Genomic DNA, 72,089 nt, shown 5'->3' on the forward strand with positions numbered 1-72,089 from the left:
TGCAACCCAGCATAGACTGCAGCGTCCTAACTCATATTGAGATTCTAGCAAGAGGCATATCCAATCACGCACCACTCCGCTTAGTTCTAGGCCATGCCCGACAGGCGAACCGCCCCCATGTGGAGGCTAAACTCCTGGTATTTACAAGACGAAGAGTTTGTAGAACAGCTGCAAAAGGCACAATTTGACTATTTTAGCCTTAATGAGGGGTCAGTGTCCTCTCCTGGCACCTTATGGGCCGCGGGCTAGGCTGTATTGAGAGGATCGGCTAAGGGCCTAATAAGAGAGATAGAGCGCTTAAAAACTCATGATATCGAATCACTAGAGAAACAGGCGGCAGAGTTAGAACACGTACAAGAGAAAGAACCCAGCGAGAAAGGGGCATGGCAGCTATCCCTAATACGGGAAAAAATCAGAGATCTATCCCTGGAAGCAGCGAAAGCCCTCTGGCGAGCGAGCACAGCGAGAATATACGGATGGGGGGACAAAACAGGGAAATTACTACACTGGCTGGTCTCCCACCATAGAGCCTTGGGCATCATTTCCGTAATATATTGGATGGAGACCATGGTAGGGTCGAGAAACACCAAGACATAGTGGAGGCATTTGCCCGCTATTACAAAGCACTATATAAGGTCTCGGAATCAGTAGACCCGACCCACGCTCGTAGACTACTAGATAGCATCTCCCTGCCCCGGCTGCCCCCTTCTGAGATACATATCCTAAATGAACCTCTGAGGGAGGAAGAGCTAAATGGAGCTATCACAGGACTGAGAGCTGGGAAGACTCCAGGCCCCGACGGCTTCCCATCAGAATATTACAAGAAATACAGGAAGGAGCTTGTACCCCATCTGATGGCCCTTTTCACAGAAGTGGAACAGCGGGGATACCTTCGGAAGGGGCTAGACGAAGCCACCATAATGGTGATTCCCAAATCTAATCCTCCATCACTGCACTGTGCAGACTATAGGCCGATCTCATTGATCAATTGCGAGGTCAAAATCCTTGCCAACATACTTGCAACACGCCTTAAAAGAGTTTTACCGCAACTGATTCATGCAGACCAATGCGTATTCATGGCAACCCGAAGCACCCGTCATTGTATCCGTCGCCTCCACGTGGCTCTTGATGAGAGACACAAACTGCCCGGAGACCTAGCGCTGCTCTTTATTGACTTCAAGAAGGCCTTTGACTCGGTGGACTGGAACTTCCTCTTCATGGTGCTTCGGAAGGCAGGGCTCGGACCAAGGTTCTGCCGCCTAGCCCGAGCGCTGTATGCAGACCGCTCGGCCCGGGTGTAGGTCAATGGGACCATGTCATCACTCTTTGAAGTCAGAAGGGGAACGAGGCAGGGATGTCCACTGTCCCCCCTTCTCTTCGCCCTAGTCATAGAACCTCTGGCTCAGATGTTTTGGACAGACCCGCAATATTGTGGCTGGAAATGGAGGCACGCTAAAGAAGATAGAATAGCCCTATATGCGGACGACGTGCTACTCTACATGGGTACACCAAGCACGTCGGGCCCTGCAGCCTCCAACTCCTTAGAAGTTTTGCAAAGGCATCAGGCCTGAAGATGAATCATGCCAAGTCAGCGCTGGTCCCCTTGGTGAACACCCGTGACTGTTTTGACTGGCAGGACACGATACCCCTCCGCAGGCTGAGCTTTAAATACCTAGGCGTCTGGGTGACTCTCCTGCCGGAACTGACTTGGGCGAAGAATGTGGACTCGCTGCTGACACGGGTTAAGACAGACCTACAAAGATGGCAGACACTACCACTGAACATAATGGGTTGTGCTGCCCTGTATAAAATGATGATCCTACCCAGATTATTATATGCCTTCCAGAATTTCCCCTTTCTAATCCCTCGTTCGTGGTTTCGGACCCTAGAAACAGCCACAATACAATTCCTCTGGGGAGGAGCCAGGCATCGAGTGGCAGCAAAGTATTGTAAGAGAGGAATATACGAGGGAGGCCTGTGGGTGTCCGACCCGTACCTATACTATCTGGCGACACAGGTACTAGTAATTCATGATTGGTTTAATGGAGGGTGGTCGGACCCAGTGTACCAGATGGAACTAGGCACTCTGGGCTTCCCGCGCATCCTGGACACGCTATACGGTACACCTCTCCCCCACTGCATGGGCGAGATAACGAGGGCAGTTCTCCTGGCATGGTGGGCTGCACTGAGACACACCGACTGGAGTGCTATAATTTCTCTGCAAACTCCGTTGAGGAGGGGGAGGTGGATGAGTGCTACTGCCGCACTGGAGGGATTTCTAGATTGGGACCTACTGGGGATTTCACTGGTGGGCGATGTGTGGAGGGGCAAAACATTCAAATCCTTCCAGGAACTTCAGACAGAGTTTCAACTATCCCGAACACAGTTCTTCACATATCTCCAACTTAGACATGCCATAGGAATGCAACTTTCGAAGAGTCAGCTGCTGGAATTCAGCCCCCTCGAAGCTAAACTACTAATGGGGAACATGGGAGGGAAAGGGGTTTCACAGATCTATAAAATGCTAGTTAACAACACACCAGGAGACATGGACTCGACAAGGACTGGGTGGGAGACCTTGACAGGTGCTCTAGAAATCTCGGAGTGGGCGGAGGCACTAGAGGCCCCCAAAACTCTAGCCATATCGTTGAAACTACGCACTGTACAGTTTTATTATTTACACAAAGCATATCTGACACCTGTCAGGCTTCTACGAGCTGGACTGTGGCCAAATAGCCGCTGCCCCTGTTGTAACAGGGAACACGCAGATTTCTTTCATATGGTTTGGTCATGCCCAACCTTACAGGTTTACTGGGGAAGGGTACTAGACGACTTATACAAGACTTTGGGGCAGAGCTGCAACTCTCTGCCAGTATGGTACTACTTGGGGTCATGGAAGGGGTAGTGAGATCACGGTCCAACCGCGCTTTCATTGGGACAGCCTTACTAGTGGCAAAATGAGATATAGCTGTGGCATGGACCTCGCCCTCTGGCCCATCCCTACAAAAATGGAGAAAAGGAGTAGACTGGTGAGCAACTCAAGAGAAGAAGTATATGAATCGATAGGATGTCCCTGGAAATATGAGAAGATATGGGGTCCATGGCTTGGGACACTGTCATAGACCAGATTGGAGTGATCTCCTCCCCACCGTGCGGGGCCAGAGTAACACACATACTCTCCCCGAGAAGCTACACATACGAGTGAAAAATGCATAATACTGAATTGTCTGGTTCTGTCTGTACTAAATGTTTAATGCTAAATCTTCTTGAAAACAATAAAAATGTATTTATAAAAAAAATATAAAAACACCTAGACAGTCACCTGTGTGAAAGTACACTTGTGATAGTGGTGGCTGCTGGTGTGATTAAGATCAGGGATGGGACACCTCTGTGAGAGTAAGGACTCACTGGGCCACCTATCGAAAAGTTAATGGCCAACATGTTTCTGCCCTCTACAACGAGCCAAGGGAGGTCTAGGGGCATTCTTCAGGGCCTGGGATCCCTCAAAGCCATGCAATGCAAGGTAAACCTGCTCCGTTCAATGGGAGTGTGGGTGGAATGGTATAAAAAGTTATATGGGGCCTACCTGAAACAAGGAATTACCTTGTGGAGGCCCTATACCTAAAGGCTACTAGCCCCAGGACTCCAGGAGGGGGAGTGTCCCCTTATGGTCACACAAACTCCAAAGGAGGCTCTCACTGTGCACCTAATCCATCTCCTCACTGGACGCTTGGGTAGACCTCAAGCGGTCCAGTGAGGGGACGGATTAGGATTAGAGAGGGCCTAGCTAGTTGGTAAATCACATATGTCCTGTTTGTTTTTATGCAGTGTCTGCAGCAAAAATTTCAGATGAGAGGGACTCATAGTTTCACATATGTCCCATTCCATTACAGGGGACTCTGCATACCCAAACCATCTGTGGTAGTTGGCACTGGTGAGGAACACTATGCCAGGGGACATCCGCTTCAATGAGGCCCATGGAAGAACTCAGCGTGTTGAGGACTGGGCTTTTGGACTCCTAAAGGCCAAATTTAGCAGTACGGACAAGACGGGGGAGCCCTCCTCTACTCACCCGAAAAAGTATGTAAGATCATTGTGGCCTTCTGCATGCTCCGCAACATTGCCCTGAGGAGAGATATCCCATATATTCCAGATGAGGGGGGCTAGCAATGCCACTGGCTGAGAATCCCGAAATGCCAAGTAAGGGTGACAGTGATGAAGAGGAATGTGAAGACTTGCGGGCACATGTCATCAATTACTACTTCACTTGAGTGGAAGCATATCATGTAATGTGATTACTTTCACTGCATGGTGAGTATGTGTTGAGTAGGTTATTTGTTTCCTATCGACATTGGATGTGAAGCTAGGCAGACTGCAGCCAAAGTTTGCTTGCTAAGTCTGACTTGGAAATGTTGCAACCTTGAAGATCTGCTTTGATTGTATCAGTCTCCTTGCAATGTGAGTGGATCTCCTACATTTTGATATGCGGTATGGGTCATATGTTATATTTTTCATGCCTAGACTTCTTGGTTTGTGTTTTCTCCAGGTATCTTCACCATGCCATCCTCATGTAGGCATTTCAGAGTTGTGACATTGGCAGGTAGCTGTTGCTGTTCTGGCATACGAAGTGGACATGGATTGACCCAAGTAATGCTGGTCACAGGTATGGGATGTATGAGTCCTGTGCCAAAGCAGCTTGGACATTGGGTGTATGGTATTCTGAATTGCTTAATATACTTGTTTGATGTGGTGAGTTGGTCCAATTGTCTCATTGTGTGATTGTGTGCCCTTGAAACATGTCATCCAGTGCAATCTATGCATTCTCCCTTCACTTTGTGTTGACAATGTTCCTGTATTAGGTTTGTGTAGCTGTTGATGTGTCTTCTCATTGCAGGCCGCAGTGCCTGTGCCACAATACTGACATAGGTTTGTATCATGCCAACAGATGCCTGGTCATTGTAATAGGATGGACCTATGATCAGGAACTGTTGTACTGCCCTCTGTCTGTGCCATGGCGTATGTTAAGTTGGCAGACATGGTTTTGGTATGTGATAAGGCTCAGGCTACTGACAAGATACACTGATTCTACTAGACAATGCCTGACAAGGCCCTTTCTTCTGTGGTCTGGGGGACGGTACCTTTGGGATAACAGGCCTGACTCAAGATGCTTCTGCCATTCTTGGCTATGACTGTCCAGACATTTTAACAGCCTATGTGATGTACTTTGCAATAAAATGTTTGGTGTGACCAAACATTGTGTCATTGTGTTGCTAATTCTCCTCTGCATGACACTATCCTAAGACATATCCCTCTTTCCAATACCATCTTATGTCTTTCTCATGTGCATCACGTGGGTTTACAATGCAACCATTTGAAATGTTGAAATAATGGTAGTAGGCAGTGTTTTTGTGATAGGTGTGTTTATGAACATATGTACAGGGAATAATTGTGAGCGTCAGCAAATAAATTTAAGTGAAGGGGTCAGTCATGGTGGATGAAATCAAGTTTGTAAATGCCACATCATTTGAAGTCCAAAGTCCAGTGTCTGACTATCCTTGGAAAATGGGAAGCGGTTAAAGAACAGTCAACAGAGTGAATCTGTGGCACACAAAGGTGTTCCTTCAGGAAGAGGTCACTTGCTGGCAGTGGTAGATGCCTTGCCATCTGTACCTCCTGGAATCTTGGGTGACCATCCCTGTTTGCAGGGAGATCTGCTGCTACAGTGGCAATGGGTGTCTGATACGGGTGCTTCCCCTGACAGGGCCTCCCTTCCAGTGGCTGCCACAGGTTTTGAAAAGGTTTGGTGTTGCCAAAGGAAGGGGTGTAGCATTGCTCACGATCACTGATCAGGGTATTACTGATCTCCCTGAACACCCCTGTTAGGGTGACCAGGTTGGTGTTCGTGGCCGTTGGTAGGCTCCCAAGACTCAGCTGATGGTGTCCTGGTCAGGACCATCCCCAGCAGCCTCATGCCACAGGCCCACACCATCCCTCCCATGCACCCTACTCCAACGTGCCTGCTCCCTTGGCACAGGTTGCCCCCTACTACTGGTTCCAGGACCATCATTGTCAGAGGTGTGTTGCTGTGACTCAGGATCCTGGACTGGGAGACACAAGATGGTTGTCACAGTCCTTGGGACACATGTTTGGGGACAACTGACTGCCTGAGATGTTGAAGCAACGGGGCTGGGAGGAGTCGATGTGGTCACGGTGAGGCTCACTGGTGTTGCCTGACCAGGTTGCCCTGATGGCCCAGATCCATCCTCAACTTCCAGACGTCCAGGAGTGGTGTCCACAGAAAGGGCTTCATCCATGGGGGTAGTGGCAGTCTCTTCAGTGGGTTCAGTATTTGCAGTGGCAACCAGACATGTTGATGTGAGAGATACAATGTTAGAGGTTGTATTGTAACATCTACCTCCAATAGTAAACAGTGACATTTGGCTAAGGCCATGTACACATTGTATTTGCAGATTTCCCTTATGTGACAGGTACACATGTTATCAGTTGTATCGATCTGACATTTGGGTAACATACCAATTTCACTTCAGTCAACTAGCTTCAGAATATCTGAGTTTAGTAGCACTTGGTAGGATGCTCATAGACTAGTGTTTTGTCAGCAGTGCATTCTAAACTGTGGCAGGGAAGGATATAGTTTAGGTCATTTTAAGTACTAGTTGACTGTTATGCAGCCAGAGTCTTGTTGTATATGTGATAGTTGTCATCATGTGGTCAGTTCACCATGAATGTGTCTGCTACCAATCCCATTCATATGACGCATTTGGGGGACTTTGATCTGTCTCTGATTTCTTTTGGCACACATATTGAGCTGTCCTTCTTGTCCACAATATTTTGATTTTGGCATGGTTGCTCAAGATGTGTCTAAGTGTTTGGCCACGTCACAGAGTGTACCCATGTCTGTATCTTGCTCCCTCCCAGGTGGGTAAACTTCATTTGTGAGTACAGAGACAGATGCACAATGACATAGGGACACTGGCCAGGTGATAGGAGTTACAGGGACTGGCGGCACTCCTGGCACTTACAGTCATGCTACTTCAAGTACTGCACACAGTATGCAGATGTCATCCTCTCAGGTGAGTACAGTTCAAAGGCTAAGAAGAGGGATAAGGGTCATTGTATCAGAGAACACTGTGTTGGCTGAGTGGAATGAAAGTAGCAGTACCACCTGGGCCTAGTATTCCTATCAGTGCCTGCCGTACACACACAGTAACCAGTTGTATCCTCTCAGGTCAGGACAATTCAAAGGAAGAGTAGAGGGAGAAGGGTCACTGTAGCAGAGAACACTGTGCTGGCTGAGCGGAGTGAGAGTAGCAGTGTCTCCTGGCCTTAGCATTCCTGTCAGTAAACGGATGGCATCCTCTCAGGTGTGTAACTTCCAATGTAGAGATGACAATCAAGGTAATTTTGGGTAAGATACATTGTTCAAGTTTTAGTGATGTTGAAAGCTGCTGGGAACTGTCAATCGTTGTACTACGCACAATATACAGAGTTGTTGTTGCCCCAGGTGAGTCTAGTTCACATGTTGGAAGGCAAACAGGGGTCTATGGACAGGTGGACACTGGGCTGGTGAGTGGGGTGACAGTGAAGTTGGCAAAAGGTGATCAGTGAGCATGCATGACAGTGCATATAAGTGTGATATTTTTGAGTTGTGACTTACCAGACTCATCTCCCCCAGGTGTTCCTGTCAAGCCCTCAGGATGCAGGATGGCCAAGACTTTTTCCTCCCAGGATGTGAGTTGTAAGGGATGAAGTGGGTGCCCACTGACAGTCTTCAGGGCATGCAGCTGGTGCCTGGATACCATGGACCAGACCTTGCCCCTGAGGTCGTTCTACCTCTTCCTGATGTTGTCCCTTGTGCATGGGGTGGGGCGTACAGCATTCACTCTGTTGATTATCCTTTGCCACATTTCCATTTTCCTGGCAATAGTAGTGTGCTGGACTTGGGCTCCAAATAGATGTGCCTCTACTCTAATGATTTCATCCACCATGACTCTTAGCTCATCTTCAGTTAAACAAGGATTTTTCTGGGATGACATGGTGGGGTTTAAAAATAATAAGTGGTGGGAAATGAACATGTGATGGTGAGTTGACGGGTTTAGGTAGTGCACGTGGATGTGACTGGAAATAGAAGTGTGTTCAGGATGTGAGATATATGCTTATGGAAAGTTGTGGGTGTGCCTAATCTCTTGTTTGGTGTATCAAAAGCCAAAACTACAAACTAGTGAACAACAGTAACATTAATACATCTAAATATACAATCAACACTATAACTAACTGGTAGACCTTCCCTCCAGTCCCCTCACCCTCAAAACCCTTTAAAAAATCCTTAAAAATGTGTTGCAAAGTATTTAAAATTAAAAAAATTTACATGAACTATTTCTAAATATTTAACTTTACTAAAAGTTTTGTTATATATTTTTTAATGTTATACTATTTATTTTTTAATGTATTCTTCAATACTGTTGATATGTATTTATTAATGTCAAATTAAAATATATTAAAATAATAATATAGCATAATACGTATCAAAAATCTCAATGATTAATTTGCGTATCTTTAAAATTATTAACATATTTTAATTTAAAATATAATTTTTTTTTAAATCTCCCCACCTTTAACCACTAAAAACACAATATTCCGCCACTAAACAAAATATTAAACAATTATTTATATACCTTAATAAATAAAAAGTACAAATTTCAACAATTTCATAACTAAAGTTATATGACTAAAAACACATAGATATAGATATATAAATAATAAACATAAATCATCAAACACACTACAATAAATTATATACTAATTAACAGTTACAAACAATATTCCATACAAAGATACTTTCCACACTGAAATATTGTAAGTGTTATTGTTAATCTAGAAAGTGATAGTTGGGAGATCATAGTAATAAAATGAGATTTAGGTTGAGTAAAAGGAGAGATGGAGGAGGGAAGAGTCTGTACAAAGGGATTACTGAAATCATAGTACTAAAATGAGGTTTGGTATGAGTCAAAGGAGAGATACATGAGGGAGAATTTAGTAGGGTTGTTCGGGAGATCATAGTCGTATACTGAGGTTTGGGGTGAACCAGGATGGGTAGAGGAGGGAAGAGTCTAGGAAGGGTTATTTCGGAGATCATATTTGTAGAATGAGGTTTGGGTGAGTAAGAGACAGGAGATAGAGGATAGATTGAGAGAGGTATAGGATGAGAGAGTAGGGCGTTGGAGAGAGTGATTTTTTTCTCTTGTACAGTAGGACTAACATAATTAATATGTACATACATGATTCCATCGAAAGGGAATATATGTATAGGGAATATAATATATTAAGATTTTAAGTTGTATTGAATATACACAGACCTTCAAGTGTTGCAGTATTTGAAGGTAATTTATTTGCGTACTTTTTATTAAAATAATTTATTTTCCCCTCAATATTTCAATAGTAATGGATAATATTTACCTCTCGTGATAAATAAAACAGACTCATAAGCATCTAATCAAACAACATACATAAACTACACAATGACCTATGAACATGTTAAGTATAGAATAATATATATATGTTTGTATACACACACACAGACACACACACATATATAAATACCCATTTAATCGTAAGCAATATAAACATTTGTTAAGCAAGCCTAAAGAGTACGTACATATTTTAAGAAAAAAAGAAAACAATGAGATTCTTCTGACTGAATGGGAAGTTGATAACTTTCTCCTCAACCTCTTTTTTTCACATTCATAGAGTTCAACAACTCTCTAGCGCCTCATGATGGATGAGACTGTTTTAAACAAGTGAATGAGACATTACAGTTTCTGATCATCTGCCCTTTTGTGGGGGTTGAGAATAGTTGTCTTGAAGTGTATTAGTACAGGGTGGTACACTTTTTAGAATTGTGCCACTGATGCAACCTGTACCTTTTTAGGTGGAGAATAGCAGCGTGCAAGCATTGTTTTTTCAACGTGGTGGTATGTATCTGGGATTTTAACCACACCCACCGCACACCCATCACATTCACTGGTTCAAGGGCCTGCCTTTTAGGATTAAGCATAGCAGCGGCTTTTCTGACATGTTGGTATGCATCTGAGCTTTTTACCTCGCCCACGGCACGCCCATCACTATCACTCGTTCATGGGCTTGCCTTTCAAAAATCGTTTGCTATCATTGGTAACTGCTTTATATTTGTCCCTCTTTGGGGCGGTTTTGTTACCACCTTGGCCATAGACCCTGTTACTTGGATAATTGCACCGTTGCTGATAACTTTTACTGCGAGCAAACTTCTTTTTCCTTTTGTGTCTCTCCTTCGTGCTCACGCTCATGGCCACTGTGGCGCTTTGAAGCGGCTCACTTATGTCAACTGTTTTACTTTTTATTTTTAGTTTGTGTGGCAAGAAAAGTCCAGTTAGGAATTTACATTGCTAATAGCTCTAACTCGAGCAAACGCGGGACCCATTGCATTGCAAATGCTTGTTAAACGGGTCATAGCCTTTAGTCCGCCTCATGGCGGAATAAACAACTGGAAAATGTTCAGATCTTCTTGACATAGCTCTTCTGGCATGCATTTACTTGCCCTTGGGGAAGGAAAAGAAAGAAGCATTTTATTGTTTCCTGGGGCACTTAAGTTGCTACTGGACAGTATTGTGTGGATTACTGCATTCAATCAATGATGTTTCAAGGAAAACAATATTGAACTTCAGCTGGATAAATAACACCCTGTGTTCTACTGACTCTCCAATAGTAGGTTGACAGAGCAATGAAGGCTAAATACTAGTTTTTTAACTTAAATACACTATGACAAAGAAATCATACACAATACAAACATGTCGAATCAAAGCAATTACTTGCGAAAAATAGTTTTTTCTGCACGTGCTGGAATGATAGTACAGCTAATGTAAAAACACAGGCCATCCTGACAAGCTCTAGGACTGAAATACTCCAAACATTTTTCTAGTGCTTAGGAGCTTTAGCCTTAAGTGCTATGGTGGTATATATATATATATATATATATATATATACCAAGAAATGTTCCCAGTATTTGCCCAGCTTCTTCCACCTCTAGGGGTCGGTGCAGATCACGGCTACCGGAAGCCGTTTTTAATAATAAAGAAAATGCCGCTCCTCACAGGCATTAAAGAGATCTATACCTATATCTATGACATATAAATATTTTGGTGGATTATGAATGCTCCATAAATAATTTAAAAATAGATGTGTTAACACATAATTATTTGTAGGTTAAAATGTGTTCCTTAAAAATCTTAAAGTTCTTTAGTTTGATTTCTGCTAAGAAAATTATTGTGTACACTTGGCCTATTTTTGAAAAGTCAAAAAAAAAAAATCAAATTATGGGAAAAGGTTTTTTGATTCATTCTGCTTAAAATATATTTTGTGTTTACACCAAAAATCTTCAACAAAAAGTAGAAATGGGAAGTAATTAGAATAAGTTATATGGACATTTGTGATGTGACATGGTGATTTTTTTTGTTAAACATGGCACAAGTGATGTATGAAGGTTGGATGGATTTTGTGTTAAAATTGTTACAATTATGGAGTACATAGATTCTTGCCAGGATGACTGTTGTTTTTCTCACCTGATTTTTTATGGATAATATATGATCAAACTTAGGCACATATAGTATTTTTACCATGTTTATTTGTGGGTGTTGAATGTCTCTTTAAATGGGTAGGAGCACTATGGGAAGTTTAGGCTATGATGAAGATCTGTTGATCGAAACGCGTCGCCATTAAACTTTATTTGCATCTGAAACTTTGGAGTGAGATCTCTTTAATGCCTGTGAGGAGCACCATTTTCTTTATTTTATATATATGTATATATATATATATATATATATATATTCGCAACTGATGAGGTCCTATACATTTATGTTTCAGATTGTCTTTTGGTACCCCCGGTGACAACTTACAGGTGCCTCAAAGTGAACTCAGTCAAAAAGGCTGCTACAATGTATCTATGCTACTATGATAGAGCTGTCCTTTGACTTAGAGTTCCCTGCAGCGTGAGCCTCAAAAAGAACAGCTAAAATGAGCATGAGCCAAAGCTGCTGGACATATACCTATAACCCAATAGCTCACCACCATAAATTCAACTGGCTTGGCATAGACAAGCTGGACAGATTTTGAAGCTTAGGGGTGTCCTGTAATTGGGTTCAAAACATGTCCATGTTCCTTTTAGATGGAGCTGCACAGACTCATATGAAGTCATCTGGAAGAACAGTAGTTACAGAAACTGAGGGCATTTGTGCGTAGCCTGCATCAATAAGGTGTGCCAGTTTCAAAAAACATAAAGCCAGTTTTGCAGAGTAGATCAGGTTTTCTCCACTAAAGGAAGGAAGTAATACCAAATGGTCATGCTGTCATTGGCCCATCATCAACCCAGAGGTGTTGATGTAGCTGAGTTGATCTGGTGCCAGAGTACTTAGGCAGACTGCAGCCAGTTCATGATTCCAGCCAAACATCCAGGATAGAGTAGACTCCCAAAATGCCCAGACTGAGAACAGTGACCACCAGTGCAAGGTGACTTGAAGGGGACCTTCATCTTGAGCTGCAACCACAGCATCCTAGAAGAGGAATCCACTCTTATGGTACATGGACACACACACACACACACAGGGCCCCTTCGTTACTCAAATTTAAGGTGATGTGAAAAAACATAGATTTAGGCAACTGACTGGATTTTTCACAAGACTCACTAGACCTTTTCTCATAGGTATAATACAAAGGTGAGTGCCTCTGCAGAATAAAATAATCTCCTACAAATCATCAGTCCGTAGACTGCATGAGAAGGCACTAACCACCCATTATTATGAGAGTAATAGCCTCAATGTGCTACCTCAGTGAAAATGGCCCTTGTTCTCCAACAGGGAGGCACAAAAACTCACACATGACCTTGAATGGGCTCGAAAGAGTTGATTTTATTAGGAAAAAAGTCACAGGACAATCCAGTAAGTAATAACTTGTCAGAAATATATTCTGTACCACCTTTGCCATCATAGTTGGCATCATGTTCCTCCCTGAGGTTGACTGTTTCTGACAGAAGAGGGGCTACACAGGACTACTGTACAAAAGAAACCCAGTGCACAAACACTGCCAATGCAGCCACGGTGTTAGAATATTCCTGCCCAGACATGATAGGGAATGTTCCTGATTCATATACCTTGCTTTGAAGTATTTTCTAAGAGAGGCAGAGCAAAGGAGAGGACCACGTATTTCATAGTCCAATGCAACGAAACTTAAGAAAGTACCACCAACCATAAGAACTTTGAGGCAGTCGTCCACGGGTAAAAAGATTGAGACCGTCTGGATGTATTCTAATCTTGCTGGATATCAGTGAGTTAGGGGACAGCCCTAAAGCCTTACATGGTGTTGTTCATTTTTTTATTTTTTTCAAAGGCGTTTTCTCAACTCATAGGGCAAGAGTGATTCTGAACTCTTGTCAGTACCATACTGGTTGTTGCTTCAATCACTGGCATGTGAATGAAGCCTGAAGGCGAATGCTCCTTGCCTAAATTGGACTTTTAGGTCATGCCTGTACAACGATAATAAAAACAATACTAAAATGATATTTTTATCTTAGATATACATTTCAACTGTAGTTTGATATCAGAATATTCTTGACACTATATTTTTGTATCACAATATGTTTTGCGATATTTTGTCCAAGTGCCCAAGAAAGAGGTGCAGTGAACGTTTGAGGAAGTAGGTAGTGAGGAGAAAGAAGAGACACCAAGAGAGAAGAAAGATAAGAGAGCAGAGTGGAAGGAGACAAGGCAGCAAATCAGATATATGGGAAGAGAGGAGGCAAACCAGGCGAGAAAGAGGGAGATAAAGCAGGGATGAGGAGGCGAGGTCAGGCAAAAGAAAGAATAGAGAAAGGGGAAACAGAAAACCCAAAGTAGGGGTTAAGCAGAGAAAAAGTGGATGAAGGCTAGAGAAGAGGCAGAAAAGAGTCAGAGTATAGGGGAGAAAGAGGTGAGTCTCAATAGAAGGGGAGCGACATAGAGAGGAATGGAGAGAGGAGAAAGGGAAAATCTGAAATAGAAGGAAAGGGGCAACGGATTTGGGTAACAAGAGAAAGGAGGAAAGAACTAGAGTGAAGTGAGAATAAACAGTTGACTCGAGCCATGCTTGAGGAGATGGAAACCCCAGTAGGAGGATAACAACAAGCATTGTCAAAGTCAATAGGCCCTACCTTTGAAACTTCTATTGGCTTTACCAATATGTTTTAGCCATGTTGTACACCAGATTGGCAGCTGTACAGCATGGTAAAAGGTTAGAGGAGTAAAGAAGAGTGGTCTGGAGTGGAGTGTTGTATAGTAGAGTGTTGTGGAGTAGAGTAGGGTGTTATGGAGTGGCTTAGAGAGTCGTGGAGTGGTGTAAAGTAGAGATGAGTAGCATGGAGAGGAGTGAAGTGGAGTGGCATGGAGTGGCATAGAGTGGAGAATACAGTGTTGTGGAGTGTCATGAAGGGGGCAGAGTGTCATAGAGTGGAAGGGAGTAGAGTGTCATAGAGTTTAGTGGTGTAGAGCGGACTAGAGTGTCAGAGTGGAGTAGAGTATTGTGGAGTGGTATAGAGCAGAGTGGAGTGGCATAGAGGGTGTTGCATAGAGTGCCGTAGAGTACAGCGAAGTAGATTTTCATAGAGTGGAGTGGAATAGAGTGTAGTAGTTTAGTAGAGTTGAATGGCATAAAGTGACATGGAGTGGAGTGGCATAGGGTGGAGTACTGGAGAGGCATCGAGTGGAGTAGTGTGCTAAAGAACAGAGTCGAGTAAAGTGGCATGGAGTGGAATAAATGGAGTTGCGTAGAGCATCGAGGAGTGACACAGAGTAAAGCAGAGTGTTGTAGAGCAGAGTGTCACAGACTTTAACAGAGTTTAATGGAGAGGAGCTTCATAGAGTGGAGCGCTGTAGACTGGAGTACAATGGCCCACAGTGAAGTGGTGTAAAGTATAGTGGTGCAGGGTAGATGGGCATCGATCGCAGTGGTTTAAAGTATATTGGTTTTGAGTAAAGTGGTGTAGAGTGCATTGGCGTAGAGTGCAGTGATGTAGAGTAGAGTGACAAAGAGTATAGTGGTGCAGAGCAGAGTAGTACAGAGTAGAGTAGAGTGGAGTGGAGCAGCACAGATTGTAGTGGCAGTAGTGGCATAGTGTGCAGTGGTGCCGAGTCATAAATTGGTGTAGAGTACAGTGGTGTCGAGGGTAGTGGCGTAGAGTAGATTGTTTCAGAGTAGAGCGAAGTGGTGCAGGATTGAGCGTAGAGGTGTAGAGTAGAGTGGCGCAGCATGGTGTAGAGTGGGGTGGCATGGAGTGCAGTGGTGCAGAGAATAGAGTGACATACAGCTTAGTGGCTTATAGTGCATTGATGTAGAGATGAGTGGTGCAGAGTAAGATTAGTGGTGCAGAGTAGAGTGCAGTAGCATGGAGTACAGAGGCACAGAGTGCAGTAGTGCAGAGTAGTGTTGAGTTCAGGGGTGGAGAGTACAGCCGGGGGCCTCCGGGCAGCTGTATTATGACATCCCTATGGGACTGGTGGGATCTTCAGTGCAGCCGGCATTGACTCCGGCTGCTGACACCAATGCCCACTTCACTGATTTTACAGCCAACATGTCGGGTGCACTGTTTCCATGCACCATGTCATCCATATTACACAGTGCCTGCCTCGACTATGCTGGCAGGGGGGCCCATGCAATGCCAACAACATTGACAATTACCATCTTGTGGCCCTTTCCTGCCTTTCTGATTACCTTTGTATGGCGGTGTCCCCTTCATGCAAAGGTCGCAGAAAGGCAGGTTGCAATATGGACTGCGGAGCCACTGCTGCCTCCATTTTCCCTAGCTCTCATGACCTTTGCTACTGTGGTGAGGCAGAAATTGGTGGTGGCAGCAGTCTTGAAGTGGTCCCACCGCCACCATCCAAATTGGGCAGTTGGACCGCCAAGAATGCAGTGGTTGCACCTAGAAAGTTGGTACAGCAGTCTTGGGACTGACTACTCATAATCACCCCCTCAGTCTTCTTTGGTGCTTTCTAACTCTCCCAATTCAGTACTGGATGAAAAAAGACAGTATTGTTCCTCAGTACGATGCAAATGTATTTTACTGGTGGAAGTTTCAACTCAATATTATCACAAGATGTTAACAGCACCAAGCTGAGACATATGGATTTTGGGCACAGGACGCCTCTGCCCTTTTCAAAAGAAGAAACAAAATGTTCTACTGGTGAAACAAATATCTCTCAAAGTCAGTAGACACTTCTGCACACTAATAATCCATGCCAAGATACATGCGAAATTTTCTCCACAGTTGTGCATTATATTTCTGAAAACCCATATCCTACAGACTAGATGCAGTAGAAACTAGGGGCCTCATTACGAGTGTGGCGATCTTCAGCCCACCACACTCGCGGTGGTGATCCGGACCGCTGCTGTTGCGGCGGTCCAACCACCACATTAAAACCCTGGTGGTCAGACCGCCAGGGAACCGCCAGCAACACCAGGATACATGTTTCCAGTGGCCTGGCAGTGGTAGAGATCGTAATCCTCCAATTATGACCTTGTTCTCTGACAGCCTTTTCATGGCGTTGAGAATAGGTGTAGGGGGCCACAGGGGGACCCCTGCACTGCCCATGCACTTGGCACGGGCAGTGCAGGGGGCCCCTTGCCCAGCACCGTGCACCATGGGGGCTAGAGCATTTCCGCTGGCTCGATTACGAGCTGGAGACAATGCTGTAGCCTGTTTCCCGCTAGGCTGGTGGGTGGAAGTTGAGGTTTCTGGCCGCCAACCTAGCAGGAAACTCCTAATGACTCTGGCGGGGCAGTCGCCAGACAAGGCGGCGGCCACCCTGTCGGGGGTTTGGCAGACGGGCTTTCCCATCCGCAAAACTCAAAATGAGGTCCTATATCTGTCTGGTAAACTGAAGTTTCCACAAGGATTCTTTGATACCCACTCTAAGCCTGCAGTTTATTATTACTCTCACTTTGTATTGTGTCTCCCTGTTGTCCCTTGTCTATTTTTTTTGTTTTCTTGTCTCATTCAGAGGCTTTATGAATTGAAGTAGCATAATGTAGTCTTTCATTTATTCCCTTTGCATTTTAGTCATCCTTTATCAATATTTCTAAGGTTAACCGTGATTGAACGTACCTTGTTTTTAATGATTTCTGGTTTTTATCGCCACTGAGACATGGTCTTTCTTCCTCTATTTGTGTGGTGCCAGCAACTACTGCTAACATTATGCTGCAATGATACCGTGATTGTTATATAAGTAATGGGTAAATACATTATGATTATATAAGTGATGGTTATATAAATGATGGTTATATAAGTGGCCATTATATGAGTAATACAAGAGCTTCCCAGTGTGCAGAAACAATGATTCACTGAGGACTCATTTAGAAAAAGTTTGTTTTTTTCTGGTGCATGTATAATCACCAAACAAAACAAATACAGTTCCCTTTCATGCTTCAGTATTCCACTATAGACTCCGGGTCCAATTCACAAAGGTAAACTTAGACCAAAAGTCTCAGGTTAGACCAAAAGTCTAAACTTAAACCAAAAGTCTAACTTTACTCTTACGAGACTTTTTGTCTAAACTTACTATGAGTAAAGTTAGACTTTTGGTCTAATTTTAGACTTTTGGTCTAAACCTACTACGAGTAAAGTTAGACGTTTGATCTAAGTCTAAAGTTAGACCAAAAGTCTAACTTTACTACAAATAAAGTTAGACTTTAGGTCTAAACTTAGACTTTTGGTCTAAGTTTACCTTTGTGAATTGGGCCCTGCGCTTGTAACCCTGGATTTATAACTTACTTAGGTTGTTTGTTAGGAAAGAAACAATCTAAGTAAGTTGTAAATCCAGGTTCACAAGCGCAGGGCAGAGTCTATAGTGGAATATTGAGGCATGAAAGGGAACTGTTGTTTTTTTATGTTTGGGACTACTCTGTCCCTTGTCAGTTTGAAAGGGTGACTCTTCTCTAGTTCAGACATGCATAATCGCCCCATGTATTGCCGATCTATGGTAAAAAATCAGATACTAGCCTGTTGTTCAGTACAAAAACATTTCAAATGTATTTTAAATATTCATCATAGTAAGCAAATCTATTTACACACATATTGCACTTGACTATTTGCAATATACGACATACATTTGCTTACTCTGGTTAACATCTGAAATACTTTAAACATGTTTCTCTATTGAACAAGAGGCTAGGAAGCGATCCGAATTTGAAAAAATTGTTTTCAAAATGTGTCCTTAGTGAACCACTGCTTTTTTCTAATGATGATCCTGTGATGGAGCACAGCATGGAGAGATAGAGAGACTCTTCAGTCACTGTTTCCACCTGTGACGGAAAATGTGACGCAGACTAGAAAAGGGCCGTGTGGGACAGAGGACATACCGTGGAACTATGCAGTACAGGCCAAGACTGGATACATACCTGCTACAAGGTGCCAATGGTGAAGTTCAGACTCCTGAGCAGCCCAAGGACAGCCTACTTCTCTGGATTAAAACGGAGAAGAGAATCTATGGCTTCTGAAACAAGAGTTGGATCATGGCAATGAGTCGCCCAGCACACAAAGAGGGGAGAGTTAGGAGGGGTCAGAGAACTGTGAAAGACTACTAAATGGTTCACTCTCAACAGTTCAAAGAGACTACAGAATTTAGAGCCACCTATATCCTGGGACTTGGGCAAGGAAATATCGAAGGCCGAATATCGAAGGAGCACAATTTTGTGACAAGAATACCGAGGGACAACATTTCGAAGAGGTAAGTGCACAAATGTTGGTATGGATTTACTCTTCTTAACTCCACATCTATGTACCTTAAAGATATGTATGTCACCAAAGAACGTATTTTTACTGTTAGGTATGCAAAAGCTATACAAATGTACCGTTTCGATATTTTGTCCCTTGATATTCTGGTCATAAATTTGTCACCCTATGATATTCTGGCCACCCCTGGCCGGAGTCAATCAGGAGCTAGGGAGGGAGAGAAAGAGATCATGCATGGGTATAAGAAAGATAGGGAAACTTAGGGCCAGATTTAAAAATCCCTTAGCGCCACCTTGCGCCACATTAGTGTCATTTTTTTACTCTAATGTGGCATTAGGTTGGCAAAAACGCTGCACCATATTTACAGAGTGGCTCAATGCACGCATTGCGCCACTTTGTAAACTCTTGCACCACATTATGCCTGTGCCAGGCATAATGTATGCAAGAGGGCTTTTCCAGCATTAGGAGGCCCATAAAAATGGTGCAGTGGAATCTATGAGATTCTACTGCGGCATTCCTAGCGTCATTTTTAAGGCCTGCCTAAGGCTCCCATTGTTTTCAATGGGTCTCCTGTCACTTTGCAGGAGTAGCTTTTTCTGCAAATCTCCAAACTAGCGTCAAAATGTATGACGCTAGTTCCCTAATGTGGGCCATGGTGCACCGTATCATAAATACGACGCACACATGGTGGCATTAGGCGGGACGCAATGGGGCGCAAGAAAAGTGGTGCTTCATGATATGATGCACCACGTTTCTTAAATTTGCCCCTAAGTGGGGCTAGACAGCAGTGGAGACAAGAGATCTCCATTCTTATTGTTGTAGGTTAGAGCTTCCAAGAGATTGGAATTGAGTAAAGGACTCATCAATGAAAAGACATTTATGACTTTTGTTCTTTGAATCATCCTCTGATAATTTTTTTATAAAAATCCTCTCTAAACCTAGACAGAAGTGGACCTCTGGGTGAGAAGGTGAAAGGTATCTAAGCAATAAAAAGACAGCAAAGTCATAATAGTCTGAATCAGTTACTGACCGAAAAAATGAATCTTAAAAACTCAAAGGGCACATTGCTGGACAACTTGATGGGATATACCAGGGCTCAAAGTTGTTCCATGTTAAGGGTGAGTACCAGTTCCAGCACTGACTCTATGGATGCAGCTGCTCTGCTGTTCAACATGGCTAAAACAATTTGACAAAGCCAAAAGCTCTCGCAGAGGCGAAACCTACTGGGTTTGCCAATGCTTGTTAGCCCTCTGACTGGAAGAGGAGTGCCTCACTTGATGCTGCGCTCTTTAAAGTCCGTGTCAAGCCGAAGCAAGGTGGCGTTGCCATCTGTTTCTGATAAACAGTCGCTCGCTGACCTACTTATGCTGCTTCTAAAATTGGCAGATTTTAACCAGGAACAGGTCTGAAAGAAGAAAAGAAGCCCATTCAAGTCGTCTGGCTCCCGGAAAACTGGAACAGAAGAAAACTGGAAACAACGAGGAGGCGGCGCTTGTTTGCTCTAACCACAAAAACCGAATCGTTCACGGCTTTAGTGACCCTTTCCGCGCATGCCAGCCGGCTTTGTTTCAAGTCACAATGACAGACACATCCCTGGGTGTTTTACAAATATCGCTGCAACCTTTCCAGACGCTTCCAAGAAGCCAGAGTTCTGCTAAGTATTAAAACTGATTTCGCCTTTAACTATTTTTTAAAGCGCACTTTTTTTTGGGCAATTTTAGATAACATCGAACGAGTAAACAAGTTGCTTCTAGGAAAGCAGCTTCGTGAATTAAATGTATATTTCACGTGAACGTACAGCCACGTTTTTTTCACGAGACGGAACATAACTCGGCATTTCCTGTCTCTGATTTACGCCAGGCCGCCCACGCCACACGAGCGGATCTATTTATTCTGCACTATTTATAGTGATTTTTTGTCAGCCATCACACACAGGAAGGCCATTGATAGTACGTTCCCTGGGAGCGGGAAAGTCATGGCAGCGGGAGTGCTGGTGGTGGTGTGTGGAGGAGGGAGATGTGTTGTTGCAGGTACTGGAAAGAATGCCTGGAATGTCTGGAATGATGGCAACTGCCCCCTCTTGGACTGTCTGCGGTGGTCACCAGAAACATGCGAATTCACGTTGTCCAGTGTCGTAGAAAAGGTGCCAAGGAAAAACCCTTTTCACTGATATAGGGGGTAATAAATAGCATCTTTGTCCGGGTTCAGTGGGACCCGGTGCTATTTCACCTGCTGCACCAAAGGTAGCACACCCCAGATGCTGTCCCATGTCTCACATGACAGGACAGCAGCTCAAATTCACACGGTCACCCAGTCTCACACGGCGCAACACTAAGGGCCATATGTACAAGGCCCTTGCGCCCCCTAGCGACACATCATGCATAATATATGCATGATGTATGCAAAGGGGGCGTTCCCTCGTTTAGAGGGTCGCTATAAATGGCGCAATGGAATCTACAAGGTTCCATTGTGCCTTTTCTAGCATCAATTTTTAAAGCCTGCTTGAAGCAGGCGTTAAAATGAGGCTCCCATTGATTTCAATGGGCATTTTAACACTATACTGGATTAACATCATTTTTTTAATGCTAATCCAGTTTAACTTTACAATAGCATCAAAAAAATGATGTGATTGCCCCTAACATGCTACCATGGTGGCGTTAGGGGACACAAGGGAGTTGCAAGAAAAGTGGTGCATCACGATTTGGATTTCCAGCTCATGTTTGGAGACTGCGCAGCCAATAATTTATGTTTTAGAAAGTTCGTTTGTCTGGTTTAAAACAAATTAAATGTGTTTTAGCGTTTCACTTAATACAACAATACATCCTTTTACTGAGTTATTTTGCGTTTTTTTTTCTTTTTTTACTAACGTGCCTTATGTGCTTTAATTGCACCACTTGGCGCTAATTGTCCTAACAAATCCTTAGGGAACCAGCCCTCCAAGAATCCCCCTCCCCCATCATCCTCGCAAACAGTCTTTACATAGTATTCAATTTTGTCTCCACGTATAAAATGCATTAGTTGCCACATATATTTGCCAAAAATACTCTAATAAGAAGAACACCATATTGTTGCCCGGCTCAAAATATCCTCTTGTCGCATATTTAGGGGCCTTGCCCGTCAAGAGAAAAAACAAAATCCCGGCTGTAGCCCTGACGCAGCCTGTGACCGTTTGACGAAGTGTTTCAGACAGATGGCAGCGGTAATCTCGGGGGAGACGGGCTCCTTTTCCAATCACCGCGGAAATTGGTAAATATTGGGAAATGCTTTGCATGGGAATAACACCTCTGACAAGCAATTGTTGAAGGGGCTGATGCAAGGCAAACAAAGCCAACAGTTACTGGCTGGAGCTGACCCATCAGTGCATTGTTCCTGGAAAACAAAGGACCTAAAACCCGACCGAGGCATTTTGGTATTTAAAAGATGCTGCAAAGCAGCAAAACTGCAGAGCTAGCTTTTTCAGGTAACTGGATGATGACCTTAAAATACTTTAAAAATGCAAACGTGTGTAGTTCAACTTGAAGTAGTAGACAGCTACATTCCTTGGGTCATTGCACTTTAAGTCACAGCTAAATATGTCTGCCATTGTTGGTCTATTACCTTGCCAATAGTTCTGATATTACACTTAGCCGAGCATGTTACATTCTTCTGTTAATGCACCTGAACCACTCATACAGCTGTGATGAAACTGACAGCAACTTGCTCATAACTGTGTTTTAGCACAAAATACTCTTGGAGCCTACTGCTACCAATGCCTACTCTTTGCAAATTATGGCGTTTATCAAAGTTGATGTTTTTTCTGCAGTCTTGCATTTCCTTATGGAAACTAAAAGGCTTAAACATTTTTGGAACTTGTGCATAATGCTATCCCTAGCATAAAAATAAAAACGGAGCTGGAAGCTAATTTGCTGATGACTCAAAGAGCACAACAAATGCCGCTAACATCTGCAGCTGACGAGGCCGTGCTCCAGAAAAGCCAACTCAGCGTTCCATCCTTCCAAGGTCGATAAATTGAGGCCATTAAATTCACTAATAGTAACAGCTGTTAATTACAGGGGCAGGAAACGGCAGAGCTGCAACACGAAGCGCTCTTTCTCACCTTATATGTATATAAAGATAGGGAGCTGCAAAAGTGGAACAATCATACCAGCCCCCCCCCCCACCATTCTCTTCTCTATCTGTGATCAGTGTCCAGGGATTCCTGCTAATCTTGGGTACTCCAAAAGAAAATATCCCTTTCCCATCAGTCCTGGTTGAGTCACTGCTGCAAGACTGACAGGGGAGTGAAAAAGACGTAAAAATAATGTATGTTGGTCCTGTCTTTACCGCCGCCATTGCTTCACAGAGCAAGCCTTTTAAATAATTAAGAATGAATTAGAGTTGAGGATATCAATCAGTCTGGAAAATAAAATGCTTCCAAGAAGTAGACACAGTTAATTGAGTTTGAGATGCTCACTGAGGCCCAATCATTTCTATTTATGGCGCGTTTTCTTGAGCCGGCTGGGCAGCGCTCCAGATCGACATTAGATATGGTTACTTTAAAAGCCATAACTCATACTCAAATGTGTTCCTGCAGAAATATGTGCTGCCGTGACGAAGAGCGATGGCATCTGGCTCAGGAGAAGAACAAAGCACGGGGCTGCAGATACTCATGAGTAACTCGCTGTGTATACTTCTGTAATGCTTTTAGGGCAGACATCAGACATTGTGGTGGGAAGAATGTTTTATACAACATTCATCATGCATTCTCCCGCCCACCCTGCTCCCTCTTTCTGCAATCCTCACCGACCCCTGTGTCAGGAACCTTTAAGATACCGAAAGGAACAAGGAGCACTGGCAAAGCCAAAAGGTCTGGCTTTAATATGCTTACATATGCAACAGGACGGATGCACAATGGCACATGAGTATGTGCTTTTTTTTCCTTGACAGACTGTTTGTGATGTGTCTGTACAAGCTTGGGGAACAAAACAGATGAGGATTTAAGCAGGCCAGAAAGAGCAAGGTTGCAGACACTCACAGTATTAATTATCTGCATCATCATCACAAACATCTACAGTAACTTCGCACACCAACCTAACCCCAGAGAACTTGTTGCTAATGTGCCCACCATCAACCAAACCTGACTGAATGGACAACACTCACCAGAAGCGGCACACCATCTACTCAGGATCCCCAATGGACCTGTGCCCCCAGTATATCTACAACCTGGCAACATTACCAATCAGCACAACGCTAACACACATCACAACAACTCCATCATGTCTGCCACTTTTCCAGATGAAAGGAAACTTGCAGAAATTAACACCCTCCTCAAGAAGCCCACAGCCGACCTGAATCAACTGAGCAACTTCCGACCCATTCCCCTGCTCCCCTATCCAGCCAAAGTGATTGAGAGGTCCATCAACAAACAACTCACAACCCATCTCCAACTTTACCATCATCTAGGCAATACACTAAACGGATTCATTGCAGCCACCGATGACATTCAAATCACCCTGGACCAAGAAGAAACAGCTGCCCTCATCCTGCATGACCTCTTGGCGGTCTTTGACACTGCCTCCCATAACACTTTCAGGAGACGACTCCATGAGATCGGCATACAAGTATCTTCTCTCAAACAAATCTGTTCCTTCCTCACGGGAATAACCCTAAGGGTCAGGGGTCACCCTTCACATCAGAGACTAAGAGATTAATATGTGGAGTCCCACAGAGATCGTTCCTCAGCCCACTCTTTTCAACATATACATGACACTGCTCGCCAACATCATCCAAACACAAGAGAGCACCATCATCTCCCTTGTCTATCCTCTCCCTGTAGGACAAGACAACCACCACCAGAACCAACTTCAGCAACTGCATGACCATGGTAGCAAACTAGACGCAAAGCAATTACCTGCAGCTCAACTCCAAGGAGACAGAAATACTGGTCTTTGGCAACAAGCTCTCAAAATGGGACTCCACTTGGTGGCTGTTGGAGATAGGACCAACACCCACAGCTACAAACTATGCAAGACATCTAGAGATAATCCTAGACAACAAGCTCAACATGATGGCACAAGTCAAGGCAGTGTGCACCTCCTGCTTTCACATCCTATGCATGCACGAAAGATCTTCAAATGGTTGCCTTAGACCACCAGAAGGACGGTAACGCAAGCACTCATCAGCAAACTGTACTATGGCAACCTTCTCTACGCCAGAATCTCTAAACAGCCCCTATACAAACTTCAGACCACCCAGAAAACAGCTGCAATACCCATACTAGACCTCCCACGCCACACCCACTTCACACCGCAGCCCAGGAAGCTTCACTGGCACCCCATTCAAAAGAGCAGCAACTCAAACTTCTTACACACATAAACAAAGCCCTACACAACACAGGACCAGAATACCTGAAGAGCCGCATACACATTTACCAGCCCACCAGATACCTATGCTCTGCCTCATTCTCACTTGCCCCGCATCCACAAAAACAAAATTGGAAATTGCTTATTCTCCAGCATCGCACTTAAGGCCTCGAGCGACCTCCCTCAGCACATCAGAGTCTCCTCTTCACTTTTCGAGTTCTGCAAGAAGCTGAAGACCTAACTATTCATATAAGCATTTTGGGCACCTCACACATACACACCTGCCCAAGCACCTGGATACAGTCTAGGGTGTTTAGTGTACAAAAGTGCCATCTTTCTAGCTTAGTTACCTCCACTTTTTGCCTGATGTCAGTGTATTTACACTATAGTTTACTGGGATCCTGCTAATCAGGACCCCAGTGTCTGTGCACTCTCCTCCAAATTTGGTTGCTGGTAAACTTTTTACACCCACAATTGGCATACTGGTGCACCTATGTAAGACCCTAGTACACAGTACTTAGGTACCCAGGACATTGGTACATCAGGGGTCCCCCATGGGCTTCAGCATGTATTATGCCACCTATGGGGGCCCATGAAAACTGTGTCTGCAGGTCTGCCATTGCAGCCTGCCTGAAATGGTGTATGCACCCTCACCACAAATATAAGGCTTGCCTTATATCCTGGTCACTGCACTTAGACACTGTAAGTCACCCCTCTGGTCGGCCCTTCAGCCAAAGGGCAGGGTTCATGTCCATAAGTGTGAGGGTACCCCTGCATGAGCAGAGTGCCCCTACAGACCCCAGGCCCCATTTCCTGGACCCTGTAAGTGTGGGGAAGCCATCTTAAGGTATATAGAGGACACTGATCAACACGAGTGGTCCAACTACATAATGGCTTCTCCAAACCTAGGCATGTTTGGTATCAAACATGTTGGAATCATGCAACTACACCAATTCCAGAGTTAGTTGCATGATACCATGTACTCTACGGGTTCCTTAGAGGATCCCCCAGTTCTGCCTGTGCAGCCTCACGGGTCCAGCTGCCCTCCTACTGGTGAGCCTGGCTCAGGCCGGAGAGGCAGAACAAAGGATTTCCTGAAAGGGAGAGGTGTGACCACCTCCACGTGTGTATTTGGTGTCTGACCAACTTGGGAGACTGGGTGCCCCTGCTCCTGTCACTTGACTGGAACCCCCTGTGCACCACAACTGTTGCTCTTGCCAAGGCTTGCTGACTCTTTCTCAAGGAGATCTTCAGGTGCCAAGAAGCCCCGGCCTCCAGCACTTTGCAACTCGAAGATCAGCCCTTGTCCTGCAACTCCTGCGATGTGGGACTTCTATTTTGTTGTGCTGCTGAGGCCTCCTTGTGACTCCCTGTGTCCATCGCTTGTGGGTCACTCGTGGGGGCTCCAATGACTTCTGCTGGCCTTCCTGTGTGCTGAGGGTCAGCCCTGTCTCTCCTTCCAGGGTAGAGCCTCCTGGAGTTTGCTCGTCCTCAAAACTCTGCAAATCCATCTTTAGCTCCTGCTTGCATTTGGCAGTGCTTGTTGGTGACCTGGCTGGTCACTGACCCTCCTGCAATCTGGCGACCATAAGTTCCACAGGACTGGTCCACGGGTTGTGACAGCAGCTGGACAATCCGAAGCATCCACTGACATCAGAGAGAGTCCCTTCTCCCCTCTGCATCCAGGTCCCCTGATGTAGGTACTCTTGTCTTCTGGGTATCCTCAGGTGGGGACACTCTCCAACCTTCCTCTTGCCTGTTGGTTTCCTCGGGGTCCACTGGGAAGGGTTCTGAATCACACGTACTACAACCACTACTTCCTGTGTTAGCCTAGGGATGGCTGGGTAACTACCTTGCACTTAGTCGGTGGGGACACTTAACGTACTTACCTCTGGTGTTCCTGTCTATCCCCAGCCCCTTGCTAACTACCACACTTACCTTGATTGGGTTCACTATTTCGCATTCCACTTACTTAGTATATGGTTTGTCCCCGCCCCAAAGGGCCCTGTATATTTTATGTTATTTCTACCTATTTTGCGTACATATTGTGTCTAGATATCTCCAAAGGGAGATATACCAATGCTAGTCTAGTAGTTAGTGCTGTAATAAAGAATCCTTTATTTTTGCAACACTGGTGTGGTTCTGTCTTGTGAGTGAGTAACTGTCAGACTACTGGGGCATTGTAAGTGCTTTATATTCCTCCTGGATAAGCTCCAGCTGCTCGCCTCAGCTACCCCTATAGAGTTTTTGCTATCCGAACCCCTCTTCACTATCACTGAGGGTTGCCTGGACTCAGTATGGGGACCACACCATAGGGGTTCACCATAAACTGAGCCCGCCTCCCAATGAGTGTGCTATAAAAAATCAATATAACATAACCTCTGTGCACACCTGTGTTTGCATGCATTAGCATATTAAAGTTAGAGCTATTAGCTCCAAAAATGCACGCACCTTTACGGGTAACACAATAGCGGAAAGTATGGATTCATAAATAAACATAAGATTGGGCCCAAACTCTGTCCCCAATAATCTGTGGGTTATGGAGGTTAAACTACAATGACATATATGTGTCTGTGTACAAGAAAAGAGAAAAAATATTGAGCCAGAAAACGAATTACAGAATGGGTATGAGCAAACCGAAGGTTTACTATCACTGCCTGCAGCTTTTGCGACATAAGTTATGAAATCACATTTACTGTCAGATCATCTGAGAATAGTAAAACGGGGCAGAGCAATTTCATATTCACAGGGCTTTGCATAATTTAGAGCAGCCATACATTGTCCAAGAATAGTAAAACTCATCATATGCTTAATAAATGGATATTGCTCAATGGATGAGTGAAGAAAAATGTCTATGAAGGGACATTGTCATGAAAGAGTGTGCATGCAACAACAACAATAAAATGAGCAACAAAGTCCAGTTAGTTATTATAGGTGGAGGCAGCATCACAGAGTAAGATGTGCATGTGGGAGCGAGCAATGCCCTTGATGGTGGTCATAAAGAATTTTGTCTTTGCAGATCGAGTCAAATGGACTCCAAGTTGTCTAACCAAAGTCATGCAACCACCAGTACTTAATTTGAGCCGGTGGCTTCCAGTGCGGGGCACCAGCACTTATTTTTGAGGACCTGCACTTAATTTTCTGCCTCAAGCATTTACTGCCAGCAAAAGACATACGGGAAAGACGGAGGAAGAGAAAAACTAAAAAGTGTCACAAAGGGAGAAAGCAGAAAGCTGCAAGAGTGAGCTAAAGGGGAAGGGAGTGGCTGTAAATGGATTAAAGAGGCCCATGATGGCTTCGGAATTACGCTCCCTCAGTATTCTGCGCTCGCACATTTAATTACAGCAGCCACGTGTTTCAATAGAGAGCTGTGGGCACCAGTGCGTTTTTATTTACAAATTAAGCACTGGCCACCACGCCTGTAGTTCATGATCTTTCTAGACTTTGGATCGCATGGCCTGACACGAGGATGGCTACTACAATCTCATGACATCACATCTCTTGCTACTGATCACCCAAGACTCTGGGGCGACCATCTTGAGGTCAGGCCATTGTGATCTGTAAAGGAAAAACCTAATATCGTGGCGGGCATCTTAGGTTCAGGCTCAAATTCGAGTTTTGTAGAGAAAAAAAGACAATCATGCTAAGTGATGGCTTCTTCCCTGCAGTGCTTAAAAGGCAAGTAGAAAAGGAACGCACTCCTAATCAGTGTGTGACTGGCAGCGAGGTGGCCTGCGCTCTGAACCACGGAGATGGGCTCCCTTTGCAATCAGCGCTGAAAATGCTAAATACTAGCAATTGTTGAAGTGGCTGATCCACAGCAAAAACAAAAAACACAATTGCTGAATGGAGCTGACTTACGACCCTGTCTGTGCGTTGTTCCTGATAAAAAAGGACTTAGCCAGACCTGAAAGGTGAGCAGTGCTACTTATTTTCCGTCGTTTCCACTCACTGCCTTTCGATTTGCTCCTCAGGAAGAAACAGGCCAACCCTGCATGCCAACTGGAATCAAGAGAGGTTTCACTTCCAGCACCCATGGCGGTTTGGTGGGTCAACCTCCATGTTCTTGAGCACATTTTAATGTGAATTGTGCGACTAATCCTATTTTATTTCATTTAATTGGCGGACTCTGCCATATATATCCCAGTGGCACCCTTTGTGCATATATCATGGGTGAAATGGCTTGGGAGGGACACTGCAAATACCCCGGAATAAGGGGTTTAGGGCCAGATGTAGTAAACTCCAATTTTGCGACTTGACACCTTCTGCGACTCGCTATGGGGTCGCAAAGACCCACCTCATCAATATTCATGAGGTGGGTCGCAGTTTGCGACCCCATAGCGAGTCCCTGCACTCACAGGGATGGTGGCCTGCTGGAGACAGCAGACCTCCATGTCTGTGACTGCTTTGTAAATAAAGCAGTTTTTTTTTTCATTTTGCAGCCCGTTTTCCTTAAAGGAAAACGAGCTGCAAAATGAAAACTAAACCGAAACCATTTGGTTTCTTTTTTTTTCGGCATTCACAAAGGGGAAAGGGTCCCTTGTGGACCCCTTCCCTTTTGCGAATGAGTTACCACCAGTGTGACACTGGTGGTAACTGCGAGTTGGTTTGCGACCGCATTCGCGGTCACAAAGCAACTCTGAATGGCGATGTGGTCGCAAATAGGAAGGGAACACCCCTTCCTATTTGCGAGTCGCATTCCCAAATTGCGAGTCGGTACCGACTCGCAATTTGGGGATGAGCATCGCGTTCGGCCTTTTGCATGCCGCAAACTGCGTTTTTCGCAGTTTGCGACATGCAAAAGGCTTCGTACATCTGGCCCTAAGTCACACTTTAGTGCAAAACTCCCATTACATTTTAAATACTTACCATGTAAGGCAATTAAATTAATTGAATATCTACCAGCATGCTGAGCCAGTATTGAGAGCAATAAAACTATTTAATTGTCGGTGTATTTCCATTGAAATCTAATCTCTACCGCTATAGGGGCATCTCCTAATTGTGTTTAAAAAAGCTTCATTTCCTTTCAATCAGAATATAGATATCTCTTGATGGTCCCCAGGGGTCTTAACTGTGTCCAAGTGCTTTCCTAATCATCAATTTCGCTACCTGCCCTGCGCCTGAATCTTTCAGTTTTCTGCTGAGCTGAGTGCGTTAGTTAAAGATTGTGCCCTATCCTTCACCTATGAAAATAACTCATGTCCGGCATCCTGGTGCATAGTAATGGCTGGCAGGGTCCTCAGGGAAGCCAGAGGTCCCAGATGTGAGGGCAATCACTGCTCCCTTCCACTTGCTTGTGTGGAATCTGTATTTTGAATCCTAGGCCCATATTTATACTCGGTTTGCGCTGAATTAGCGTAATTTTTTTTTTTTTACGCTAATTCAGCGCAAACCTAACTCCATATTTATACTTTGGTGCTAGACACGTTCCAAAGTTATGGAGTTAACGTCGTTTTCTGGACGGGAAAACCTACCTTGCATCAATGAGATGCAAGGTAGGCGTTCCCGTCCAGAAAAGGACGATATGGCCTTTGCGCCATATTTATCCCCGTGCTAAAATCCAGCACAGGGGATGGGGGCCTTAAATAATGGCGCTTAGCTTGCTTAGCGCCATTGTTTAACGCCTGGGTCTGGGCAGGCGTAAGGGGACCTGAAGGCCTATTTCCATGGTCAGAGACCATGCCAATTGCCCACAGGCGCCCTTCCCTGACCCCAGGGACACCCACACTCACACCAGGAGGACACCTAAGGATGGGGGACCCATCCCAGGTAAGTCCGGGTGAGTAATTTTTTTTTTTCACCAACACTGTTTGGGGGCCCTGACTTTTTCAAGCCAGGAGCCATGTCCATGAGGGTTGTGCGCCAGAAAATGGCTACACTGCTTAGAGGCATCTTTTTATGAGTATTATGAGAGAATCTTCAAATGTATGCGGTAGTAAAACGTTTCTTCTTACTTGTTCCCTACTGATACACATCCTGGGGACTGTGTACTTGTTTAGCGAGTGAGTGATCGAAATCCTTAGTCTAAAGTCCTATAAAAGGACCTGTTTTTCACCGTTTGTATGGCTTCACCTTTTCCCACTTTCAGAAGGCGAAACTATGCTGGATTTTCTGCAGAACTTTACTGAGTTCTTTGCACTTGTGATTTATGCACTATTAGCAGTACTGACTGATGACCTAGCCTATGTATTTCTGCTCTTTCATTCCTTGAGTAAACGTTTGAACTTTCACCTGTGTCTGTCATTCTTATTGAGAATGTCACAGCTTTATTTTGATGCCTAAGATTTAAGAAACTAGAGACGGGTCCAGTCAGGGAGCATCAAAGTCAATATAGGGACTAAACCACTCCCAGTCCAAGCAGTTGGTGTGCATTTGGTGGGCAAATGGGAGACAAATTTGCACGCTGACAGTTGCTTGTTTCATACTGATGGCACAGAAGGGCACTGTGTTCATCAAGAACTGATCCTTCTCTCTGCAAGCGACTCCTATTCCTTCTCATGCCCTAAACACTGGTGCCATGTCATATGGACAGTAGGACCCTGCAAGACCAAGAGTTCCCAGGATCAGCCAAGACACTGGACAGGAAGTGTCTGGAGGAGCAGGGCATCGTGGGTTAGAGGACAAGGACAGCACCGGTGGACATAGGCTTCCCCCAAAGTAGAGGACAAGCATACTAGCAAGGGGACAGATAAATAAAGAAGCACATCACAGTAACTTCATTGGTGTGACTCATTGCCCATGACTGCAGACACAACAACATGGGCATCAGTTACCACTCCTTGCCCTTCCTCTAGCCCCTCTTCAGCCACAGGATGCTACTGCGGCTTCCCAGGTGGACCAAGTAGGGTGTCATTCTGTGGATGTCATTGGGACCATAGGGCGTGATGCAAATTTGCTGCTTCAGCATCTTGTCATCCCAAAGAGACTACACGCTGTAGCAACATGCTGGAGACTGCAGGTTCTCTGGGGGCTCTTAAAAAGAATAAAGAGGTAGAACTTCAAGATAAATATAAGTAACAGGTAATTTTAAGTCCCACCAGGAACAGGTACACACACCCTCCTCAGGTCAGTTCTACCAAACGTCCCGACCACTCATACCTCGGCAACGGAATATCTCAGATCACATCATTGTCAAACAAGCTTGGATGTAGGGGCTGGTTTCAGAATCCTAAAGACATGAGAGGAGATCACACAATGCACCACTTCTCTGTCCTTTCCATTGACAAAATGTGCATACACATTACTGCAACGCTCATAAATAAATTCCCTTATTAGCCTCCAGTTAGGAGCACTGGATTCTCGGATGGGACAAAAGGTGGGGTCAGCCATGAGAGGAAGTGGAGGGGCTCGCATAAGGGAGCAGAGAGGAAGCCAAGGAACACACAGATTCTTGCTCCCCCTTGCCCATAAGCAGGCCTTCCCTTTACAGAACCACTGGGCCCTGGTGGTACTGCACCTGCTGCACCATTATAGCTGTGCCTCTGCTAGCATGTCCTCTCCAGGCTACAGCCTCATTGGGGAGTATCATGATTTTATTGCTGGCCCCTAGAATATATAAGTGCTGCCTAGTCATGTTATGTTATCAGAGTGGGTAATACTAACACTGGTTGCGTGAAGCACTTGTAGACCAGGGGCGTTGTCTCCGTTAGGGCGTTGGGGCGTCGCCCCACTAATTCTTTTTGCCCCCCCAATAATAATTTCATAAAGTAAAATGTTTATATATTTTAAAAAGTGCAGCAGCGTGATGCTGCTGCGAGCACTAACTTCTCGAATTTGAGCGAGGACCGCTCCTGCTTGAGGCAGCTGGGCGGGCCTGAGGGGGTGCGGCTCAGTGTTGCAATAGCAACAATGTTGCCAGGCACTCTGTGAGAAAGATTCGTACCACTGCACCTAAGTGCGCATATCGAGTTGGACGTCAGCCTTCCTCTGGCCAACCCAACATGCGCAGTAGGTCTCAGCAACATAGGCTGCATAGCGGACATTAGTGAGCCAGGCTTGACTCAGAAAGCGCAGCCCTCGGTCTCAGAAATGAGCATTGAGGTCCCCTGCCCCAGCCAATCCTGGAGCAGCGCCAGGATTGGTTGACTGAGACGCGATGGTGTTGCCAGGCCGGGGCCTGGAATCGAGTGCAATTAACATAGATGGTGCACGTGACGAGAGTGGGGGAGGAGGAGACTGTCTCTCTCCTGGCGTCCTAAAGTTTTTTCGTCATTCGGTGCAACGCCAGCACGCCACGAGTGATGAGTGATAAACCACAGCACAGGCATGATGGAAAATCCAGATTAGAATTGATTGAACCAATTGATTTTAATCCACAAAAAGCACACAGGTAACATAAGTAAGATTATTTTAAAAAACAGTTGGTGTAGCTTGTGAAATGATGTATATTACGTAGTGGTTGTGTATTTCATGATGTTTATGACGACACACGTAGTTCAACTACTTTGAAACTGTTCTGCTGAGTCAACTCGGGATCATAGTTTGAATGTGTAAATTTGTTGGTCGACAACAAGCTCAAATCGTGGCTCAATCTTGTGGCCCTGACCTCGCGCGATCTTCTTCAGTGCTCGGAAAGAAACCACAATGCGCCTTGAGAGGTGTGCTGTGGGATCTGCAGACCTGTATTTTTGGGCCAACGAGGTGTCTGCCAGTGATGTTACAAAACAACACCTCCCACAATCGACACCGAAATACTGACTTTCACACCTCTCTATCTTTCCTCATCCCCTAATCTACTATTTATTGTAAACTGATGTCTGTCTTGATATATACTTTTTAAATAAAAGTGTGCACTTTTTTTATCCTTTCCTGTGCGTAATAAACCGAGCTGCAGAAAAATGAGGCGCTATTTAGAGTTTATGATGTGAGGGAGTTATGCCTGAATGCGAATGTTGCTTCTATAAAGGCAAGTTTACTATACATGTGGACTGGGGAAATCCGTTCTAGAAGAGTCTGGTCTATTATCTACCACCAATGCTTCAGAGTGGTAATACCACTTCTGCTGGTACTCCTTTTATCAAAGCTGGTGGGATAAAAAGGCAGGAGGCCTTAGAACTGATGACGCACAGGCTCCGTAACACAAAATAGTCAACTCCGCCCAGAAGGGGGTGAGGGACCTCTGAGATGATTATTTGCAGAACAACGGCTACGATCATGGGCAGCTTTCGTCTTGTGTATAGACCTACTGATGGGGTGAATTATTAGGGTTATGTGGGCGCTCAGGATCCAAAATGGCAGAGAATTTTCACAACAAAGATGGGGTGCCAACACGAAGGAACTCACCCAACCCTCACAGGTTCAAATAGACCCCAACAAACAACGCAACAGTGTGCGGTACCCCATTTGCCAGCAGCAATAGTGAGTATTATCTCAAGTAAATATATTAAAAAAACAAAGCAATCAATTTAGGTATAACTCAAAATTTTCAATCCAGTCCAAAGATTTATTGTAGCCCGTTCGTGGTAATATAATTCAAGCCAACACGTGTCTCGTCAAGGGAAAATTCTTTTTTACATCCCAAACGACTTCTTCAGGGCTAAAAATTATAAACAGATAAATTGAGTTAAAAACCAAAATGCTCAAACTTCATGAAATGATTTGCAAAGATCCCAGAAAAAAACAAAAGTATAAAAGCACTTATCCCATGAGAGGAAAGCAATAGCAAGTAAATAGAAGTTCAATTTTTCTCAAAAGAAACTAAACCCCATGAGGGGATCACACTGAGATATCCAACAAACACCAAGAAAACGTATTATCCTGCCAAGCTTCACCAAGATTGGTGTATATACGTGATAATATAATTCAAGCCTTAATAATACACAACAAAAGTTAAGAACTTCAAAAACATGCACACACACCCCTCTGGTACTCCTTTTATCAAAGCTGGTGGGATAAAAAGGCAGGAGGCCTTAGAACTGATGACACACAGGCTCCGTAACACAAAATAGTCAACTCCGCCCAGAAGGGGGTGAGGGACCTCTGAGATTATTATTTGCAGAACAACGGCTACGATCATGGGCAGCTTTCGTCTTGTGATACTCTTGGGAATAGTTTTGTGAGTTAACTTTGAACCGAGTCTACTTCTGTCAGCACTGATCTAAAAAAGTGGACCATGTTTGCAAATTGGGGCAGTTTTGAATGTAGAAAGACACGCTCGCTGTATTAAAGTTTTGCAAGGTATGGACTGCATCAGTGCTTAATTTGTAAATGAAAACGTTCCGTGCTCAAAGCCCTCCTCTTAAACCTGGGGCTGCTGCAATTAAATGTGGGAACACGGAATCCTGAGGCAGCGTAATCCTGAAACCATCTCGGGCCTCTTTAATCCATTTACAGCCACTCCCTGCCCCTTCAGCTCACTTTTGCAGCTTTCTGCTTTCTCCCATTGTGACGCTTTTTTATTTTTCTCTTCCTCTCTCTTTCCCATATGTGTCTTTTGTTTTCAGCAAATGCTTGGGGCAGAAGCATAAGGGTCGGCCCTCAAAAATAAGTGGTGCTGAGCACCGGAAACAACAGGCACAAATGAAGCACTGGACTGCACGGATTTGAGCCTGCTGCAGGCAATTTTGTTTTAATGTGGGGGAAATTGCCTCCGGCTATGGGACAGCATTGTACTGCTTTTTTGCAGAAGTAAGAACAGGTAAGTATTACGTTTATATTAAAAAAATTGTTTGTGTTGGCTGCTTGTAATGAAATTATGAATATTATTACTTTGTGTATTTGTGATTGACGAATGCACAGCCTAATAATCTCACACACTGGCTGTGCGTTCCTGCTGCAGAGATCCAAGTATGAGAGGCATGGCGTGACGTCCCCCGGCGGCGTGCTTTCATCCCTCCTAAATATCCCATAGCCTGACATCCGCTTGTCTTGTTGTCGCTGGCTCGGGTCCAGTTGGACATAGTGCCTGACATTCCATCATCAAGCATTGGAACGCGGCTGCGTGTTCCCATCTCATCAGGGTCTGCTAGAGTAGTGCAATCAAGTTATACTTAAGCCATGTGACTTATATGTGACCGTCCAGGACATGAAGGGCCTCATTTATGAAAAGTTTGCACCGCCTTTGAGTCTTTTTTTGACGCAAAAGCAGCGCAAATTTACAAAATATAATTGTATTTTGTAAGTTTGCGCCCCTTTTGCATAAAAAATGTGGCAAAGGCGGCGCAAACTTTTCATAAATCAGGCCCTAAGGGCCAGATAAAAAAAAAACTGGCACCAAAATTGGCAGCGCCGCGCTGCGTCACTTTAGAAACTCAGGGATGCACCATATTTAAGGGAATACGGCACATCCCTGCGTTTCCCCCTGCGCTGGAGCTAAATTTAGCTGCCAGCACCAACGCAGGCATCCTTGCACCATCGTGCAAGGATGTCTGTGTTGACGGGTGTGATTGGTTATGTGCAGGAAGGTGTCCCTTCCTGCACATCAACAATCACTAATGGCGCTTTGGCACTTCTGTGTGTGCTGCACAATGCAGCACACGCAGAAGTGCCAACGCGTCATTTTCAAATGATTGTTTATGTGTAGGAAGGGACACCTTCCTGCACATAAACAATCATTTCTGGCATTTTGCTTTTCTATGCCTGCAGCAGAATGCAGCACATATAGAAAAAGCAAAAAACGAGGAGGAATAAAAGTATTCCTCCTTCTTGCGCCCTGCTATTGACACCCCTATGGCGGCGGTAGATTTTGGCGCTACCTCAGGTTTACGAGATTTCATAAATCTGAAGCAGCATCAAAATGCAATGGGTGTTGCTGTGGCACGCCCACAGCAACACCCATTGCAATCCCCTTCCACGCACAGTGCTGTGTGGGAAGTGGCCGTATTTACAAGGTGGCGTTAAGCCACAAAAAGTGGCTTCACGCCACATTGTAAATACAGCGCTGTGCTTAGCGCCACAGGAGTGTCACAAAAAGTGACACTCCTGTGGCGCTAGGGGCCCATAAATACAGCCCTAAGTATCTTTAGTTCTGACACTCAACAAAGCATTACTATTAGAATGACACCCAACAAAGCATTAGAATGATCAACAAGTGTCAGTATGATCTGGAACTAACTGCACTGCACTTTCTTAGCCATAAGCAGGCACCTAGCGCTGTAATTTGCATGTTAATTAGGACTTGCCCCCCCACAGGCTGATCACTGATTCAGCGTTATGGATGTGTGGAGTTAGTAGGATAAGAATGGCAGTTTTAAAAAGTTTAGATTTTTTTTTGAGTGGGTGTGACTGCTGGAAAGTACCAAATGGTTTATTATTTCCTCGGCTGATGCAAATGATGATTGCGCATTAAATGTATATATGTCAGGTGTAGTTGATGGTTGTGAGTGCTGATGACTTAATAGGCAAATTATTTCATGTACAGGCTGTGAGGGAGTATGTACAGTTTTGTCTTAGGGCCTGATTTAGATATTGGCGGACAAGTTACTCCATCACAACGGAGATAGATATCCCGTCTGCCAAAATCTAAATCCCGTTATATCCTATGGGATTTATATTTCGGCAGTCGGTATATCTGCTACCATAGTGACGTCCGCCAATATCTAAATCAGGCCCTAAATCTGTGTTGTTGTAGAGTATGGCATGGCTTGAGGAATGCTTATGTTGTGAGTTAATTGACACCCAAATATGTGGCATCTCTGAGCTGTACTTTTTGTATATACAGAGATTTTTCAGACTGTGTTCTGCTGTTGGTTGTGACATTCGTAAGTGATACTGGGGCATCGTGACAGCTATTTAAGGAATGTATGAGTTGTGTGGGAGTAAGTGCGTAAGTAAATAATCTTTATTCAGTGTACAAAAGTATAACCATAAAAGCAAAACATTCAAATGTATTAAAATCAAATAAAACCCACTGAGAATTAAAACAGCAAAATATTTGTTGTCATATCACAGTACAGCAACTCGTATTTCAACTTCATAAAAACTATAAGAAAGAACATTTAAAATACACTCCGATAATCACACCATCAAAAAATTATATACCAGAATTGTCGAAAGTGTAAGAGAACAGATATACAAGAAAATAAGTTCTTGGTGCAATGGTAAATACAGATAGGAGAGCTTTACACAGGAGACAAGATGCACTGCCCCAATTCCACAGCTCTTACCCGACAAGTATGGAGGGCTTATGATGTTTATTTCCTCATTAGTTTTCTCTCTCGGACGGCAGTATATACAAATTTGTAAACCATCAGACAGGTGTACACTGTTTGTGCAGGCTGTAAGTAACTTAAAGCTGGTCTACAGCTTCTGATGTTCAAATGCTTCAGTAGGGGAGTTAAAAACTGCTTCCGAGGAGCAGTAGATGGCTTACAGAAAAGAGAGACTGGGTCGTGTGGAATCACACCGACAGAGGTCCAAGAGCGAGTCCTGATGAGCAGTACTAGAAACCAGATAATGGACTATGCTGAATCTAAATCTAGTTAAATAGAATCTTTGTGAGTCTGAAAGGGGAAACAGCTAATGTTGTTCCATGTTCTTGGTGGTAACAAGGGGTAAGAATTCCTTTCTCCACTTCTTTGTAGACTCATACACTAGCCGTAGGTTGCATGGCTGTAGCCACGGGGGGGCCTGAAGAGGCTGGGCACCCACATAAAAATGCCTTACCCCACCATGCAACTGCAGGAATGTCAGAGATTGTTTCCAGAAGGAAAGCTTTTAAAAACATTCTTTTAATTGAAACTCTGTCAGAACAGAAGCTTGCTCTGCAACAGTTATGGGCCTTGCCTGCCTGGTCTGTGTCAAGCTACCAGAGGGTGAGCACAGGTCAATTTAGGTTGTGTATCTGACTTGCCTTGACTATAATTGTGGTCTCTACTTGGACAGGGTGTATACCTCTGCCAACTAGAGATCCAATCTCTAGCGAGCAGTTTGCCAGGAATTCATTTTAGACTACAGTACAAAACCTGGGGGTGCTTGAATCGTGATTTCAATCACTGTGCTATGGGTCAGTATTTGCATATTCCTAACAAAACAAACCACCACAACTCGACAGCTAATTGTGAGTGGCATGTACGCTTTTTATTTGATGAATGGAGAAGTGGCACCAGGATCATGCAAGCACGCCCAACACTTCTTGAAGCAGGCAGGGTTGTCCAGGTCAATAAGTAATATGACAGCAGCTTCCTGATCTGGATCTGGTATTTGCAAGGTTGTATTTACATCTAGATTTAAAACCTCTATTAAAAACGAGTAGGAACTCTCAAGTCAACTTATGAGATACAAGTAACCGACGAATTTGATTTTTTAATTAAATCTTGTTTCTAGGAGATTTATGTTTAATATATATTCAGGACTACAAATACCAGAATGCAAAGGAAAGCACGAATAGAAAAGCTACCACACCAAACAAAGAACAACTCTAGGATAATCCAATATTTCATGAATGTGGAATTCTGCGAAATCTGAAAAAAATGCAGACTGCAATGTCTTGCAACTTATGTTCAACCCCAGTTGGAGATCAGAACACACAATGTATTGTACAATTGTGCATTGTCTATTGCACATCACTGGCAGTAAGCAGAGTTGGTAGACACTTGCTCAGAAAATATTTGGGAGCTGGCACTTATTTTAAACCAGTAAGATCTGCAAGTTTCACATCCAGCTCATTACCCTCAAGAGAGACAGAACGTATAAGAAGCTGACTATTGTGCCTTCAGGATAATCAGCTACTGTTGAAGGATTTACAACTAACCCTGTCAACCATCTTTTACATACCCAATTATACATGCAGCACACACATACTTCAACATATAGCATGACACAAGTTCCAGTGGTTGCTGACATGGGTCACTGACATGGGAGCACATACACAGGGACACAGATCCTGACATTTGCACTATGACACTGGCATGGACATTGGGTACTGCAACACTGCCAAGGGGTTACTGCCCAGAAACACTTTTTGGGTACAGATACAGATAAAACAAGTGGGCATTGACACAGAGACACCGAAACTAACATGGTACATTGAAATTGGGATACTGACATGGGCACATGGACAATGGCAAAGAAAAACAGACAGGGTAACATTGACAGGGGAAACTGGTGCCAGAGCACTGCCACTGAGGCATGGGTAGATGGGGAAATAGGGACACTGACAATGATACTGGAGCACTAATGATGGAAAAGAAATAAAGGGACACTTATGCAGTAACAGTGGCATGGAGTCACTAACCCAGTAATCCTGATGAGTCCACACACAGTATTGCTCAGGCACTTACACAAGGAAGCCAGCACTGGGGCATGAACAACACGCATGGAGGTTCTGACACTCAGTAATTGCAATAGAGCACTAAGAAAGAGAAACTGTAGCATGGACCGAGACCCTGGGATACCAACAGAAGCACACCGATAGGGATATATTGGCACAGGGACAAAGTGATATGAATACTGACAGTGGAGCACTCGCACAGAAATAGGGAAGTCCATTACTGTCACTGAGGCACAGCCACACATATTGTGTGGCACTGACCCTGGAAATGTGACACTTAGAAAATGACACAGACATCCATGGGGATATTACTAATGGAAAACTGTCCCAGAGAATCCCCAGGGTCAAGAGAGCGTAAGAGGAAAGCTTGAGTGTTTTAAGGTTCAACTCAACTCACAGCAGCAGCAGATACTTATACAGCAGAGTCACCACTATGAAGGGCAAATTAAACCTTCTACTGAGAGGCTGATGCAAACCTTAATTCTCCCAGGAGACTTTAACCAATGACAATGCTCGAGCGCGAATCCGGGGGGAGGGGCAGCCTCCTCCAGGCTCTGACAGGCGCGGATGGGCCTGGTCTTGGCCCGCGCTTCACCCAGGCGGTGCCCGCATGCGTCCCGCACAGCAGAAGAGCAGAGTGAGCTTCACAGCGTGTTCTGAGTGGCCACACCCATCCTCCAGAGATGATATGGCAGCTGCGTCTCCTGGCGCTAGGGGGGATACAGCTTGAAGTCCCCTGCAGGCTTGAGGATATATGGGTGCCAGTAACCCCCTCCTATGAAGCTTATGGGCCCCGTGGGTGGGATATGTTCTGTTCGAAATGTACTGCTGCATTAACTGAGACCATCTCAACGAAATATACTGATAGTCCTAACAATTAGAGAGAGGCAGAATTAAAAAAAGACATTAGATTAAGATGCAGCTCTGTCCAAGTAGCCCTATGGATTCAAAGGATCTGTCCATGAGGACTTGTAGATGTATTTTCTCCTCCAAATTCCCCTTAATCTCTCCTTCCTACCTACCTACTATAGAGGGTTTGGCCATCTTCATTGGTTGACTTTCAAAGTCTTCATTATTGTGTTTATTATTGATTGACCTTCCTTTGACAATGTTTTTGAATATTTGTTTCCCCTGGACTCCGTGAGAATCTGTGCCTAACACTTCTGACTCTTTCAGCTCTCAGCTTCAACTTCCCGTGGACGATTCTAAGCGCCTCTCACAGCTTTCATCCTCTTTCAGATCACACAACACAGCATCGACTCAGACTCTCACAACTTGCAAATGCTCACAGCACATGACCAGTCTACCTAATATTCTGGATAATTCCCCATCCTCTTACATTCCTGCATCTGTCACTATGCACATTAGGTGAGTTTATGCTAAGGGACTTTGCAGTTGTCTAGAACTATCTGGACACTTCACCCTCACAATATAATCAATCAAATGAGAGGGATTCCACATGAGTTGTGGTATACATTGTTGATCAGAATACTCCACAAACATGCCAGGTGCTATTTTCAAAAACAGCCAGTGTGCTGTAGTCTATTCTTCTCAGAGGAAGCCTCTCCCCATAGAGATGCAACCACACAGCACATTGGGCAGTGTCGATGGAACACGGACATGTCACATGCCCACCTCTTCATGATCTCCTGCAAGTGAATTATCCTAAGCCATTCTACAATAGGTTACTGAAAAGAGGGGCATTGCTATCAATAAGTTAGCAAAGTCTCCTCTCCATTCCACTGTAGGGAGGATGAAGTCTGCAAAAAAGAATGCCTCTTGAGAAACACACCATACTCAACTGCTAGGACTATGATATCTCACTAGTCAGGTAGATAGTATGCGGGGTCCATTACTGCACCAGTAATGTGTAAGTGTCACAACAAAGGTGAATCACTGACTGTGATTTTGAGCACTTAACTGAGAATACCTAAGATATACATTTACAGAGCACAGTAACATGATAGTACAACTTACTATTGCACCCCATATTTCGCAATGCCATATCAGACTACCTGTTAGTGGTGTGCAAGAGAACTGCAAAGCCAAATACTGAGGGAAAACTTGGATTAGATCAGAGGGTTCCTAGGCAACTGTATTAAATGCTATAACACCAGTGCAGGTAATTCAGCTGATGACCAATGAATCCATGATTATGAAGTGAATGGCCAACTCAGCTTGATTTTCGAGAATGTCACAGGAATAACACGTCATCGGGATAGTGTGATACAGTTCATGTCTTCCGTAGATCTGGTATTCATAGAGGGACATACACTAATGATACTTATCTAAATTGCCTTGGTGTCTTAGAAAAGAAGATGGTTAAACTCACCTAAGGAACATCTAATGGCGACTGATCATGATAGTATCTACCATGTTTGGTTTGATTATTAGTCATATTTGAACAAAGAACACTGATCAGGTTAGTAGAGGAACATCATTTTACTGATAGGGGATAATGCATAAAGGATATCTGCTGTCTCTCAAACATAAAGAAGATAGCAGAGTTAATGGCTGTTTCAAGAAGGATAAAAGGGTTTTCCTTACATATATGGTTCCACCCAGAACAAACAGTGTTCTAGATGATTTACTAAACCCTTGTCCAAACTTTGGGAAGTACAATTCTGAGTGTATGGTATTTGACAATGATCAGCTATCAAGAGAATGTAAAATACTCTTCCAAGCCCTAGGAGACTTGCAGTGAATAGCATTGCGTACTTATGGCAGTGTGGCTTCAAAGAAAATAATGGGATGGAAATGTAATGTACCCAGTTTATTAGAAAATGAGTATGATTTTATTCATACACAGTACAGATTAATTCTTTGCAGGCAGGGCCATACTCCAACTAATCTACAACATCACATTGTCCAGCTCATGGTCTGTAAGTCCCAATTAGCCGGGCTAACGACTGCAAATCAAAGTAAGGCCCCAGAACTAACCTCCAAACACCGTACTGGACAACAGCCTATGTGCCTTGGATTAACAACTAATATAAACAGCAATGCCCCAGCAGATGAAAATAAATATCTTGAAATAAAATACAGAAGCAAATTTTGCAAACCAACTATACATTTGCTCAGGTTAAATTTTTATGATCTAAAGTAGCTCATGATCAGGGAGGCAGCAAAAAACGAGATAATGGCACATCTTGGGGGTTGGTTACAATGGCCAAGTGGTCACCTAATAGCAATTTGATGGCAGATAAATAAGGAAGAATGGAGGGGGGTACATAGGAGGATAGCGAGTAGTTATAATACTTTGGTGCATACGCCACATTATAAAACTGATACAATTAGCTAAATCCTCACTTGCATCTGGACCAAATGGCATCTGTATAGATATTAGAAAAATGGGGCAGTTTGTTACTGCTATTGTATAGAGAACTTTCTGAGTTGAGGTGTATCCCTTCTTCATAGAAAGTTAGCATTCTGGCACCAACTACAAAAAGGGGCTTGAAATATTGCTAGTAACTATCAAGTAGCAGTGCTCCCAGATTAAACAAGCATTTGCAATGCAATACGTCTCGCGATTTCTCGAGTTAGAGCTATTAGCTTTGTAAATTCCTAACTGGACTTTTCTTGCCACTTAAAATGAAAAGGAAAAGTAATACAGTTGACGTAAGCGAGCCGATTCAAAGCACCAGGGCCGCCATGAGCATGAGCGTGAAGGAGAGACACAAAAAGAAGTTAGTTTGCAGTCAAACGTATCGGCAAAAGTGCAATTATTCATGTAACAGGGTAGATGGCCAAGGCAGTAACAAAACCGCCCCAAGGAGGGACATACTTAAAGCATTTACCAATGATAACAAAGGATTTTTGAAGGGCAAGCCCACAAACGAATGATAATGATGGGCATGCGGTGGGAATGGTTAAAAGCCCACAGATAGATTACAACAGGTCAGAGCGCTTGCGCTCTCGACCTAAAAAGCAAACATTTGTAAAGGCAACATTGGTGTCTTGGCACAATGAATTACTGGAAAATCCTAATCCCATTGACAAAGACAGACTTTGTCATGGTTTGTGCATCATGGAGAACTACATGAACTTGAATATCTCGAACATGCTGGAAAAAAGCAGTCAGAGGCTGCACTGCTGTTCTGTAGACTACAGTGCAGCCTTTGACTGGGTAAGTCGATCAATATGGGAGACACTTACAAATATGGACATTGATAAATCATTATTGAATGTGATGAAGTCCTTCTTCCAGACGCTCGTCAGGATGCAGAATAATCAGAGTAGTACTTTCACACGCAAGATCTCTAAGCCACTCAACAAAGGATGACCCCTGACCTTATCCCTGTGTAACTTATACATAGCAGGCACCACTACACATGTGCTGTATTGTTATCTACCACATTTGGGTGGTATTTCAGTATTTCATATATCATATCCAGTTGCCCTGATGTCAACATAACCTCTGGTCTGACTTCTGTACCTAGTAAATTCCTCAGCAGTTTGTATCTAATTGAATAAACTAACCATGGATGTGCAAATGTAAAAATAACTTTTTTGGCATAGAGGTAAGTATTCTGGCATGTCCAAAAGTTAAAAACATTAGTAACACATTTACTCCAGAGCTGAAGAGGAAGGCACATTTATTACATTTGGTGTGCTATTTAGAGTTTGGGAGGCAGGGTACTCATCCACAAACGCAGTGCTTAATTTGTAAATTAAGAGGTGCCGGTGCTCAAAGCCCTTCTCTTAAACATGAGGTTGCTGTTATTAAATCTGCCAGCACTGAATACTGAGGCAGTGTAATTCTGAAGCCATCTCGGGCCTCTTCAATCCATTTACGGCCACCCCTGCCCCTTCAGCTCATCCTGCAACTTTCTACTTTCTCCCTTTATGGCGCTTTTTAGTTTTTCCTTCTTCCGTCTTTCACATATGTGTCTTGTGCTCGCAGCAAATGCTTGAGGCATAAGAATAAGCCCTGGCCCTCACAAATAAGTGCCGGTGCTCAGCACCGGAAACAACAAGCACAAATTAAGCACTGCATAAACGAGACTGAGTACCTTTTAAATGGACGATCCGTTCTCTTTATTTAGAGTCAAGTGAACTGTCATGTTTTTGCGAGCAGCGCCCCGCTCCACAGAAGGAAATCTTACATGGACAGCCCGATGGACATTGGGCCACCATTATAATGACCCCTGACTGTATGGCCTACTTTTGATATACCTTTTTTCCTGTTTGGGACTACCAGGTAAAACTTGGCAATCCTAAGCATAAAAAGACGCCCAAGTCCCTGCTAGGAAAGTTTCAAGGTGGAAGGGTCATTCGTTTTTGGGAGTTTGTTTTTGAAAAACAAAAAACTTTGCTGAGTGGCCACATGAAACATGGCATCCGCTCATCAAACTGGCAGTGCTTTGAGAGGAGCTGCTGGTGCTCCGCTGAAGGGATAGAGGTCTCCACCAGGCAGGCAGAGATCCCTACACATGGCGGTCTGATGTCCATCCCGGTGGTGGAGTAGATGCCTCTCCTGGGGAAAGGAATACAGCCTGCCGAACTGAAGATATCCCTCTTAGTTGTTGCATGTGCTTGGTACTGATGGAGAAGGAAGGAGTAGATCACTCTTGACACAATATTCCACTTAAATAGTGATGCAGCCGGTTCATTTGGATTTAGCATGGGTACATGACCAGACACCCTCTTCCGAACTTTCATTTAAGACTCTTCCTTTTCATATATCTTGGTACTGTTGGTGTATAACAGGAAATGGTATCTCACTTTCCCAGTGAAGTAAAGTCCAGTCCAGTCCACCAGAGTAGGATGAAAACTAGGCACGTTCTTTATACATACAGTCATGACTGTACAGCAATGTTAGTTACGTTATCAAAGCGAGCATTTCTGTGCGCACACAAAAATAATTTACGCTCTTTTGCAAGCAGTGTGGAAATACTTATGTATGCAATGCTTTTCAAATGACTACAGAGTAATAGCCCACTAGTACATAACTTTAAAAAAGAATACTAAACACTGAGTATATATATATATATATATATATATATATATATATATATATATATATATATTAGATATTTATCATATATATACCATATACATTTATAAGTTTACTAACCGTAACTAATAAGTAACATAGCATATTACATTGTCTTAAATAAATAATGCCTCTAATTGTGATGTAGACTATTCTATGGCGGTAATTATGAACATGGCGGTTCGAACCACCATATTATGTTCATGGCGTGACCACCACAGGCGGAACTTGACGATGGCGGAGTTCCTTATCCGACAAGGAAGCTCTGCAAGCAGCGCTCCCCTCCAGATAATGAACCTGTGTCCACCAACCTTTCACTGGCAGTGTCCCCCGCCAGGAAAAGGCTGGCGGAATGGGGGCCCCGGGACTGCCCATGCACTTGGCATGGGCAGTGCAGGGGCCCCTGTGCACAGCCCCGTCGTACATGTCACTGCACGATTTACGGGCAGTGATATGGGAGATGGGTGCTGCTGCACCTGCTGCACTACGACATTGACGACGGCCCCATGTGAAGCTGTTGACAATGTCCAGGCCCAGCATTCCACTGGGCCAGCGGGGTCCTCAACGGGCTGGCGGTCTGTGTTTAGACCGCCAGCCTGAACACAGAGGGAAATCCTGCAATGTTCATAATGAGGATCTATATGTCTACAATCCCTAAAACAAACGCAAGTTTCAGTGATTAAAAACACATTTAAAGTTGAATTTCAGTCATGAAAGACCATGGGCCTCATTTACCAAGAAGTGGTGCAACATGGCGCTGCATCTAGGGCCAGATGTAGGAAAGGATTTGCAAGTCGCAAACGGCAAAAACTGCCGTTTGCGAGTTGCAAATCGCTTTTTCCTATGCAGAAATGCATTCTGCGAGTCGGGACCGACTCGCAAAATGCATTTCAGAATCACAAATAGGAAGGGGTGTTCCCTACCTATTTGCGATTCCTAGTGGTATGCAATACCATTTGCGACCGCATATGCGGTCGCAAATGGTGTCGCAGTTACCATCCACTTCAAGTGGATGGTAACCCACTCGCAAATTGGAAGGGGTCCCCATGGGACCCCTTCCTCTTTGTGAATGGACCCCAAATTATTTTTTCAGGGCAGGTAGTGGTCCAAGGGACCACTACCTGCCCTGAAAAAATACCGAAACTAAAGGTTTCGGATTTTTTTTAAGTGCAGCTCGTTTTCCTTTAAGGAAAACGGGCTACACTTAAAAAAAAAAAAAACTGCTTTATTTAAAAGCAGTCACGAACATGGAGGTCTGCTGACTACAGCAGGCCTCCATGTTTGCGAGTGCCCATAGTCGGTATGGGGCCGCAATTTGCGACCCACCTCATTAATATTAATGAGGTGGGTCATTGCGACCCCACACCGACTCGCAGATGGTGTCTGAGACACCGTTCTGCATAACATTTTGCGAGTTGCAAATAGCGAGTCGCTATGACTCGCTATTTGCAAATCGCAAAATGTTTCTTTGCTACATCTGGCCCCTAATTTGGCACCTAATTTGCTGCATCACTTCAAAAACACAGGGATGCGCCGTTCTTACAACAATATGGCGCACCTCTGTGTTTTCTCTAGCTCTGGTGCTAAAAGTAGCTGTCTAGCGCCAACGCAAGCAACCATAAACCATAGTGCATGGGTGCCTGCGCTGCAGGGAATGGTTGTTTATGTGTAGGAAGGGACACCTTCCTGCACATAAACAATCGTAAATGGCATTTTGCTCGTTCTATGTGTGCTGCAGAATGCAGCACACAGAGAAAAAGCGTAACTGTGGAGAAATACAAGTATTTCTCCTCGTTGCGCCACTGTAACGCCACCCCTGGGGTTGCGTTCACTTTTGGCACTGCCTCAGGTTTAAGATTTCGCGTAAATCTTGGGCAGTGTCAAAAGCAATGGATGTTGCATGGAAACGCCTACAGCAACTCCCATTGCACGCCCCTCTGCTGCAGAAAACTGACTTGGGGAGGGGAGGTGGGCATATTTGCAATGTGTGTTAATTCATGCAAAGTGGCTTAGTGCTGCCTTGTAAATATGGAAAAGGGCACAGCGTCACCGTAGCATCGCTGAACGTGGCACTCGGGTGGTCCTAGGGGCATGTAAATGAGCCCCTATGTTCGCAGCCTCAACTTGCTCTGTCTTTCCCTTTTCCACGCCCCTCACTCTTTAAAACTCCCCCAGCAGCCTCTGGGCCACTGCGCACCATCCACTGCCCTCTGCTAATATAGTTGCTGGCCACCATTTTTGAGTATTTTTAAAACTATTTCAAGAGTGCATGTTTCATGAAAATCTAGCACAAGAAGGCCAGAGGGCCACTCTCTATGAGCCTGCATACATACCACCCAACTTGTAATTCTTTCATGAAACATCTGAAAAGCCATTGTGAGACGCCTGCAGTGCATGTGTGTGCACACTCGTCTGCCATCTTGTAATGATTTTTCTTATGTTTTAAGAAAAACCATTGCAAGATGACTGCTGTACATGCATGCATCTTGTAAAGGTTTTTCATAAAGCATAGAAAAAAGTATTACAAGGTGACCAACGTGCTATTCGTGATTGTGGCCACCTATGTCATTTAGAAATAGAGATTATGTTAGATGTACTTACACTTTGTTCTGGCGTGAAGGAAGTAAGAAAGCGATTTTGATTAGCATTGTTAGAGAAAATAGGATAAGGAGCGTTGGAAGCATGCCTGCAGGAAAGCACTATGAAATACATTTCTAGTTGTAAGATGTTTCCAAGGAACTTTGAAAGTTAGCACTGTGAGGTTTAAAAATAAAATCCCATCCAGCATTGTGGCTGATTTAGCGGTATAGAAGGCTGCAACTAGTGGCGTCACAATCCTCGGTGAACCATGGAGCTCTGAAGCTGTGCGGCTAGAACTGTCACCTATGAAAGGCCTACTTTTTGTCTGCCTATCATGGCTGGGAAAAGCTGATGCTGTGCACCAAGGTCAAGGCTGAAGAGTGTGTAAGGAAGGAAAGACATCTCCAACTCTACTCTCAAGTTGGCAGGTGCATCATAAGGTTAATTGTACTTAGCTGTAGTAAAATATGAGTGTAAGATGATCCGTACCTGCATGCATGAACATAATATCAATGCTGCACTCAGCTCTTTGCTGTCCCTTCTCATTACTTTGATCCGCAACTCAACGCAGGTGCATTCATTACTATTCTCATTCACTCACTGCAGGATGCAGCACACATAGAAGTAGCAAATCGTCATTTTAGAATGTTTATTTATGTGCATTAAGAGACACCTTCCTGCACATAAACGTTAATTCATGGCACTCTGTGACTAGCATGCTCATTCTCTGCATACTCACTCTCATCTGTGCACTGTACATTTCCACAAAAGACCTTTGGAATTAAAACTTAAGGTTGCCTGGAAGTTCCCAAATCACGTCTGCCCACATGGAGAGTAGGGTTGCTTGTTCTCATTCAAGATACCCTTCCATGGAACAACCTCCCATCTGATGTAAGACAGGCTGCCTCACCTTCCAACTTCAGGAGAAAAATATATATATATATATTCTGATTCTGTGCAATGTGCTGATGTAAAGCTGAAATGCAGTTTTGTTTGGTTAATTAAGCTCTAAGGCCAGAGCCAAGAAACTCTTCAGGTTAGCGAGTGCTTTACAGATGCAGTTACAAAATAAACAATGGTTTCCTCAGAGGAAGCTAAAACCCTAAACTTCCGAGACAACAGCAGAATGCAGTCTGGTGGATGATTTTAAACACAGTTGTTTAATTGTTGTACATATACATATATATTCAATTACAAAAACCAAAGGTTAAAGCTTATGGGGCCAGATGTATGAATCTGGCCCATTGCGATTCGGTAATTGCAATTTTTAAGAAATCGCTATTACCGACTCGCAAAGGGCCATATATCACATTTGCGATTCGGTAATTGCTATTTCTTAAAAATCGCAAGTGCAATTACCGAATCGCAAATTGCGATACTGGCCCCATTCGCAGCTATGGGCCTGTTGGCCCATAGCTGTGAATTTTTTGCATTTCCTAAATTGCGATTTCTGAAACAGAAATCGCAATTTGGGAAATGCAAAAGGCCAGGGTGCTGGGGGCCTAAGGCCCCCTCTCCTGCACCCCAATTATTATTATTTTTCCATGTAAAGTACACACATGCCAAAAGGGCATGTGTGCTCTACATATTAAATTAAAAAATGCAGTTTTACTGCATTTTTAAATTTTGCACCAGGTTACCACCTGGTTGCAGACAATGGTATTTTGCATTTGCAAAATACCATTCTGTGAAAAATATCAAATGATTTTGCACTCGCAAACTGCGAAATCGGCCGTTTGCGAGTGAAAAATCGTGGTCTGCAATGCATCAAAGGCATTCGCAGACCACAAAATGAAAATCGCAAAAATTGCGATTTTCTGCGTTGCGACCTGGATTTTGCAAATCGCAATTTGCGATTCGCAAAATCCAGGTCGCAAGGCAATTCTGCAAAAAATCGCAAATTGTGATTTTTCGCAGAATGGTATTTTGCACATGCAAAATACCATTGTCTGCAACCAGGTGGTAACCTGGTGCAAAATTTAAAAATGCAGTAAAACTGCATTTTTAAATTTAATATGTAAAGCACACATGCCCTTTTGGCATGTGTGTACTTTACATGGAAAAAAAAAATATTTGGGGTGCAGGAGAGGGGGCCTTAGGCCCCCAGCACCCTGGCCTTTTGCATTTCCCAAATTGCGATTTCTGTTGCAGAAATCGCAATTTAGGAAGTGCAAACAATTTGCAGCTATGGGCCAACAGGCCCATAGCTGCGAATGGGGCCAGTATCGCAATTTGCGATTCGGTAATTGCATTTGCGATTTTTAAGAAATCGCAATTACCGAATCGCAAATGTGATACATGGCCCTTTGCGAGTCGGTAAATGCGATTTCTTAAAAATCGCAATTACCGAATCACAATGGGCCAGATTCATACATCTGGCCCGAAAATTGCAAAAATTGCGATTTTCTACGTTGCGACCTGGATTTTGCGAATCGCAATTTGCGATTCGCAAAATCCAGGTCGCAAGGCAATTCTGCAAAAAATCGCAAATTGCGATTTTTCGCAGAATGGTATTTTGCACATGCAAAATACCATTGTCTGCAACCAGGTGGTAACCTGGTGCAAAATTAAAAAATGCAGTAAAACTTTAAAAAACATTTTTAAATTTAATATGTAAAGCACACATGCCCTTTTGGCATGTGTGTACTTTACATGGAAAAATAAAATAATTGGGGTGCCGGAGAGGGGGTCTTAGGCCCCCAGCACCCTGGCCTTTTGCATTTCCCAAATTGCGATTTCTGTTTCAGAAATCGCAATTTAGGAAATGCAAAAAATTCGCAGCTATGGGCCAACAGGCCCATAGCTGCGAATGGGGCCAGTATCGCAATTTGCGATTCGGTAATTGCAGTTGCGATTTTTAAGAAAATCCGCAATTACCGAATCGCAATTGTGATACATGGCCCTTTGCGAGTCGGTAATTGCGATTTCTTAAAAACCGCTATTACCGAATCGCAATGGGCCAGATTCATACATCTGGCCCTTAATGTATTATTTCTATACAAAACCAACATAAACTACACAAACATTAGAAATTAATAAGTTATAGTTATAACTTTATAGTTATGACTTAAATTTATAATTTGCACCCAAAGCTTACTATAACTCATGCACCTCAGTACAGAGTGTTGTCAACTTACTAGCAAGACTGAAACGACTATAATTCCCGTTTATATACAATTTTTGTAACGTATATACCCAGGTTCCTAGGAATATTGGGTTGCCCATATTTTGTTTTGAGAGTTTCAAATGTAGTTAGTCAGCCAGTTACTCAATGCTGCATAATCAATGCTCAAAAAACGAGAAATAAGTAACTCCTATCGAATAGGTCTGAAAATGCCAGTCAGTGAGTCTGACTTTTTCAGGAGGGAATGTTCAGTGGGACCTCTTCCCCTTCACCTCGAGGGCAAACAGTGCCAAACGTTGCAGTTTACAGAATTTTAACATAATTGGACTAACATTTAGAGGTTCTGAAGGATCAGTAAAAGGGTAGCGCAATAATTGTGTCCATTACTTATCGTTAATGGCATTACTCCTAGTCCTACTCCCTCGCCTTTCTTATTGACCAATGAAGCCACTTTGCCTCACATAGACCCCTCCTCTCTCATTTCAAAAGGTCCCCCCGCCCTGCCCACTCCTGTACCGAAACAAGCCAAAGGCAACTCAGTTGTCCTGTACCGGGAGGGAGGGAACTGTAAGTAAGGCGAGGGAGTAGTACTAGAAGTAATGTCATTAACAATAAGTAATGGACGCATTACCTCCCGTCCCTCCCTCGCCTTCCTTATTGACCAATGAGACATAGCAAGAAAAACAGGAGACAGACAACTGAGTTGCACATGCATAAAAAAACCACATTTAATTACAACCAGTCCAGAAACAGAAAAACCCTATTCCGTCATAGAGGACAAAACCCTGTGCCCCAAAACAGACTCCAAACACCCCAATTCAGCAATACGGTAGTGTCGCACAAAAGTGGATGGAGAAGCCCAAGTAGCGGCTCTACAAATCTCCACCACGAAACGCCCTGCAACTCAGCCACAGTAGCAGCCATACTCTGAGTGGAACGACCCTGAATCCCAGAAGGAGGCACCACCCCTTTCAAATCATAGGCCAACAGCACCATCGACTGGATCCAGCGACTCATGGAAGCAGTAGAAGGCTTCTCCCCTTTCTTTGCAGGACCAAAATTTACAAACAAAGAATCCCCTTTATGAAACGCAACAACCACCTTCAAATAACACAACAAGGACCGCCGCACATCCAAAGCATGTAATCTGACCTCCTCCTCCGAGGAAGGGTCAGGACAAAAAGCAGGGAGAATCACCTCCTGGCGACCATGAAAAGCCGAATTAACCGTAGGCACAAAAGAGGGAACTGGAACCAGCACAACCCGTTCAGGAAAAAAATTGCAAAAAGGAAAAAGGCAGGATAACGCACCCAACTCCCCCAAACGCCTGGCCGAAGTAATAGCCACCAAAAAACAAATCTTCAAAGTCAAATGTTTTAAATCAATGTCCCCCAAAGGTTCGAAAGGGGGGGTCCAACAACACATCCAACACCAACTGGAGATTCCAGCTAGGAAAAAACCGCACAGGTCTCGGAAACAAATTCACCAGACCCTGAAAAAATCTGGGCATCAAATGACCATCATCCTCCAAATTTCGCGAAGGACCCTGAAAAGCTTGGATCACTGCCCACTGCACTCGCAATGTAGCCACTGACAACTCCATACGTGCCCCATCCTGCAAAAACTGCATGATCACAAAAAGAGAAGCCACCGTAGGGTCAATATGCTGCCGCAAACACCACAAGGAAAAAACCTTCTACTGACGTCCATAGGAATGTAACTTGGACGTACGCCTAGCAGCCTGCAAAGTCACAGCCAGAGGACCAGGAACCCCCTGTCCAGTCAAACCCCACCTTTCAACCTCCAAACCGTCAAGTGCAGCCTCTGCAAGGATCCCCGGGAGAGACAAGGAAACACCAGAGGAGAGGGATAGAGAGGAAGAACCCACTCCCTCCCGGAGGCCAACTGCTGACGCCGAGGAAACCAATTTGCACGAGGCCAATGGGGAGCGATCAAAATCACCCGAGCCCCCACCTGCCGTACCCAGACAAGAAAGGATCTGATCAACTGAAAAGGGGGAATTGCATAAAGAAGAACCTGTGGCCACTGACACGTCAGACTGTCCAATGCCCACGCCTGAGGACACCGAAACCGGGTCATCAAAAAAGAGAGGTCCACCCAATATACCCCTACCTGACCTGAGTAAGAGAACAAGCAAAAGAAAACGTGGTCGAAAGCAGGGGACCAATTGATACTTCTATTACCATCAACAAAGAGTTATTATTACTCTCTCGGTGATCTGATTTCTTTACACTATTTTTATTAAGCATTTCAGGGCAGGACAAAGAATCCAAATACTAAGACATAAAAACATAAAAAATGCATCTCAGTCATACCCAAAACATAACAAATACAAGGGAAAACTGGAATGGGGGTGTAACACAATCATAAAATATAAATCACAAGCAAATTGTCCCACAAGATTTTCCTCTATTAGAGGTAAGAGTGGTTATGTTGGCCATTTACAATCGTAATCCACCTGACTGTGATGGTTGTAGGATATTCTACACGCAATTGTTGATAGCCTGTCAATTTCTTCTCAGGACTCTTTATATTGCGTGGGATGGCTCTCAATGGTAGAATAAATTTTAGGCCTAACCTTGACTCAATCCTAAAGTGTCGACGCGTTTCGGCCCCTTCATTATGGACCTCATCAGGACTAAATGGAGACAACATTGCCTTTACTGATCTCTTATTCTTATGCCTGAAAAGGCACTTCTCGTCTATTGGGGTCCTCAGATAAATAGTTTTCGGGATTGCCAGCGCACTGTGCGTGTCGCGTGTAGCATCCGCTCAAGTCTCGGCCGTTCCGGTGAGTCGGAGTGAGTTGTGCCGAGGAGTCGGGAACCCCTGGATGGACGGCACACAACCTTGCCCACGGAAGCCACCTGAGACCGCAGCACGTTCACCTGATCCTGAAGGCCCCTCCACCTCCTCTCTGAAACAGTCACCAACCCCCGCAGAGTCAGAAAATGAGCCCCGATAAACACCAGGTCCTGGGAAGGCAGCAAATCTGATTTCCCCCAATTGATTAAGAAACCGTGACCCTGGAGGACCCCTAAGACTCTGTCCACATGAAGCCTCATGAGATCGGCGTCTAGAGCCTGGATCAACAGATCGTCCAGGTAAGGGTGCAGAAGTGCCACAAGAGGAGCCTGCACTTTCGTGAACACCCTGGGATGGGACTTCAGGCCAAAGGGAAGAACACAGAACTGAAAATGGTCCGGGCCTAATGCAAAGCACAGAAACCCTTGAGAGGAAACTGCTACAGGCACGTGGAGGTAAGCATCCTGAAGATGCAGAGACCCCAAAAAATCCCCTGGAGTAATCAGAGGAAGAATATCCGGAATGGTCAACACCCGGAAGTGCACAGTCTTGATCCAAGAATTCACCCATTTCAGATTCAAGACCGGATGAAAACCCCAGTCAGTTTTGGAACAAGGAACAGAACAGAATAAGCCCCCTCACCCCATTCCTCCACTGGCACCCTGCAAATGGCTCCTTCCACCAAATTTTGGGCTCCTTCCACCAAAGCCCCCCTTCTGCCTTCTTCCACAGGCAAAGGAGTCAGATGAACCCCAGTGTCCGGAGGAACAAGATCGAACTCTATGGAGTATCCATTCTCTACAATGTTCATGACCCACTGATCAGTGACATCCTTTCGCCATTCGGACAGGAAATGCTGCATTCTTCCTCCCACTGGCCACGCTCCATAACCTTGATTGTCAGGAGCCCTTCTTGGGAGTACCCTTCGCCGAAGGAACTGACTTCTTTGGAGAAAACCTAGGCTGAAACCTACGCTTCCTGGAATAAGAGGACCGAGGAACAAACTTGGGAGAGGACCTAGAATGCGACTTCCACCCCTTGCCTGAGGCATAACTTCCATTATAAGGCAAAGCATGCTTGCGGTCCTTAAAGGCTTTAGAAATCATTGCATGCAATTGATCACCAAAAAGACCCTGACCCTCAAAAGGAAGTCTCAGGAGAGCCGCCTTCTCCCCAGGATTAGCTTTCCACTGCCGTAATCAAAGAGATCAGCGGGCTTCAATCACTGCCCCAGAAGCCATAGCTGAGGAGCGGATAATATCAGAAGAAATATCTGCCAATAAACAGGCCTGTTGTTTCAAAACTGACAGTAATTCAGAACATTCCGACCCATCCTGCACAGCCACCGCAAGTTTGTCAAAGTCCTAAACCAAGGACTGTGCAGAATAAGCAGAAAAAATACCAGCCCTAAGAGTCAAATTTCCTGCAGAAAAAGCCCTTTTCATACCAGAATCCAACTTTCGGTCAGTGGCATCAGAAAGTGTACAGTCTTCCGGATTGACAGCTGCTTTACCAATCAAAGTAGCTAGCATGGAATCCAAACGCACAGAAGGAGGCAGAGCATCCTCTCCTTCCAGCAAATACAATTTCTGGAGAAAACGCGGAACCCGGGCTTTGTCAACCTCCTTCCATTTCTGGAAAACCATGTCCTTTACTGGCCCCTGGAAAGGCATAGCAAACCGAGAAGGAGTAATATATTGAGGAAATAAGGTAGAGTCCTTACCAACAGGCTGAAAAGCAGGAAAACCCAGATTGTCTTGTACGTGAGTTAGAATGCTCCACATCTCCGCGTGAGACACATATTTGCCACCAGAAGAGGTAGAAAGACCATCCTCCTCCGATGAAGATGAGCCAGCATCCTCCACGGAGGTAGGAGCAGCAGAGGAATGACTTGACCGGACAGCCCCAGCCTGGAGAGCTCTGGAAACTGCCACCTCAATCATCTCTTGAACCTCCTCTCGAGACATATGAGAAGCAGCCCCTGCAACATCACTCCTGACCACTCTAATAGATTACTATGGAACAGGAACTCCCCCCCCCTCAGATGAGGAAGAGGAAGAAATAACCCTCCTTCATTTCGCCCCCTTCTGCCCAACATGATGGAACACAATAAATGCCCAACTCCAACTTTCTGAGCTTAAAAAGGGATAAAATGCCACCTCAGACCACCAATCAGAAAAGAATCTGAAATAGGCCCCCAATCAGGAAAAACCTTAAAAAAAAATATAGAATACGCTGTCCCAAACGCCCGCCTTACCGCACAGAAAGAGAGAAATCAGGCTGCTGGGCGCCCGTCCTGCTCCGCGATCCTGTGATCTGGAAGCACAGCCCCAGCCACAACAGAGCCCGCCGACCACATTGGGCGACGCTGCAGCAACACCGATCGAGGCAGCCCCGCACACCTCTCATCGCCGTCACCCAGTGAAGGAAATCGGCACCAGAGGCACCGCGACCTGCATCGATGAGAAGATGACGCCCCCCTTTGCCACGCCAATGAGGAGAGAAAGATAAGTCTAACGGTGAGTACACAAAAGAAAACAGGAGTGGGCTGGAGAGGTGGGACCTTTTGAAAAGAGTGGAGGGGTCTAGTTGAGGCAAAGGGGCCTCATTGGTCAATAAGGAAGGTGAGGGAGGGACGGGAGGTAATGTATGATATGCCAAGCAGGCCTCATCCTCCCTAGTAGTTAATATGTCTCACCCTCCCCAAGAACAGTACCATTGCCCTGAAATGCCAGATGTTCCATGGTAGACTTTGCATACTAAATCACAAATAAGTGTGCTTAACATGACATCTTATCACTAATATTAACTTGATTAAAGAACTACAGCAGTTCCTACCTTCCGAAAGCAATGTTTGCATTCTTTGTGTTTCAGTGCTGTAGTAGACCTGCATATCACTACAAACCAGCAGCAGGTGGCCAGTAGACAGAGTGAGAGGTGGGCAAATGTGGTGTTGGTGCATGCATGCAATGAGAATGGTGTGTGTAAGTAAAAAAAGAACACTTATATTGCTTGCTGCATGACGGTCAACATCCTCCTTGCTCCGGTCTCCTCGGACGCCAACAAATTCCCTTAAGAAATCCTGGTGCTGCCTGGTAACCAGCATGAGAGCAGCGCCAGGATTGGAAGGAGCGGCCTCTTAAAGCGCTCTCAAGAGAACTGGAGGCCTGTGCTTTCTCTAACCAGGCTGTCTGAAGACAACTAGGTTAAAGAAGTTTAAAATGCACATATCTGACTGACCATTGCAAGACAGCTGGCTAAAAAGATATGCACACTTTAAACTATGCACTCCTCACTGCTGCCACTCAGCAGCAGTGGCCCGCCACGTCCTGACACTCGGTTCAGGATGGGAGGATGGAAAATAAACTGGCAGCAAATTAACTTTATTACCATTTTATTTTTCATCCTTGGGGGGCATTTTAGGCAGAGGGGCGAAGATCCACTGTCCTAATGGAGGAGCCGCTCCTGCCACACACATCGATGATCAGTACTGAATTTGTAAATAAAAACTTGCTGGTGCCCAAATCCCTCCTCTTAAACATGCAGCTGCTGCAATTAAATGTGCGAACACATACTGTTGCAGCGTAATCCTGAAGCCATCCTGGGCCTCTTTAATCCATTTACAGCCAGTCCTTGCCCCTTCAGCTCACTCCTGCAGCTTTCTGCTTTCTCCCATTGTAACGCTTTTTCGTTTTTCTCTTCCTCCGTCTTTCTCATATGTGTCTTTTACTCGCAGTAAATGTTTGAAGCAGAAAAATAAGTGCCGGCCCTAAAAAATAAATGCCCGTGCTCCGCACTGGAAACAACAACCACAAATTAAGCACTGTTGATGATGATGATGATAATGATGATGATGTTATCAATGCTGATCCTGTTGTGCAAAGTGTGACTGTTACCCGCAAAACATCCTGGCACTAACAGACAGAGCCTACAGGGGAACTGGACTTGCTGGAACAGCCAACTTTTACTAGAAGATAGGAGAAGGAATTGCCTCCTTGTCTGTTATGTTAATCTGGGGACTAACCACTGTATTCTGAGCAGAACAGAGATGATGTGAAGGACAATAGGGTAGAAATCCCTTTCTCAGATAGATAGGACCAACATTGTTGATAGCTCTGTGAGTAAACCAGAGAGCTTTGAAAATAGACTGCATAAGCTTAGGCAACCAATGTAAGCTGCCAAGATAAGAAGAAGAGGCATTTGGGAAAAGATATGGAGGCGAATGAAAAGATAGTGAGGTGCCCCTAAAATAAAGGTAGACCCTATAATCAAGTTGGAAAGATGAGGGCTTAAACCACTATTTTGTGAGAAGCAAGGGGGAGGTGGGGAAGACTTTCCGTAGCATTCTCTGAAAAAAAGAGCCCAAGATCCTGGCCAAAGATATCAGGCTAGTTGCACATTCTTGAACTGGGGCCACTGCTGCGGTGCCCAGACTGAGGACTCCTTGCCAAACATATGGACCTTGATTTTGTCACACTTGAGTTTGAAGCAGTTTGGGGTTCATCCATTTGCCTTTCATTCAGACTTGAAAGTTGTCTTGCGTTCGAGGGATATTGTTGCATCCAAAATAGTGTACCCGGGAGGTCAACGAGGAGTTGCAGATATGTAAAAGAATTGGACATAAGTCAGTGAGCCGGGACATTGTCAAATGCTGCAGATCTATTAGGAAAAGGGTGGGAGATCCTCCCTGGTCCAGGATGGTTCTAGGATCATGTGACATAGCCAGCATTGCAGTGTCAGTGTTATATGAGGGACGGAAGCCAGACTGGTGGGAACCTATTGAGCTATTGTCATCAAGATAGTTGGAAAGTTGAAGATTTACAGCTTTCTCTAGAATTGTAGGTGCGATTTGTACAAGGGAGTTAGATCTGAAATTGGGCAAATACACAGATCAGCAAATGGCTTTTGAGTAAAAGCACTGCAAGGGTTTGCTTCAAATTTCAAGGGACAATGGACAGCAACAAGCTGCGAAGATTAGTTATTAAAGGAACAGTCTGATCAATTGTTAAGTTAAGTATACCAGGAATTGGGTAGAGGGGGAGAACTCGGATCAAGCAGGGAGCCTAACCCAATTGAGAATAGAAAGACATGAACCTGGTCTGTGGACAGAGGGGCAAATTCTGCCAACAGTGTGCCCGTGGAAGTGGTGGTGAGGGAAGAGGCACGCAGTGAAGAGTCAGGAGAATGGGGAAGTCCTGAAAATTGTAGCCATCTTTTCATGAAAGAATATGAAAGGTCATCACATAAGGCTTGGGGAGGAGTGATGACATTGCTACATACCAGCAGATTAAGTAGATCTCATTGGTAGATATTTAGGGGGTTATTACAACTTTGGAGGAGGTGTTAATCCGTCCCAAAAGTGACGGATATACCACCAGCCGCATTACGAGTTCCATAGGATATAATGGACTCGTAATACGGCTGGTGGTATATCTGTCACTTTACCGTCACTTTTGGGACGGATTAACACCTCCTCCAAAGTTGTAATAACCCCCTTAGTCTCAATTTAGTAGCGTGGTAAGTAGTACAAGAATACTCTGGTGAGAAAGAGCCAGTCAGAGCCTGGAGGAGCCAGTCATAACTTCAGTAACAGTTGGAGAAGGCCCTGCAAAGCCTAGCACTGTCTACAGTGATCACATGCACCTTAGCAAGTGCCTGTGCGTGTCCTGTCAGCTTCAGCTGCCATATTTTGGAATCAATTTTGTTTAGCGTAGTCAGGAAGGAGTAGGGAAAGCTCAATTTTAACACTGATAGTAGCATATATTATTATTAGTAAGCAACACCTATTCATGAGATAACTTTTTGAGCAGATTTGTCAGGACAGTGAAATTCTACTCTATTTGGGGCAAGATAAGCTATCAACTCTCCTGCACGCGGCCTACTCTCAAGCCTACCTAACTGCATTTTGAGTCTTAGGGGCATATTTACAAGAAAGTGGTGCATCACAGATGATGCATCACTTTTCTTGCGCCCCCCTTTCTGGCACTTAACAACACCATGGCTGCGCCGTGTTTACAATACGGTGCACCATGGTCCACGTTAGGCCAATAGTGTCAACATTTAACATTAAAATGAAAATTGAGCAGGTGTTAAAAATGACACTAAAAATGTCGCAGTGAAATTTTGTAGATTTCACTGCGCCATTTCTGCGGGCCTTCTAACGCCAGAATGCCCCCCTTGCATACATTATTCCTGACGCAGGCATAATGTATGCAAGGGGTCGTAAAGTGGTGCAATGCATGCATTGTGCCACTTTGTAATTATGGCACATCGAAAATGGCATCCTTGAGCCACATTAGCTTAAAAAAAATGACACTAGTGTGGCGCAAGGAGGCGTGAGGGCCATGTAAATCGGCCCTTAGTTTGCATCTTTGGCATCAATACCAGCTTCGCTTTAGGCACTTGGTTACCATGCTGGGCATCAAATTTTGTTTGGCAGTGGCTATCTGGAGTAACTGTAGCATCATCATAGCTTTGTCACAATCATGCAACTACCTGCATTTTTACCTGCATAGCCCAGGAATGCAACCAATTAGATGGAAGAAGTGGATTAGAATTTTTGGGGACTATCACTGGACACAGATGCAGTCTATCAAATATGATGGTCCCAGGAAAGTAACACTTTTATATAATCACCCGAGGAATACAGGTCAGCAGGTTTTCAACAACCTACTGAAGGAGGATGCACCTCATGGACAGTTTAGTATATGCAAGGAGTATTGAGACACACTAGCATATGTACAGAAAGAAGACTCAAACGAACCAAGGAAATAGCTGTAACATCATATTTTTTCCAAATGAAAACAATGCAGCGTTAAATCCATAGAACAGTGGTTACCAACCTTTTGACTTCTATGAACCCTCACTTTAACAAGTACTGGAACTTGGGGACCCTCAATGAATCATTCCTGGTTTCCGGGGACTCCCCACTGAGTCATTACTGAAAAATGGGGACCTAATATGTTAATATTATAACATTTTCTAAGCAGTTGCAGACCCCCTGAGGAGGCTTTGTGGAACCCCAGGGGGCAGGTTGGGAACGACTGCCATAGAAGACTACGTAAATGCCTTGCATGTTCCGCCAGCTGCTTGTAGCTTTGAGAACAATGTGGACATATATTTATGATTGTGATAAATTTGTGTTCAATTGTTTCTGTAAGGAAATAAATGAGTGGCTGTTAAGTTGCTGAAATTTTACACTTATAAAAGTGATAGATTTTGCATTTATCATAGAGCATTCAATACCATGATTGAAAGCGATGGCATCAGACATGGGCAGTTAATCCACAGGCAGTATCAATGACAGGGGTGAGGTTGTTAGTGCGTCAGACCTTAATAAGTAAACTTACAAGGGGACTCGAATAGGTCAATGAACCTTTTGACTCGTATTAAAAAGTTCTTACCATAGCTCCCGTACGTAAATCAATAATCAATACTCAATAATCATTAGTAATCAATAAAATCAATAATCAACGGAGTCAGTAAATGTCGCGCACCATGACTTTTCAGCCATGAATTACCACACCTTAAATAAAAATTTAGTATTAACAAGGCTAAAGTCATGTAGATTAATCTCAAAATCAAATGAAACACATATATAAACAATACTGGTTGTCCAAAACGGCAGAAGAAACGCAACCTAATCAAAGCTTGAACCACAACACATTCTAGAGCTACACTGCAAATCAAGAGCAGAGTCAGTTGCGACAAAGATATAGCACACATGAAACTCAGTAAAGTAATTCATCAATCATTAGTCCCTGTAATTGTCAGTCAATTGTGAGAGGCCTTAACTAATGTCAAATTAGCATCAGCATGTTGGGCTTCATGCAAAACAATTTAGAAACACAAATTTAGAAAAACATCTAACTCTGGATCTATCAAAACAGTGCAGTTGGTACTTAGAAAGAAAAAGGCATAAAATGCATAACAGTCATATTTCATCATATCTACCTATCCTCGGTAGGAGTCAGCAAAGCAGAATCAGTCTTCGTCCTCAGGTCATCAGTCGATCAGCAAAGCATCAGGCTCTCAGTCAGAGAGTATGAGCCCAATGACAGAATGAATCTCAAATCTCTCTTAAAGTCTCTTTTCTCTCAAAGTCACAGCAATTCTCCTGGCTAAATCTCTGAATAATTCTCCTCTGTCGCGTTGTTATATCAAAGTCACCTAAACTATCCCCTAATTTCCTATTGGTCAATTATTTGTACATTTATACTTTATCCAATAATGTTTCTACACCAAATCTATGAATTCTAATATTTAATCTCTTCACATGCGGTTGATTGGTCCGCCTTACAATGCTCTCATCATCCGGCTCGTCAGGTAACAAAAATAGTTGCATCTTCAGCTCCAGTCAGTGTCTTCATTGTTCTCGTCCTGGGAAAGTACATCTCACACGCATTAAACATACGTTGTTACACTAGCGGGAACATCATCTCCTTGCAGTCGGTTCTCATGAAAAGCTTCTGTTAAGCATTTTTAACAAGACAATGGACATTTTACAGTTCAATTCATTCGGTCAGCATTTTTATTAAACTCTAAGAAATGCAGCTTCTGCATGAGGCCTGGCAAGACTAGGCCAAGACACTCGCTAAGTTAAGGCCTACAATTAATAGAGCTAGAGCACACTTCATAACCATTAATATGACATATTAGTACATTAGTCTAATACATTTTCAATATTTCATAAGTATTAATCATTAATAAGTACATTTCGTGAACACTGGTGGCCATTCTTCTAGGTCACATTTTCAAATGCGTGCATTACTTTTCTACGTTATTCATTTTCTACATAATTCATTATTCAAATTACATAAAACACTCATTAATGCATTTCTAATTAGAGCACCTGCGCTAGCAATCCCTCCTCTGATGACTAAGTGGGTCATTACGACCTCGGCGGTCTTTTCACAAGACCGCCGAGGTACCGCCGTGCTGAAGACCGCCAATGGTGGCGGACTTCTGCGCCGCATATTATGACCGCTGGCAGCCCACCGTCCTTTTTCGTACGGAAAGCCGCCAGCAGCCCTACTGGCGGACAGCGGGAAAGTGGAGGTTGCTCAACCTCCACCGCCACGTCAACAGAACACCGCCCACTGAATCACGTCCCATGATTCGGTGTGGCGGTGTTCTGGTGACGGTGTGCTGGTGGCGGAGCTGCCCCCTTGGATCCTGTCCCCTCCTGGAGGATCAACGGACAAGGTAAGTTGATCGTCCGTTAGGGAAGGGTGTGGGGGAGTGTTGTGTGTTGTGTGCGTGCATGGGGGTGTGCGTGTGAGAGTGTAGAGGGGGTGAGTGAGTGAGTGAGTGAGTGCATGCGTGCGGGGAGGTGTTGTATACATGGGAAATGTGTGCGGGTCGGACGGTGTGCATGTCTGCTTGTATGTGTGCGTGTAGGGGTGTGTATATGTGCATGTTGGGGGTGTGAGCGTGTAGGGGTGTGTATATGTGCATGTTCAGGGTCGGGGTGGGGAGGGGTATTTGCCACCTTTGGGGGGTGGCAGGGCTGTGAGGGGTGTAGGGGGAGGATTCGTGGGGGGCAGCGGGGGGGTGGGGGAGACCCCTATCAGTGCCAGGGAAGGAATTCGCTGGCACTGATAATGCCTACCGCCATGGATCTCATGGCTGTTCCCAACCACCCGAGATCCATGGCGGTATGCAGGGTCCTGATACCATCGGCGGTCTAGTGACGACCGCTGGGCTGGAGACCGCAATCTCCAGCCCAGCGTTCTTCACCGGCATAACGGTCGGAATGGTGAAGTGGCGGATGACCGCAGCGGGTCATAATTCAATTTTTTGTTCCGCCGGCCTGTTTGCGGTCTTACTGCCGCTTTACCACCGACCGCCAGGGTTGTAATGAGGGCCTAAATGTGTCATCACACTAATTTCCACCCACAAACTTTTACAATTCAATTTCTTCAAAATTTTGTCTACCCCTTGAATTTTCCCTGTAAAAAATGTCCCTTTTTTTTTCACCTCTGATTATTCTTAGACCTTTTCAGTTTGATATTTTTGCATAATTTACATAATCCTCATATCCCAATTAGACAAATCATGACAATTAATATACCATGTAATATTTTCAATAAAACCCCATTCCAAATGTTGCTTAGCCAATTTCCCACTGAAGCAAATCCTTTGCCACCTTTTTCCCAAACCCCTGGTTCCTTCAGTTCCTTTAAATCAGTACTTGCATTATTCAAATTAGTAAATTAGTCTCTTATCTCTTTAATATTATCAGGTATAAACGAACAACAATGCCTATAGTTGATCATTCTACAGACTCCGCCATCCTTCGCTAAAAGAATGTCTACAGCAAGATGATTTTGAAGAGTCATAGCTCTATCCGCAGCTAATTCAGTATCTATCAGGAGTATAGCCCCTGAAAAATTGGTCAGCATGTTAGCCACAATAGTAGACAACTTTCGAATCTTAATCTAATTCAGGATGACTCCCACTGAAGGAATCACCACACCAAATATGTCTCCCACTATTGCAGAAGAGGACTCCCTCCTCTGTCTCTTATGATGTAATTCAGTCACTTTCTGAAACTTTTTCCAAACCTCCATCTGGTAAATCTTTGGGAAAACTATCCCCAAATAACATGTCCCATACCATCCTCTTGGAAGACGGTAATAAGCATAAAGTCCACAAATATAGTATATCCCTGGAATTGCAGGGTCCTGCCCATTCAACATAAATGTCCATTTACTCTGAAACAAAAACACATGCCTGCATTCACTCGTACCCACAAATAAAGTGTCAGTGCGCGATTTAGGCCTATATATATAAAGCTTCCCTATGTGTATGCATCTAAAGCTAATTTCCCTTGCGTTTTAATTGCACTGTAAGCATAATCATTCTTGTAAGTCCTTTTCTCTAAGCCTTTTTCTAATTTCTCCTTTAATGCCTTTCTTCTGTCGTCAGTATGATCTAAGAAGCTCTTCTCTAAAGGTGTAAGAAAGCATGTCAGGTTATTTTTTTGCACATATGCTGTGCCAAACATCAATGTGGGTTCAAAGAATCCTCTAACTAATACTATATCATTATCCTTAGCTTCTTTGCTCAAATATCTAATTATAGGAAGAAACGAAAACACAACATCATGAATAGAGTAAAAATACTGTATATACTCCTGATTATAAAACCTTGTTAGTAATAGACTACAACCTATCTCATAAGTTAGTGGCAGACTATGATAGGTGACTCCTTCCTCAACTGATGAAGGAATCTGTGTACACACAAAACAATTCTTCGCATCCATCGTCTCAACATACTCACTCAATAAGCGATAGAAAACATTAGAAGAATGTTCTCCCTGCGCATTAGTATAATCATGCAAATATTTCTCATCTAACTTAAACCTTTCTAATGCCGTTAGTGCAGTAGTCGTCTCAAAAGCAGAAGTATGGTTGGCTCCTCTCGCATCAAGAACAGACATACCCCCAATCAATACCACAAACAATATCCCACACATAATTGCCAAACCAATGCTCCTATATTTACAGCGCCTAGCATCTCTACCCTGTTTATCAAAGTCAGCCATGATCTGTAAAGAATCAGAAAGCAGAAGGAATTTAGAAAAGTTACAGCAAAATAAAAAAATAGACAATTCTTCTTTCAGCAGTTCAGTTTCACTTCCAGGAACCCTCTTCCTTGTCAAAATTGGTTAGCAGCTTTGTCAAAATCAGGTTTAAAAAATCAAATCAGGTGATCAATGTCTTTTCCGGTTACTTTCAACAGTCTCTTTCTCAAAAATGTTTTCTCTCAGATTGTTTCAACAGTTCAGTTCATTAATCTTCCTTCATGTCACTTCAAAATATTGACCTGGAACTTCTCTATCAAAACAAAAAGACATAAACTCTTGCTGCCATTCATTTGTAGTTGCATACGCCCATTCAGGACCTGCGTATCTTTGACTTGCTATTCTCTTTCTCTTCAACTTTCGATCACCATTCAGCTCACCTTCACTTAGATCTTCTTTCCTTGTAGTGTCTACTTCTTCCGCGATTGTTGGTTCGACAACCACTTCTTTCCTTTTCTCCACTTGCGATTTCGGCCACTTATCTTCTTTCAGTATACCTTCTGTTAGTATTCTCTTCAAGATGGAACTCAAGCCTTTTTCTTGCTCTGTGGTGTTTTCTCTTGATGGACCTGCAACTGGTTCGGGAGAAGTCAGATTACTTTGACCTTGATCCACCTCAACTCCTTCCCCTTCTGGGTCTGGCAATTGCTCTGTTTGTCTCTCAGGATTGTCTGCTTCTGGGAAAGCCCTCCTCTGACTAGGCTCTCCTGCTGCTTCAGTTGAGACAAGCTCTCTGATACTCTCCTGGAGGTCTCCACCTTCGTCTCTCACAGGAGTTACTAAACCATCCTCAAAAAGCTCAGATCCGATCTCAGTTACTCTTTGTTCTCCTTCCGGCTCTGAGACTTGTCGCACTGTTGTTGGTACTCTCAACAACATTTCTTCATGATCCAGTGGACATTCCACTTTCATCGTGTGACTTGTGTGAATCAAGTTTGGGATCCCAGTACACTTCACAGCTCTAGTAATTGCCAGGACCACTTGATACGGTCCCTTCCAACGGGGCTCCAAACACGACTTTCTCACATGCTTTCGGACGACAACCCAGTCTCCAGCTGTCAGGTTGTGCCCTGGGTCATGGATCGGTGGCAGTGTGGTGGCCTCCACCTGCTGAGAAAAAGAGTGGACTACATGAGCCAGACCCTTGTAGTAATCCAACACCATATCATCTGTAATGTTACCAAGCGCATTTGCCGGCACCGCTGGTAATCTCATGGCTCTGCCCATGAAGATCTCATGAGGCGACAGTGCTGTCTTCCTGGCAGGTGTGTTTCTCATTGACATCAACATTGAAGGCAATGCATCGGACCATTTCATATTCATAGCTGCACACATCTTTGCAACTCTTGACTTCAAGGTACCATTCATCTGCTCCACTAGTCCTGATGCTTCAGGGCAGTAACTACAATGCAACTTCTGCTCAATGTTCAATGCTGCACACAGTAATTTAATCACTTTGGTGGTCATTCCAACCTTGGCGGTAAAAGCCGCTTACCGCTGTCAGAAGACCGCCAACATACCGCCGAGGCCGCGGTAAACCGCCACGGTCATTCTGACCCACAACAGGCAAACCGCCAAAATACAGACATCCACAAAAGTCCGCAACACCAAAGGGCAGCGAGAAACTGGCGATGACCAAACCTCCACCGTCACGGCAACAGAAATACGCCCACACTATCACGACACATGAATCCACGCGGCGGTCTTTCAACCGCGGTATTCCATTGGCGGTACACACTTACAAAACACAGCCACATTGGACAATTACAAATACACACACCTGATACACATACACACACCACTCCCACACACCCAACACAATATAAAACACACACCGACATCACCCACAAATCCCCACTGCTACAGAATCGGGACCACCCACTGAGAAAAAGAGAACTGAGCACCCAGACGCGCATTTTACTTTCACCCAGCAATATTTCCACACACTTCACACAACACACCAATACACATCACCACACAATCCACCCCACACATCATCCACACCACCCCATGGCACCGCAAAGACACCCCAGGTTCTCCGAGGATGAACTCAGGGTCATGGTGGAGGAAATTGTACGGGTAGAGCCACAGCTCTTCGGGACACAGGTGCAGCACACCACCATTGCCAGGAAGATGGAGCTATGGAGCAGAATAGTCGATAGGGTCAACGCTGTGGGACAGCACCCAAGAAATAGGGACGACATCAGGAAGCGGTGGAACGACCTACGGGGGAAGGTGCGTTCAATGGTATCCAGGCACAACATCGTGGTGCAGCGGACTGGCGGCGGACCCCCACTTTCTCCCCCAGAATTTACAACATGGGAGGAGCAAGTCTTGGCGATCCTGCATCCTGAGGGCCTTGCAGGAGTATCTGGAGGAATGGACTCTGGTAAGCCAAATCATCACTACTTCATCCCCCCCACCCCACCAGCATACCAACTCATACCCCCACCCTCACCCTCACCCCCATCACATCCTGCTCCTTGCAAATGTCTCACCATCACAGCCCACCCATCCCAACACCAATCCCTGCATGCGACCACAAAGCATGGACACCCATCACCAAAGCATGCCCACTGCACATACCCATCCCCCACCAAATCAAGGACACAAAAGCCCCCACACGGGAATGCCAGCACTGGGGTACAAGGGCACCCACCCATTACACGCTATGGCACACACAAATGCAATAACCATACTTTTATACCCCTGCAGGACCCGAACGCCACATCACCGCGCAGGAGGGTCCACAAATGTCCACTCCACCCCCAGAAGAGGCCCATAGTGAGGACAGCACCTCTGTCGACCTGGATCTAGATGACCAGCCCGGCCCATCGGGGACCTCTGGACAGTTGGTTCCCCTCACACAGCCACAGCCCATAGCAGACCTTCCCCCCTCTGGGAACACCAGCACAGCACCCACCCAGCGGGCCCATCCCTCTGTCCCCAGGACACGTCAATCAGCGGTGTGTCCACCACTACAGGGCACCCAGGTTAACCCACCACCCCAACAACAACAGGGACCTGGGGGCAGTGGTAGTGGGCACACGGTCCAGGGGACAGAGGCCCAGGGAAACAGGGGAACTGGGAGGGCTGCTGTGCGACAGGGGGGGGGACTGGCCCAGGGAACCCACTCTCCACGAGGCCCTCTCCTCCATCATGGGAGCCTACCACCACTCCCAGGAGACGATGGCGACGGTCCTGGCCAGGTTTCAGGTGATCCAGCTTCTGCAGGAGGAACAGTATTTGGGGTTCAGGGAGGAACTACGAAACATCAGTTCCACCCTGGCCACCATTGTAGGGGTCTGAATCAGGTAGTCACCACATTGCGGGACACTGTGGCAGGACAAAGGGCCCCTGACACTAGCATGGACCAAGAACTGCCTACCACCTCTGCCGGCGCTAGTGGACAGGAGGCCCTGCCACAGGACCAACAGGCCACCAGCACCCCACCCCCTGCAGAAGGAGAACCACCCCGCAAGCGGGCCCTGAGATCCAGGAAGAAGACAGAGTAAGATGCCAAGACCCCCGCCAGGAAAGGATACCTCCCTGATTGTCATCCCACTGTCCCACATTGACACCCTGTCCATTCTTGTACTGCCCATGCTCCACTTTCCACAGGCATTTGGACAATGCACCTGTGATACTAAAAGTCTGGACTCTGCCATGGACAATCCTCCACCATCACCCCTCACCGATTTGCAATCACCCACCAATATAGAGCACTGAAATAAACACAGTTATTGCACCAAACAATCAGGAGTCTGGCTGTGATTTTGTACTAATGTATTAGACATTACCGTCCCAAAATGCATATTTACATTGTGATGCCAACATACCACTGTCACACAGCTGTAGTCCATGGGGAAACAAAGCAGATGTCACGCAGTATGGCCCACATCTCTGAAATTGGAAGGGAAAGTCACAACTCAGTTACCATACACTGGGGGAAAAGGACAGACAGTAGAGAGGTAGTAGGGGTGAAGTATATATAATATGCCGGGTTGGAATCTTACCTGTGTGTCATTGAAAATACTGCTGTATTACTGTGTTCCTGTTGTCTATGTCGTCCTCTTCGGCTTCCTCGTCTTCACTCTCCACAGGCTCCACAGCTGCTGCAACACCACCATCTGGACCATCCTCCTGCAGAAAAGGCACCTGGCGTCGCAAAGCCAGGTTGTGAAGCATACAGCAGGCCACGATGATCTGGCACACCTTCTTTGGTGAGTACAATAGGGATCCACCTGTCATATGGAGGCACCTGAACCTGGCCTTCAGGAGGCTGAAGGTCCGCTCGATCACCCTCCTAGTTCTCCCATGGGCCTCATTGTACCGTTCCTCTGCCCTTGTCCTGGGATTCCTCACTGGGGTCAGTAGCCATGACAAGTTGGGGTAACCAGAGTCACCAATTAGCCACACACGGTGCCTCTGGAGTTGACCCATCATGTAAGGTATGCTGCTATTCCGTATGATGTACGCGTCATGCACTGAGCCAGGGAACTTGGCATTAACATGGGAGATGTACTGGTCTGCCAAACACACCATCTGTACATTCATCGAATGATAACTCTTTCTGTTTCTGTACACTTGTTCACTCCTGCTGGGGGGTACTAAGGCCACATGGGTCCCATCAATGGCACCTATGATGTTGGGGATATGTCCAAGGGCATAGAAATCACCTTTCACTGTAGGCAAATCCCCCACCTCAGGGAAAACAATGTAGCTCCGCATGTGTTTCAGAAGGGCAGACAACACTCTGGACAACACCTTGGAAAACATAGGCTGAGACATCCCTGATGATATGGCCACTGTTGTTTGAAATGACCCACTTGCAAAGAAATGGAGTACTGACAGCACCTGCACTAGAGGTGGGATCCCTGTAGGTTGGGGGATGGGTGACATCAGGTCTGGCTCCAGCTGGGCACAAAGTTCATGAATAGTGGCTCGGTCAAGCCTGTATGTCAGTATGACATGTCTTTCCTCCATTGTCGACAGGTCTACCAGCGGTCTGTACACTGGAAGATTCCTCCATCTCCTCGCATGTCCCAGCGGACGGTGCCTATGAAGGACAACAGCGAGCACAGAGTAAATCAACCCACAGGTACGTAACCACAGCTTGCACATAACACGATTCCCAATGCATTGAATGGTTTGTATGAGTGTTGATGCAAGGCCTAGGTATGTGTGACGCAGTTAAAAGTAAGCCATGTGGGCCCTTGAAATGGCGGCTGCCTGACCTGTGAAGTGTGACAATGGGATGTGAGGTAAATGCGCTGGCGTGGCACACCGTGGCGGTAGGCGGTCGAAGACCGCGGCGCAAAACAGCATTGGTTAACATTGAACCCTATGGGTCTCAGGAGCCAATGACGATGTGCGCCGGCGGTCGTGGTACTCACCGCCGCGGGTGTGACTGCCATTTTCTATCTGCTTAATCACTCGATACCTGATCTTCGACAGGAGAGGACCTACACTGCAAGTGCTGCTGTGACCTCGGTCTGGAAGAGACAATGGCTCATGCGTCTGGGGAAAGGGCCCCTGCCTTCACTGCTCAGGAATTGGTGAAACTCGTGGATGGGGTCCTCCCCCAGTATGCGCTACTCTACGGTCCTCCAGACCAACAGGT

This window comes from Pleurodeles waltl, chromosome 3_1 (genome assembly GCF_031143425.1).
Source record: "Pleurodeles waltl isolate 20211129_DDA chromosome 3_1, aPleWal1.hap1.20221129, whole genome shotgun sequence".
NCBI lineage: Eukaryota > Metazoa > Chordata > Amphibia > Caudata > Salamandridae > Pleurodeles > Pleurodeles waltl.